Source organism: Salmo salar, chromosome ssa19, assembly GCF_905237065.1.
Source record: "Salmo salar chromosome ssa19, Ssal_v3.1, whole genome shotgun sequence".
Classification (NCBI taxonomy): Eukaryota; Metazoa; Chordata; class Actinopteri; order Salmoniformes; family Salmonidae; genus Salmo; species Salmo salar.
The window spans coordinates 55,931,116-56,002,830 of record NC_059460.1 but is presented as its reverse complement, the minus strand read 5'-3'; the positions used below and the strand labels follow the sequence as shown (position 1 = coordinate 56,002,830).

Here is a 71,715-nt window from a genome sequence, read left to right as displayed (position 1 = left end):
ATAGTGTTGTGTACTGACGGTGCACCATGACAATGAAGCCTGTAGAGCTGTTTATTACTGTGTCAGTGTGAAAAGTAAGGAATTAGCTAGGGAAACGGACAAATCAATAAGATTACATTGCTATACTGACTCTAATAAAAACTCACATTGCACAAAAACCGCCAATTTTGGCCAGCTCTCTTTCTCTGTACATCAACTGGCGAAAGCAATCGAAGTTAATTTACTTCTGTTGAAACGGGACAAAAAGGCTACAAAACATTTCCATACAAACAACAGCTGTTAAATGGTAATAATAGCCACCTCATATCGCTTTCTGATACCGATAGCTACAGGCTACACTAGAGCTAAATTGGCTTTGGTAGCTACTAGCTAGCTAATTCATTCACCTCAGTCGAGAGGGGATGAAGAATTTGCTAACGTTACATATCAGTTACACTACTAGCTCAGTACTGGCAATTTCAGAATGAGACCCACCCCGGTCCCCAGTGAAAGTTGCACCCCTGCTTCAATGTAAAACCATGTTAGCCATCAAACTCTTACTAGTCTCTCTCTTATTCACAGAGTAACAGCTCGGAGCGGCGTGTGGCTTTGGACGTGAACCTGTGGGACAAATTCAGCGAGCTGTCCACCAAGTGTATCATCAAGACGGTGGAGTTTGCCAAGCAGCTGCCCGGCTTTACCACGCTCACCATTGCTGACCAGATCACCCTGCTCAAGGCCGCCTGTCTGGACATATTGGTAAGGGGATCGCTTTTGGTTAGGTCTACTAATGGTTGTCTGGAACAAATGCTAACACACCCTCTCGGATTGCTCTTCGTGATCAGAGTTGGTCGATTAACCAACCCTGGTCCTGGTCCATCTGAGAGGGAGTACGGGTGTTTGTTCCAGCACTAAAACACCATATCACCAACAAAACACCTTATAAGTAGGAACTTGATCAGTTGAAATGGATATATGAGTGCTGGGGTGGTGTAAAAACCTGCCCACAATCTAGTTTTTTCAGGTCTGGGATTAGGGAGTGGTGACCATTCTGTTATTATATAAGATCTGTTCATAGGATTGTTGAAGTTACTACAGCTACTTATTGATTCATACCCCGTGCTATTGCATGGTTGGTCTATGCATTTTATTTCTGGCATGCTCAACCAATCTTGCGCTCTGCTCCCTCAGATTCTGCGGATCTGCACGCGCTACACACCGGAGCAGGACACCATGACGTTCTCGGACGGCCTGACGCTAAACCGGACCCAGATGCACAATGCCGGCTTCGGACCGCTCACCGACCTGGTGTTCGCCTTCGCCAACCAGCTCCTCCCCCTGGAGATGGACGACGCCGAGACGGGGCTGCTCAGCGCCATCTGTCTGCTGTGTGGAGGTACTGCGGCTGTTTGTATTTAACCAATACGACTGCATATACAGACGCACCCATACACACTCAGTGATTGAAGTTGATAATGACATTGTGCCCGGGTAGGGTAGGGTAGGGGTTAATCTGCCTCGTCTTCATGTGGCTGTGAAGGTGTCGCTGTCTAAAACAAATAGAGCTGGTCACATCACTTCTCATTAGAGGCAACTGTCACTGTACCGTATTCCAGCATTCACATATTGGACAGGCTCAAAACTATACTGAACAAAAATATAAACGCAACATGTAAACTGTTGGTCCCATCTTTCATGAGCTGAAATAAAAGATCCCCGAAATTTTCCATGCACACAAAAAGCGTATTCATCAAAAATGTCTTTATATCCCTGTAGTGAGCATTTCTCCTTTGCCAAGATAATTCATCCACCTGATAGGTGTGGCATATTAAGAAGCTGATTAAACAGCATGATCATTACACAGGTGCACCTTGTGTTGGGAACAATAAAAGGCCACTTTAAAATAGGCAGTTTTGTCACACAACACAATCCCACAGATCTTTCAAATTTTGAGGGAGTGTGCAATTGGCATGCTGACTGCAGGAATGTCCACCATAGCTGTTGCCAGATGATTTAATGTTCATTTCTCTACCATAAGCCACCTCCAACGTCGTTTTAGAGAATTTGGCAGTACGTCCAACCAGCCTCACAACCGCAGACCACTTGTATGGCGTTCTGTGGGCGAGCGGTTTGCTGATGTTAACGTTGTGAACAGAAGTGCCCCATGGTGGGCAGGCATGATATAGGAAGGCATAAACTATCGACAACGAGCACAATTGCATTTTATCGATGGCAATTTGAATGATGGCAATTTGAATGCCCAGAAATACAGATGCATATCTGTATTCCAAATCATGTGAAATCCATAGATGAGGGCCTAATTGATTTCAATTGACTGATTTCCTCATATGAACTATAGCTAAAGTAAAATCTTTGACATTTTTGGTCAGTATAGAAATGAAGACTAGTGCTGTGTCTTGAGCACCATCTACTGGTTAATAGTAAACCTATAACAATGTGTACTTAGAAATTCTCAGCGTTGACCCACCTGGAGAACGTTCAGGAGGGTGCGCACTCACTGCAGCGTTAAAGAACGTTCAGATAATGTAGTTAATGTAGTGCAAATATGATGGCCTGTCATGTAGAATACAGTTTAGCATGAGCTCTATTTATTACATTTCAACTCACTGAAAACACCCCTGTATTGTGTTTGTGGCTGTGTGTAGATCGGCAGGACCTGGAGCAGGCAGACAAGGTGGACGTACTACAGGAGCCCCTACTGGAGGCTCTGAAGATCTACGTGAGGAAGAGGAGGCCTCACAAACCACACATGTTTCCCAAGATGCTGATGAAGATCACCGACCTGAGGAGCATCAGTGCCAAAGGTGATAGGCAGTCCGAGACAACCGTCTACACCGTTGACCATTTCTTTCTCGTTCAAAGGTTGTCTGAAATAGGCCTAGATCAGGCATCTTGCGATTGGTTCAAGAACTATCGGTAACGGACAGGACACAAATGTAGTTTCCTCAGTATTACGAAAGGTGTGCAGCAGGGGTTGATGTTTGGGGCCCTGTTCTCTTCACTATTTATATGAAACCTGTAACGTTCCTCTCTATGCGGATGGTACAGTTATTACTGTTATTTACTCCTGTGCCCCCTCAGTACAGCAGACCTTTCATGACCTTCAACATGTTTATGACTCAATTCAAAAATAACTTACTGATCTTTAAACTAGTGCCTAATGCCAATAAAAAAAACTCTAGGTCTTGTAATATTGACCGTGAGGACCTGCGTATTTGCACGTGATGATACTCTCTTTTAAAACACATTGAAAAACGGACAAACAAAGCTGAGAATTAAGATGGGTTTCTTTTATGGAAATAAATCCTGCTTCACTTTGAAAAGTAGAAGGAAGATTGTTCAAGGAACGCTTCTCCCAGTGTTTTATTATGGCGATATAATCTACATGCATGCTGCAGCCTCTGTTTTAAAACCTTCAGACTCAGTCTATCACTCAACACTGTGTTTTATCACTGGGGACAATTTTCGTACACATCACTGCATTTTGTATAGTTCTGTTGGCTGGGAGCCTCTTACTACCAGAAGGGCCCACTTTCTATATGAAGTGTTTCTTCAGAGACTCCCCCACTTACTCAGCTCACGTGTTCATTGGAAGTCCAGCAATTTTCAGACCCGTTCTCTGGACTGGCTGGTTCTGGAGGTACCGCGGGTCTCCACTGAGCTGGGGAAAAATGCTTTAGTTTTTATGTCTATCTTGTGGAATAGCCTTCAGGCCACATTGAAGCTGGACTCGCTTGTCTCCCCTGGACAGTTTAGATCCATTTTGAGGGAGATACAGTGATAGTTGTTTGTTTGGATTAATCTTGTTGTATTTATGGTATTGATGTTGCTATTTTGCTTCATGTTGTATTGAGTTATGTGTTAATGTTCACAGGGCTCCCTTGAGAATGAGACCCTGGTTTCAATGGTGACCCCACTGTTTAAACGTTAAATAAAGAATACACAAATCAAATACACACAGCTGTGGATTAGCCATATACTGTACTTCTGTTTCAATTAGCCTTATATTATAATTGTCTACTATATATCGTAGTTTAAGCTGCAATATTCAACTTTTTGGGCGACCCGACCAAATTAACATAAATGTGATTTATAGATCTGTAATTTTTATGGAAAGCAAGTCTAAGAAGCATAGATCTGTTCTATGTGCGCTATTTATATGCTTCCTATTCTTAAGTTTTGTTTTGTCATCTTTTACTTTCGGCTTTGTAAACCAGCTGAGAATACAATATTTTTGGTTATGGAAAATATATTTCACACTATACTTGCTTGTTTTGTCACAAACTTAAATTAGGCAAACTATTTAAATTTTAGCAACCAGGAAATGGCCGCGCAATTTCTGCATAGTGCATCTTTAAAGGTACTTACTTTGCAACGTCCATAAAGGTTTAAACTCAATTGTAAAGGTATACATTTGTAATATAGATCCAAGTCAAATCTTACTCATTCATATTAAGGGGTTGAATGTCCACAACTGAGGACAGACTAACACCATATCTTGGTCCTCCCCTCCTTAGGAGCCGAGCGTGTCATCACCCTGAAGATGGAGATCCCGGGCTCCATGCCCCCTCTCATCCAGGAGATGCTGGAGAATTCTGAGGGTCTGGAGAGTGGGGCCACAGGCTCCCGGACCAGTGGGGCCCTCCCAGGCAGCTGCAGCCCCAGCCTATCCCCAAGTTCCGCCCAAAGCAGCCCCAGCCCCACCACACAGTCCCCGTAGCAAGCCGCCCTCTTTTTCTCTCATCCCCCTCTTTCTCCCTGTGGATGGGGGTCCTCAATGGACACAGAGACTGGTGTGTTCTTGAGTGTTCCTCCCTATGTGCGATACACCCCCTTCTGCTCCACCCCCTCAAAGACACTGTCTGGAAAATGGCGGACGGGCGGCGGTGGGATTTCTCCATTTTCTGGAACACTGCTGATATCTCCTCCGTCCCTCACTTCTCCCTCACCCTTCCCCCTCTCTCTCTCTCCACCTGGAAGACTGAGGGAAGGAATTGAAAGGAGCAGTCAGAGCTGTGGACACTGGTCCACTCAGAGGGGCTGGCGGGAAAGGGGGAGACAAACAGACAAACGGACAGGACAAGCGGACAGACTAACACCAGACACTTTTCTCGTTTCTCCAAGGCGGACTGCAGGCATGGACTTGTCGAAGAAGACCCCACATAAAAAGACTGGGTCGTTCTCCTTTTCCATCTTTGAAAAACAGATTTCGTACAAAATATATATAAATATATATAGAAAAGTAAGGAACTGTTGTGATTGAATTCTTCTTGATGGAATAACAGGTTGAGAAGAAAAACTACTTTTTTGTGTGTTTTAATTGTTTTATACCCATGAGGGTATCAAAAGAGAATTGTTCCATTGTTTTATCACATACTGATGATGTTTTAATTAACAAAAGTAAAGAAGTTAAAATTACTTTTTCAATTTAAAGACATACACACGCAAATGTGCACAGAAAAGAGTTGCGATAAATATCAAACTATTCCAGGTTGGGTTCGCTTTTTCTCTCCTTTTTCTTTTCTGCTGCAAAGAGAATGGAAAAAAAATGATTGTATGAGCTTGGATGTATGATATAGTCACAGGTCCTTCAAGAAATCAAATGAATGAAGTTAAGGTGTATTTTAAGTAGCCTTTGAGTTCATGTATATAAGCTGTATTCATTTCTTAAAAAAAACAAAAAAAACTACGGATACCTTTTACGTGTTTTGTTCATAGGTTTCTGTTTCAAGAAAAATATATTTTAAGCACATTTTCCTGAAGGAAACGCATCTGTTTGTCCCCTTAAATGAGGGACAGGTCCATAGATATCACTATGGTTCTTAAAAACAGCAGCCACAATTTAGTTCACTCTCACCCCTTAAATTACAACAGATTTCCATGAATACAAAAAAGAAAAAGAAAACCAAAGCACTCATATTGGGGCTTTTTGGTGATTGGTAGCTGAAGAAAGATGTGGATTTGGGGAGTTGGAGGGTTAGCCAGGTGCTGGGTTCATCCAGCTAGGCACAGAGACTAGACACAGCATGGTTCCCAAATGGATTACAATGTGAAGGATGGAGTACAGTACACTGTATTTTCAAGACAAGTGATTCCTATAAGAATCTAAAAAATGATATGTGGGGAAGGGTAACTTGAGTGATCTAGTGTTCCCTATTGATGGTGAAGAAAGTTGGCCTTGTTGACTATGCTCTCACGACTACACCAACAACCTGGGTCGTATTCATTAGGCATAAAAAATAAGTGATTGACACAGGGAGAGTCTACCCCCCTTGTAAAATGTTTTGCTACAGTGTGCACTAATGAATGTGACCCCGTTTTGGGAAACGGGACCTTTGACCTTTGCCTCAGAGCAATACCACCTGTGATTCTTCATAGAATCCCAACATCACCACTGAGCCTAGTTTTTGATTCTCACACGCAGCTCGCTCAAACATTCATCACTGTACACAAACACACACCGATGTCTCAGGAAGGAATCATTCTATATGCTTTGCTTGTTCTTTGTAAGTGTTTCCACTGTGCTGCACCCCACTGCCTATCACATACACTGACACACATATGCATGCTACTGAGCCCTTGAATTCTACAACTCTACAATCACTCATCTCTGCTAGGCCAGTACTTTGCAGAAAGACTGGTCTGAACAACAAGAGCTATGAAGAGGATGTCAATATGGATTTTGTTGGAATCATAAATGTGTGCATTTTTTTTTCATTTCTTTATTTGTACGGTCAAAGCTGCTTTTTTCCTCAATTAGGACAATACCTGTCCACAACAGCGCACAAGCCTCTCTCCCCAGCGAATCTGGATTAGCAACACAAACCCCTCGATTTCAGAAGTATGGAATATGTTGCAATTTTTTTTTTAAAGTCATCAGGCAACTTAAAATAAAAACATTTCATAATAGTGTTTGTGTGTGCCTGTAGCAGTGTTTGATTACACATTTGCGTTAATACATCAAGATGTGTACTATAATTATCATTTTTTAATAGTCTTATACTTGAGGAGTCTTCTGCACCTGAGCCTTGTACTTTGAGAAGCATTACTTGGCGTGTAAACAAATGTCTGTCATATACACCCCACTGATAGATGAGTAGGCCTCTTCTGATAGAAGAAATACAGTGATGGCAGCAACGGCTACCATTTATGGACAATCATAATGTCTTGCATAATGTAAGTACGCAGTAAGAAATGGGTTCCATGGTATATGTGCTGTTGCAGACTGCAGTACAGTACAAGGACAACCATACAAACGTTAGGCCCTCAAATACCAATGAAGGCTACGGAGTTCTACTGGTAGCAAGCAGGCCATTGAGAGTGGTTGTTTGTCATCTGGCATAGAACGTTTAATATCACTCTCGTCACAGACAGTAAACTACTAACAGAGGAGCCTGCGTCTCTGCTGGTGCTTGGAGTGATTGTACTAGTTCTAGTAACTGCATGAGATAAGAACAGCTTTTCAAATTAGCGAGAAAGCTGTTTGATGCAGTTACTCAAATGGCTTTATCATTTGATTGGTAGAAGATTTAGTGTTCCTCATTTTTTAGATACAGTGTACAGGTGTCTAACTTATTTTGGATTATCAGCCTTCCCCTCCACTCTCATGGTTCACAAGGATTTATTCACTATAATAATACCAGTTATGTTATTATGTTTGGTTTGGTTTCTAAATTCTAACCAGGTAACCAGGTAAAAGCACAAGCAGAGAGTACGTTTACATGCACAGTAATCATTTTATATTAAACTGACTATGGCAGTAGGCAGATTATGCAATAGTAATGTAAATACCTTACTCTGTTTATCAATCTGTGTAAGGTCAAAATCGAAGTAAGTATACTCTGATTAAAACACCTGGTTTTCTGAGCAATCTTTAGAATTATTAAGACTTGTAAACACCTTAAATTGGCGTTCCAGCTGTGTATTTATACTGAACAAAAATAAATATGAAACCATTTCAAAGATTTTACTGAGTTACAGTTCATATAAGGCAATCAGTCCACTTAAATACATTCATTAGGCCCTAATCTATGGATTTCACATTTATTTCATCTTTATTTAACTAGGCAAGTCAGTTACGAACAAATTCTTATTTACAATGATGCCCTACCGGGGAACAGTGGGTAACTGCCTTGTTCAGGGGCAGAACGACAGATTTTTTTTCCTTGTCAGCTCGGGGATTCAATCCAGCAACCTTTCGGTTACTGGCTCAACGCTCTGCAGTCAGCATGTCAATTGCACGCTCCATCAAAACTTGAGACATCTGTGGCATAGAGCCCCACCATGGAGGTGTCATAATACCCATAAAACCTAGCGGTCAAACAGGGAAATGGTTCCAATTGTTTTTCCACCATTCATTTTTCCCATAGGGGATTTTAGAAACACTTCAAATAAGTGCTGTGTTTCATGTAGGCTTACTGTGGTTTGAGGTTTTCTAAATCTCTTTCGGACAAGGTGACTTATCAATATATTCAGCTCTATTTACTCTCAGATTCAAAAATGCTAATTAGCATCAAAGTAGACACCATGCAAAACTACAATTCCCTGCAAGCTCCATCACGTCATCTCTAGCTGACACCTTTGCTAACAGGGATTGTGCCCATTTAAAACTTGCCCAAGACATTTCACAGAATTGTCCATTTAAAGAAATGTAGCCAATGTATTAATTACTACATTTAGCTAACATTAGATAGTTAATCCAGAGATTGTTACCTTTGCCTGTGTCGGCAGTCTCGTCCAGATCATCATGGCATTTGTAGTTCATTATGATAGCCATATTAGCAGTTAATTAGCATTTCATTTTTGGGGGGTAAATACAGATGAATATATTGATAAAAGTCACCTTGTCCTAGAGAGATTTACACAGTTATCAAAACGTCACGCCAAGTAAGACTACACTTCTTCACTGAGGTTTAACAGCGGTTGGCATCCAATAAGTGTTGCATTACCGCCACCTACTAGACTGAAGTTGTCACAGTATCCACAGAAAATGGTGTCCCTCCTCGGCCGGGCGGCGCTCGCCGGTCATCGTCGCCGGTCTACTAGCTGCCGCCGATCTGTGTTTCCATTAGTGGGGGGGTATTTAGTTTGTTACCTTTGGGGTTGTGTGTTGTGCGGGATTGTTTGTTTGTCAGCGGGTTTACGCTGTGGCCGTTTCTTCTCTATCGTTTTTATATTGGAGGATTTATTTTCTCGCCGGGCTGCGCCCCGTGCGTGATTTTCCCTTTGTGGATTACCTGTTTCCCTTTTGGGTATTGTGCACTCCCAGTGCCTTTTGATCACCTAGTGTTTGGGTGTGAATAAACTTCGAGCTACTGGACGATATCTCCTGCATTTGACTCTACTCCTTTCTCCTGCCCTAAGTACCCGTGACAGAATCCCGCACCACCAATTATTATGGAGTCAGCAGGACCCGAAGCAACTTCAGTAGCTGAGCAGGTGTCGCAGCACGCCAGCCTCCTCCACCGCCTAGGCTCGGCGATGGACCAAGTACTGACCCGACTGGAGAGCTGGGAGAGCGGTACCTCCTCCACCAGACCAGCTCCAGTGGCTCAGCTGGCGCCCCTACCGACACCCCCTGAAGTGGGCTCGAGTGGGATTCGGATTACGCCACCGAGGGAATTTGATGGGACGGCCGCTGGGTGTAAGGGGTTCTTACTCCAAATCGAACTGTACCTGGCGACCGTCCGCCCATCTCCCTCCGACGAGGAGAAAGTGAGCATCCTCGTCTCCTGTCTTACGGGTAGAGCCCTGGAATGGGCCAACGCGGTTTGGGAGGGCCCAGACTCGGCTCGGGACGACTACCCAGAGTTCACCCGTCGCTTCCGGGCGGTATTCGATCATCCCCCGGAGGGCAAGGCGGCGGGTGAGAGACTGTTTCATTTGAGACAGAGGACGAGGAGCGCTCAGGACTTCGCCTTGGAGTTCCGGACTCTCGCCGCAGGATCGGGGTGGAATGAGCGGGCCCTGATGGATCACTATCGCTGCAGTCTAAATGAGGATGTCCGTCGGGAGCTGGCTTGTAGGGACCACGCCATCACCCTCGACCAGCTGGTGGATTTATCCATCAGGCTGGACCACCTACTGGCTACCCGGGGACGTTCTAGTCGGGGTCTGTTCATTCCAACTCCCAGCCCTCCTGCTCCACTGCCTATGGAGATAGGAGGAGCTGCTCCGAGGAAGACCGGAGGGGGGGGCCTCTCCTGCACCCACTGTGGACGCAGAGGACACACTGCGGACCGGTGCTGGAGGGGTCCCCCCAGGAGTCCGGAGGGCAGGCAGAGCACTACATCAAGCCCCCGGGTGAGTCAGCACCAGACACACCCAGAGCCCCCTGTCGACCACATGTACACTTCTGTTTGTTTTCCTGATTTTTTTCCCCTCACTCCCAGTATAAGGCACTAGTCGATTCAGGTGCAGCTGGGAGTTTTATGGACCGTGGGGTCGCTAATAGGTTAGGGATTCCCCTGGTTCAGCTGGACCACCCCTTCCCTGTGCACGCCCTAGATAGTCGACCGCTAGGGTCCGGCCAAGTGGGGGAGGTTACTGTGCCACTGGTTATGACGACGTGGGGGGGTCATGTGGAACGTATCAGCCTATACCTCATCGACTCCCCGTCTCAGGAGGAGACGGTGGCTATGGAGACATACGTCACGGAGTCCTTGAGACAGGGATACATACGGCCATCTAAATCACCCGTCTCCTCGAGTTTCTTTTTTGTGAAGAAGAAGGGGGAGACTTGCGCCCGTGCATTGATTATAGAGGTCTAAATTCCATCACAGTGGGGTTCAGTTACCCACAACCTCTCATTGCTACGGCAGTGGAGTCATTCCACGGGGCGCGCTTCTTCACCAAACTAGATCTCAGGAGTGCGTATAATCTGGTGCGTATCCGAGGGGGAGACGAGTGGCATTTAGTACCACATCTGGCCATTATGAGTACCTCGTCATGCCGTATGGGTTAAAAAATGCTCCCGCTGTCTTCCAATCCTTTGTGGACGAGGTTCTCCGAGACATGCTCGGACAGGGGGTGGTGGTGTACATCGATGACATCTTGATCTACTCCGCCACCCGTGCCGAGCATGTGGCTTTGGTGCGCAGAGTGCTTGGGCGGCTGCTGGAGCATAACCTATACGTCAAGGCTGAGAAATGTGAGTTCTCCAAACGAGCCGTCTCTTTCCTAGGATATCGCATTTCCACCACAGGGGTGGTGATAGAATGTGACCACGTTACGGCTGTGCGTAATTGGCCTACCCCTACCACGGTGAAGGAGGTGCAACGGTTTTTGGGGTTCGCCAATTATTACCGGAGGTTTATCCTGGGTTTTGGTCAGGTGGCAGCTCCCATTACCTCACTGCTGAAGGGGGGTCCGGTGCGACTGCGGTGGTCGGCGGAGGCGGACAGGGCCTTCCGTCATCTGAAGGTTCTGTTTACTGACGCTCCGGTGCTGGCGCATCCGGATCCCTCTTTGCCATTCGTGGTGGAGGTGGACGCGTCCGAAGCTGGGGTAGGAGCAGTTCTGTCACAGCGTTCGGGCGCTCCTCTGAAGCTCCGCCCCTGCGCTTTCTTTTCTAGGAAGCTAAGCCCGGCGGAGCGCAACTACGATGTGGGGGACAGGGAGTTGTTAGCTGTGGTCAAGGCTTTGACAGTGTGGAGACATTGGCTTGAGGGGGCACGTCACCCTTTTCTCATCTGGACCGACCACCGTAACCTGGAGTACATCCGGGCAGCGAGGAGACTGAATCCTCGTCAAGCCAGGTGGGCTATGTTCTTTACTAGGTTTCAGTTCACCCTTTCATACATTCCGGGTTCTCGGAACCGGAAGGCTGACGCACTGTCACGTCTCTATGACACCGAGGAGAGGACCATCGATCCCGCTCCCATACTCCCTGCGTCCTGTCTAGTGGCGCCGGTAGTATGGGAGGTGGATGCGGACATCGAGCGGGCGGTTCAGTCAGAACCCATTCCGCCTCAATGTCCCGCGGGTCTGAGGTTCGTTCCGCTTGGTGTTCGCGATCGCCTGATCCGATGGGCCCACACTTTACCCTCCTCGGGTCATCCTGGGGTGGAACGGACAGTGCGAGGCCTGAAAGGGAAGTACTGGTGGCCCACCTTGGCTGAGGATGTAAGACACTATGTCTCTTCCTGTTCGGTGTGCGCCCAGTGCAAGGCTCCTAGGCACCTGCCTCGAGGGAAACTACAGCCCCTCCCCGTTCCACAGCGACCTTGGTCTCACCTCTCGGTGGATTTCCTAACTGATCTCCCGCCATCTCAGGGGAACATGACGATCCTGGTTGTTGTGGATCGGTTCTCGAAGTCCTGCCGTCTGCTCCCGTTGCCCGGTCTTCCTACGGCCCTACAGACCGCGGAGGCCCTATTCACCCATGTCTTCCGGCACTACGGGGTGCCCGAGGACATCGTATCTGATCGGGGTCCCCAGTTCACCTCCAGAGTGTGGAGGTCGTTTATGGAGAGGCTGGGGGTCTCGGTCAGCCTGACCTCGGGTTTCCACCCTGAGAGTAATGGGCAGGTAGAACGCATCAACCAGGATGTGGGCAGGTTTCTGCGGTCATATTGCCAGGACCGGCCAGGGGAGTGGTCGAGGTTCGTGCCATGGGCCGAGATGGCCCAGAACTCTCAACGCCACTCCTCCACTAACTTGTCACCTTTTCAAGTTGTATTAGGTTATCAGCCGGTCCTGGTGCCTTGGCAGCAGAGCCAGACGGAGGCCCCTGCGGTGGAGGAATGGGTACAGCGCTCTCAGGAGACCTGGAGGGCTGTCCAGGAGTGCCTGAAGCGGGCTATCGGGCGACAGAAGGAGAGCGCTGACCGCCGCCGCAGTGAGGCTCCCGTATACAATCCAGGGGATAGAGTCTGGCTCTCGACCCGGAACCTGCCCCTCCGCCTGCCCTGCCGGAAGCTGGGTCCGCGATTTGTGGGGCCGTTCAAAGTCCTGAGGAGAATAAACGAGGTGTGTTATAGGTTACAACTCCCTTCATATTACCGCATTGACCCCTCGTTTCATGTGTCTCTCCTCAGGCCGGTGGTAGCTGGTCCACTGCAGGACGCTGAGGTGCGGGAGGTCCCTCCGCCCCCCCTGGACATCGGGGGGGCCCCGGCGTACACAGTCCGGGCCATCCTGGACTCCCGACGTCGGGTAGGGGGCCTGCAGTACCTCGTGGACTGGGAGGGGTACGGCCCGGAGGAGAGGTGCTGGGTTCCAGTGGAGGACATTTTGGATCCCACTATGCTCCAGGAGTTCCATCGTCTCCGTCCGGACCGGCCGGCGCCTCGCCCTCCGGGTCGTCCCCGAGGCTGGCGTCGGCGCTGCGGGAGCCGCGCGCTGCGGGGAGGGGTACTGTCACAGTATCCACAGAAAATGGTGTCCCTCCTCGGCCGGGCGGCGCTCGCCGGTCGTCGTCGCCGGTCTACTAGCTGCCGCCGATCTGTGTTTCTGTGTTCATTGTGTTTTGTCTGTCTAGGTCCGCACCTGTTGTCATTTCTGTCATTAGTGGGGGGGTATTTAGTTTGTTCCTTTGGGGTTGTGTGTTGTGCGGGATTGTTTGTTTGTCAGCGGGTTTACGCTGTGGCCGTTTCTTCTCTATCGTTTTTATATTGGAGGATTTATTTTCTCGCCGGGCTGCGCCCCGTGCGTGATTTTCCCTTTGTGGATTACCTGTTTCCCTTTTGGGTATTGTGCACTCCCAGTGCCTTTTGATCACCTAGTGTTTGGGTGTGAATAAACTTCGAGCTACTGGACGATATCTCCTGCATTTGACTCTACTCCTTTCTCCTGCCCTAAGTACCCGTGACAGAAGTATAACTCCCTTATACTTTGCTAAAAAGAAAATACCCTACCATCTAACACTACACTCACTAAATTATATTTATATCTTTTTTTTATAAATAAATAAAACCACCCTACTCCTATTTAAATGATTTACATCTATTTAGTCCTACTTCAGGCCACCAGCCTGAAATTATGGGACACCACCACTTAACACGCCCTGTAACTCTTCTGACATCAAGTCTCGCACACCCAAATACCTCTCTGCAGCTGCCACCACAAACTCAATTTTCTGCGACTTATTTATTAATGCTAAAAATACAATCTTACTGAAACATACAGTGCCTTCGGAAAGTATTCAGACCTCTTGACTTTTTCCACATATTTTTCCACATATTCCAAAATGTATTAAAATGACTTAAATGTAATGTAATGTAATGTAAATGTATTAAATTGTATTTTTTCCTCATCAATCTACACACAATACACCATAATGACAAAGCAAAAACAGATTTAGACATTTTTGGTAATTTATTCAAAATAAAAAACTTCAATATCACATTTACATAAGTATTCAGAACCTTTACTCAGTACTTTGTTGAAGCACCTTTGGCAGCGATTACAGCTTTGAGTCTTCTTGGGTATGGTGCTACAAGCTTGGCACACCTATATTTGGGGAGTTTCTTCCATTCTTCAGTGCAGATCCTCTCAAGCTCTGTCAGGTTGGATGGGGAGAGTTGCTGCACAGCTATTCCTGTGTTGTCTTGGATTTGGGCTTATGGTCGTTTTCCTGTTGGAAGGTGAACCTTCACCCCAGTCTGAGGTCCGGAGATCTCTGGAGTAGGTTTTCATCAAGGATCTCTCCGTACTTTATTCTGTTCATCTTTGCCTCAATCCTGACTAGTCTCTCAGTCCCTGCCGCTGAAAAACATCCTCAGAGCATGATGCTGGCAACACCATGCTTCACCATAGGGATGGTGCCAGGTTTCCTCCAGACGTGACGTTTGGCATTCAGGCCAAAGAGTTCAATCTTGGTTTTATCCAACCAGAGAATCTTGTTTCTCATGGTCTGAGAGTCTTTAGGTGCCTTTTGGCAAACTCCAAGGGGTCTGTCATGTGCCTTTTACTGAGGAATGGCTTCCGTCTGGCCACTACCATAAAGGTCTGATTGGTGGAGTGCTGCAGAGATGGTTGTCCTTCTGGAAGTTTCTCCCATCTCCACAGAGGAACTCTAGAGCTCTGTCAGAGTGACCATCAAGTTCTTGGTCACCTCTCTGACCAAGACCCTTCTTCCCCAACTGCTCAGTTTGACCGGGTCAGCCAGCTCTTGGAAGAGTCTTGGTGGTTCAAAACTAATTCAAATTAAGAATGATGGAGGCCACTGTGTTCTTGGGGACCTTCAGTGCAGCAGACATTTTTTGGTACCCTTCCCCAGATCTGTGCCTCGACACAATCCTGTCTCAGAGCACTTCGGACAATTTTTGTATTTTTATTTTTTACTAGGCAAGTCAGTTAAGAACAAATTCTTATTTACAATGATGGCCTAGGAACAGTGGGTTAACTGCCTTGTTCAGGGGCAGAACGACAGATGTTTACCTTGTCAGCTCAGGGATTCGATCTTGCAACCTTAAGGTTACAAGTCCAACGCTCTAACCACTACCTGCCGCCAAATTCCTTCACCCTCATGGCTTGGTCTTTGCTCTGACACCTGTATATAGCCTCATTTCTTTTTTTTCTTTACTTATCTATTGTTTACCTAATACCTATTTTTTGCTTAAACTGCGCTGTTGGTTAAGGGCTTGTAATTAAGCATTTCACTGTAAGGTCTACACCTGTTGTATTCGGCGCACGTGACAAACTTTGATTTGATTTGACATGCACTGTCAACTTTGAGACCTTATATAGACAGATGTGTGCCTTTCCAACTCATGTCCAATCAATTGAATTTACAACAGGTGGACACCAATCAAGTTGTAAAAACATCTCAAGGATGATCAATGGAAATAGGATGCACCTGAGCTCAATTTCAAGTCTTTTTTTTGGCAAAAATTTCTAAAAACCTGTTTTTGCTTTGTCATTATAGGGTATTGTGCGTAGATTTGTATTTAATCAGGCTGTAGCGTAATAAAATGTGGACAAAGTCAATGGGTCTGAATACTTTCCGAAGGCACTGTATATCACTTGTTGGCTTATCCCTCTGTACTGGTAAAGATCTGCTACTCATAACACTCCTCTCAGGATCCCTCCCCCTTGACTCATCTTCCTCTACTTTCTTCACTGCCTCAGCATATGAAAACTTCTGCACTACTCTAACATTGGAATCCTCAACCTGCTTCTCTCGCACCGGACATTTCTGATTCAACACCATAGTACCCTCCAAGCTCATGAGTAAGCTCAGGGCCCTGGGTCTGAACCCCGCCCTATTCAACTCGGTCCTGGACTTCCTGACGGGCCGCCCCCCAGGTGGTGAAGGTAAGAAACAACACCTCCACTTCACTGATCCTCAACACAGGGGCCCCACAAGGGTGTGTGCTCAACCCCCTCCTGTACTCCCTGTTCACCCATGACTGCGTGGCCACGCACGCCTCCAAATCAATCATCAAGTTTGCAGACAAAACAAAGGAGCTGAGGGAGCACCCCCCTATCCACACTGACGGGACCGCAGTGGAGAAGGTGGAAAGCTTCAAGTTCATCAACGTACACATCACTGACAAAATGAAATGGTCCACCTACACAGACAGTGTGGTGTTGCGCCTCTTCAACCTCAGAAGTCTGAAAATAAATTGTCTTGGCCCCTAAAACCCTCACAAACCTTTACAGATGCACAATTGAGAGCATCCTGTCAGGCTGTATCACCGCCTGGTATGGCAACTGTACCGCCCGCAACCGCAGGGCTCTCCAAAGGGTGGTGCGGTCTACCCAGCACATAAACGGGGGCAAATTACCTGCCCTCCAGGACACCTACAGCACCCGATGTCACAGGAAGGCCAAAAGGATAATCAAGGACAACAACCACCCAAGCCACTGCCTGTTCATCCTGCTATCATCCAGAAGGCGAGGTCAGTACAGGTGCATCAAAGCTGGGACAGAGAGACTGAAAAACAGCTTCTATCTTCAAGGCCATCAGACTGTTAAATAGCCATCAGTAGCACCTTAGAGGCTGTTGCCCTATATACATAGACTTGAAATCACTGGCCACTTTAATAATGGAACACTGGTCACTTTCATGTTTACATATTTTGCATTTCTCATATGTATATACTGTATTCTATTCTACTGTATCTTAGTCTATGCCGCGTCGACATTGCTCGTACAAATATTTATATATTCTTAATTCCATTCCTTAACTTTGGATTTGTGTGTATTGTGTGTAGTGTTGTGAAATTGTTAGATATTACTTGTTAGATATTACTGCACTGTTGGAGCTAGAAACACAAGTATTTCGAATACACCCGCAATAACAGCTGCTGAACATGTGTATATGACCAATAAAATTTGATTTGATTTGATTTCCACCAGTCTAATGTCCATTGCTCTTGTTTCTTGGCCCAAGCAAGTCTCTTCTTATTATTGCTGTCCTTTAGTAACGGTTTCTATGCAGCAATTTGACCATGAAGGCCTAATTCACACAGTCTCCTCTGAACAGTTGATGTTGAGATGTGTCTGTTACTTGAACTCTGTGAAGCATTTATTTGGGCTGCAATCTGAGGTGCATTTAATTGCCCATTTCTGAGGCTGTTAACTCTAAATAACTCTGGGTCTTCCTTTCCTGTGGCGGTCCTCATGAGAGCCAGTTTCATGATAGCGCTTAATGGTTTTTGTGACTGCACTTGAAGAAACTTTCAAAGTTCTTGACATTTTCTGGACTGCTTATTTGAGCTTTTCTTGACATAATATGGACTTAGTCTTTTACCAAATAAAGCCATCTTCTGTATACCACCCCTACCTTGTCACAACACAACTGACTGGTTCAAATGCGTTACAAAGGAAAGAAATTCCCCAAATTAACTTTTAACAACCCTACAGAGAACCTAAAAATTGAGTTGAAAGGGATCCTCACAGAAGCTAAGGAGAATGGCTACATTTCAGACAATGAGTTCAAATTTCTTTTCAATGGCAGTCCGCGTATGGCTTCTTTTTACCTTCTTCCAAAAGTCCACAAAAATCTTGAAAATCCCCCAGGCAGGCCAGTCATTAGTGGTAATGAAAGTCTGACAGAACCCATTTCTAAGTACATTGATTACTTTATTAAGCCTTTTCTGACGTCACTCCCAGCCTATCTTCAAGATACCACAGATGTGTTGAACAAAATTAAGGAATTGAATAATATAGGTACAGCTTCCTTTTTAGTCACCATGGATGTGGAGTCTCTTTACACCACCATTGAACATGAACAAGGTTTGGCAGCTATGCACCATTTCTTGAGTACCCGACCTGAAACTGAGATGCCTCCTACAGAATTCATTGTCTCACTGACTGAATGGACTCTTAATCATAGCATCTTTATCTTTCAGGACCGTATTTTTAAACAGGTCAAAGGATGTGCCATGGGAGCTTGCTATAGCCCTTCCTATGCTGGTTTGTACTTGGGTAAATGGGAAAATGACTTCATTTTGGATCCTTCTAATAACCATTTCTTTGACCGGATTATATGGTGGGGACGCTATATTGATGATGTTTGCCTTTTTTGGTCCGGCTCAGAAGATGAACTTATTTCCTTCCACCAATACCTTAACAGCATTAACCCTAACATCAAACTAATTATGGAGTATAGCAAGGATAACATTCATTTTTTGGACCTCGACATCAGTAAAAATGACAAAGGTTGTTTGCACACATCAATCTTTAGGAAGCCTACAGATGGGAATACCATTCTGAGGGCAGACAGCTTTGACCCCAAAAGGCTAAAAGAGAATATTCCATATGGCCAATTCCAAAGAGTCCGCAGAATTTGCAATCAGGAAACAGACTATAGTGTCAAATCTGCTGAATTGGAGAATCGTTTCTTGAATCGGGGCTACAGCGTCCAGGTCCTGAAAGATGCAGGTACAAGGGCTGGATTACTTGACAGAGAGAACTTGTTGCGAAGGGGAGTGCCTCGTGATGCATCAGAGAGAGTGTATTTTGTTACAAAATACAGCACTGAAGCAGAGAACATTAAAAGAATTATTAAAAATAATTGGGGAATCATCCAAAGTGATACGCTACTACGCCAAGTCTTTCCTGAGCCACCAGTCATAAGCTTTAAGAGATGTCCTACCCTAAAGGACAAATTAGTCCACAGTTATCTTCCGGGTGACTCTCAAAAAACTTGGCTTGACCACAAACCCAAGGGCTCTTTTAAATGTAACCAGTGCAACCATTGCAGAAATATTGCACAGAAAAAGTATTTTGTTGATACAGCTTCCAAAATGGAGTATTACGTCAAGCATTTCATTAACTGCAAAACCACTCATGTCATCTATAGATTGGAATGTCCACAGTGCAAGGTGTTCTACATTGGACGGACAAAGAGACGCCTTCAAGATCGCCTAGCGGAACACAAGTACGCCATACGGGTAGGCAATGAAGACTACCCCATGGCAAGGCACTACAAGTCCTTACACCATGGCAACCCTGCCTCCCTACAAGCTATGGGTATTGATCATATCCCGGCCTCTATTAGAAAAGGGGGCCGTCTTAAACAGTTAAACCAAATGGAAAGTTTTTGGATTTACAAACTACAGGCCACTAAATACCCGGGTTTAAATGAAGATATGGATTTCTCACCCTTCCTGTAGGGTTGTGATGGGTACATTTGCTGTCATCTAGTGGATATTTTGCTCAATTGCCCTCAGCTATGTTTAGACTCTTGTTGTTCATGTTTTGCTGTGTTCTAGTGTACTATGGAATGTATTGCTTTCTTATTCTTGACACTTCGCCCAGACATATTTAAGGTTAGAACTACCTTTCTAAGTGTTCTGATACTTCTAGTTTGGAGTTACATTTTTATGATAACATAGCTGCAGCATTTCACTTTAAAATGTGTATACTATTGCTTACTAGGTGTGTCCAATCAATTTTAACCACTCCCCCTTCTAATTAGGGTTAATTGGAAAAGCTGTTAAACAGAGAACATTGTATTATTTCTTTGTACACCCTGATGAAGGCCATGCAGCCGAAACGCGTCGGTTTTTTAAAAACATTGTTTCTATTGAACATGCCATACTAAAAAAGGCATTTTAATCAATTATATGAAGAGTGCCTTGGTCCTCCTTTCTTTTTGAAAACTTTCAAAGTTCTTGACATTTTCTGGACTGCTTATTTGAGCTTTTCTTGACATAATATGGACTTAGTCTTTTACCAAATAAAGCCATCTTCTGTATACCACCCCTACCTTGTCACAACACAACTGACTGGTTCAAATGCGTTACGAAGGAAAGAAATTCCCCAAATTAACTTTTAACAAGGCACACCTGTTAAGTGAAATGTATTCCAGGTGACTACCTCATGAAGCTGGTTGAGAGAATGCCAAGAGTGTGCAAAGCTGTCATCAAGGCAAAGGGTGGCTACTTTGAAGAATCTCAAATATAAAATATATTTTGATTTAACACTTTTTGGTTACTACATGATTCCACATCTGTTATTTCATAGTTCTGATGTCTTCACTATTATTCTACAATGTAGAAAATAATAAAAATTAAGAAAAACCTTTGAATGAGTAGGTGTGTCCAAACGTTTGACTGGTACTGTATATGCTAACATGACTTTGTTGGGCAAAGACTCAACATCAAAACTCAAAAGAACAGACAGAGACTCTTCTGTTTCACCACTCATGCCACCCTGTCTGCGTTGCACAAACGACGAGCATCACAAACACCGGGAATCTTCCATTTTTTTTATTTTTAATTATTATTATTTTATTTCACCTTTATTTAACCAGGTAGGCCAGTTGAGAACAAGTTCTCATTTAGAACGGCGGCCCGGCCAAGATAGAGCAAAGCAGTGCGACACAAACAACACAGAGTTACACATGGGATAAACAAACATACCTTCAATAACACAATAGAAAAGTATATATACAGTGTGTGCAAATGTAGTAAGATTAGGGAGGTAAGGCAATAAATAGGCCATAGTGGCGAAATAATTAAAATTTAGCAATTAAACAGTGATAGATGTGCAGAAGATGGATGTGCAAGTAGAGATACTGGGGTGCAAAGGAGCAAAAAAATGAATAACAATATGGGGATGAGGTAGTTGGGTGGGCTATTTACAGATGGGCTATGTACAGGTGCAATGATCGGTAATCTGCTCTTACAGCTGATGCTTAAAGTTAGTGAAGGAGATATGTCTCCAGCTTCAGTGATTTTTGCAATTCGTTCCAGTCATTGCAGCAGAGAACTGGAAGAAAAGGTGGCCAAAGGAGGAGTTGGCTTTGGGGGTGACCAGTGAAATATACCTGCTGGAGCGCGTGCTACGGGTGGGTGCTGCTATGGTGACCAGTGAGCTGAGATAAGGCGGGGCTTTACCTAGCAAAGACTTATAGATGACCTGGAGCCAGTGGGTTTGGCGACGAATATATAGTGAGGGCCAGCCATCGAGAGCATACAGGTCGCAGTGGTGGGTAGTATATGGGGCTTTGGTGACAAAATGGATGGCACTGTGATAGACTACCTCCAATTTGCTGAGTAGAGTGTTGGAGGCTATGTTGTAAATGACATTGCTGAAGTCAAGGATCGACAGGATAGTCAGTTTTATGAGGGTATTTAAGAGCAGTTGGAGGTGACGGAAGGAGTGTTGTATGGCATTGAAGCTCGTCTGGAGGTTTGTTAACAGTGTTCAAAGAAGGGCCAGAAGTATACAGAATGGTGTCGTCTGCGTAGAAGTGGATCAGAGAATCTCCAGCAGCAAGAGCGACATCATTGATGTATACAGAGAAAAGAGTCGGCCCACTGGGGTAGTGGTAAAAAGAGTTTATCACTACTCCAGTTATCACTCCTTTTAATGGCGCCATTTTCTTCAGAGAAAAATAATTCACATCTCTTGCCCCCATTCGTTTAACGCACAGTATTTGCTCCCTCTGACCAGCAGAAACACAAACAATTATCACAAGACCACTTCTGGTTACCCTCACCGATTCCACAGCACCCAATTCTGTTTTCACCTACCCTGAAACCCACAAATGGATCAGCCAAAAGGCAAGGGTCCACTTTTTCCCAAAACTTCACTCCTACTGTCACAGACTCATCTTTCTCGGGCTCCGAGAACTTCCCCACACCTACCACCTCCAATACTTCGCCCTCATTCACTTTCATTTCTCCTCCTGTCTTCAGCTCACTCTGCTTACACTTTCTACCATTGTCATTTACAAACTATGTCCCTTTTTTGGGAAAACGTTTGGAACTATTTCCCTGTTTGACCGCTAGCTTTTATCGGTATTATGTCTCATCCTGGGGTATTTTAGTGTGTTGTGTGAAAAAACTGTCCATTTTAGTGTCCTTTTATTGTCCCCAGCATAAATTCCATCTGTGTAATTATCATGCTGTTTAATCAGCTTCTTGATATACCACACCTGTCCAGTGGATGGATTATCTTGGCAAAGGAGAAATGCTCGTTAACAGGGATGTAAACATATTTGTGCACAACATTTGAGAGAAATACGCTTTTGTGGAAATTTTCTGGGATAATTTATTTCAGTTTATGAAACATGGGACCAACACTTTACATGTTGCGTTCGTTTATATTTCTGTTCTGTGTCATTTGCGCATTTACTAGCACGAGCTGAGCGAGCCTCTTTTTTGGCGTGAGTGAGTTAGGAACAATTGAATGTATGCGTCGTAGAAGTAGTTTTCACATACAAACTTTAGTTATGTTCATACTCTGAATCAAATATGATTCCCAAAAATAACATGGTCGCTATGGTAGAACGTTTATTTTGGTTGTCGATGTTCTGCATTTATCAGAGTGCCATCAGGTAGACTGATTTCAGACGTGTCCATGGAAATATGATTATAAGGGAAATCGTTCTTCTTACAAAGCATGTAAACGTTTTAATCGAACTATTATATTAATCTGACTCCACAATAATCGCATTATTGTATTTCTTCAGGGAAGTTATTACCATACTCACAAATATATTTGTTTGATATTTTGATTTGTTCACATTGAGCATTCAGTTTCAAGGAACGAAAAGACTGAACTAATATTTTTACCTTTTTGTTTCTGGGAATTTTTACTTTTAACATACACTGCTGACAAACAAGTTCATTAGATCACTGTATAATTTCTTACAAAGTTATTTCACCTTCAACAAATCCGCTCTGCCTCTACTACTGTGGGTGTACCTTTAACGGGATTTCAGCCAATGGACACACTTCGCGCGTAATTTCAAACGTTTTCAAATGGCTATCCGTTAGAAGCCGAAGAAGTCCTCCGCCGGGCTTGTAAACAAAATAGTCCTTCATATTTGAAAGCACATTTGACACACTGAAATCTGTAAAACGGGGTATATGTTTTACACAATATAATATCCAATGTATTTTATGACCTACCAAGTCCACAGCACAACTATGTATTTTAATAAGATTGAATCGGGCGGAGGGATTTCATGTACACTGAAGTACGCTAACAGTTTTGCCAAGCGCGATAAGGAACCGTCCACATCTACACATTAGCTAAAGTTAGGTAGGGTAAGGTAACGAGAAACAATTTTAGTAAGGTAAAGCGAGTCTTTTAAAACAAGGTTGATGATTTTATCAATCATTGTTATAGTTTAATAAAGGGTAAAATATTATCCTATGGACGACCAGCTGTTTTGAAGAATATTTGAACTGCCTCAGGTAACGTTAACAAAATAATTTATAATCGCTTGCAAATGTAGCTAGCTAACGCCGGCCAAAAGTTAGATAGCAGAGAACGTTTCAAAGTGGCAACAACATTTAGCCCGCCCGTTCACAACGATGTTGAAATTGGTTTGTAGTTCGCTAAATATGTTTATTATAAATAAATCGTTAACACTGAAGCGCGTGGGTAGTTGGCTAGTTAGGTTAGCACAGTGCCATGCGTGTTGGAATACATGTTGGTTGGCGATTCAATTTTAAACGCAAATGTAACTACTAATTTACAACGACTGATGCTAGCGTTACAATCGTCAAACGTATCCTTACTTGTCCTTACTTTGTCTATACATTGTTGCCACGCTGTTACAAATCAGAACAATGTGGCTAACTTGAATCATTGTTGAATCAGTCATATTTTACACGATCGCTCAATATCTTAACGTTTGTTCTTTGTATTTAGGTAACGTTGAATTCAAAATGTCTCTGCACGGGAAAATTGTTGTAATCAAAAGGAGTGGCGGAGATGGGACTGAGTTTCCTCTGACTGCATCATGCTTATTTGGAAGGTGAGAAAAAGCATTCAAATTCTGTCAACAATACGTGTAATGCTATGGAAGTGAGCGTCATTAAGTATATTTTCGTTTTTTTTTATATAGGTACTGTTAAATGTATGAAAGTCAACTTTTGCTGCATGTATGGAACGTGTTTTTACTCGGTGGTTCAATGTTGCAGTCTAGCCATTTTAAATTTGTAAAGAGGCGGGCTTTCTGCTGCTGTCGTTGTGCTTTGTTCAGTATTACAGCGTTTCAAAAGACATGTCACCACAGATCCTAGAGATCCATTCAACTTTATCCACTGAAAGTCAACTGGATTGGGTTTAGCCCACTCATGTTGATAAATTGCCAACTGGACTGTTCCTGTATGTGCAGTTAACCCCAATAAGTTTTGCTGGTGTAACAGTTTATGGTAGGGTGTCCACCCATGGGTGAAAATTATACTTCCTTGTGTTATAAAATAAATTTAACCTATACATGATTATTCATGTTCTGAATCTTTCAGTGGGGTCTTTCTCTAACATATCATTAACATAATATCCAATAAGATTTGGTAACCTAATACATCTGATAAATAGCACCTAGCTCTGACATAGTTGTGCAGATTTCTCATAACTTTAGAGGATTTTGTGGTCTTCTTCAAAGTTGCATGACATGAGCTGAATTAAATGTGTAGTTCAGAGATTGTTTTTTTAAAATATATATCATATTTATATATATTTAATTTGTATGAAAAGCATATACTAAAAGATGAAAATACTACATGTTTCAATCGACATCATCTTAGCTCTAAATAGTTTTATGTCCTCCAGATTCGAGAAGACAGTGAGCCTGTCGGGTGCAATGCCACTTGTGTTTTTTTATGTATTTTTTATCACCCTTTCTCATGCTTCCATTTATTTAGTAATCCTAATTTTGGCCATCCTACAAGGGTAAAAAAAAAGCTACCTTTAACGATTTATGATAGGCTTGGTTTGGACCATTACTTTTCTCAGGATGATCTACAGAATTCAGTTTTTTTTACTCATTGGTCAAAAGAGGCGTTTTGATTGGACACCCTACTTATGGGGTTATGAAATATAATTTACATGCCATAAACACACATGTTGTATTGACTGAACCAAATCTTTATGTATGCAATGAAATCAGAAAATGTAGACAACCTTTTTACATAATGGTATTTTTGTCTCTTAGGAAACCTGACTGCGACATTCGCATTCAACTTCCCCATGTCTCCAAGGAGCATTGCAGGATTGATTTGAATGAAAATAAAGAGGTAACTATAGTCAGTCAATATACATTGCATTCGTTAAGTATTCAGATGGCCTGACTTTTTCCAAATGTTGTTACGTTACAGCCTTATTCTAAATTGGATGAGATATAAAATAAATCGGTAACGACAAAGCAAAAGCAGGTTTTTACTATTTTTTTTGGCAAATGTATTCAAAAACGGATACCTTATTTACATAACTATTCAGACCCTTTTTGCTATGAGACTTGAAATTGAGCTCAGGTGCATCCTGTTTCCATTGCTCATCCTTGAGATGTTTCTTGAGAGGTTTCTTGAGGAGTCCACCTGTGGTAAATTCAATTGGTTGGATATGATTTTGAAAGGCACACATCTGTCTGTATAAGGTCCCACAGTTGACAGTGCATGTCAGAGGAAAAACCAAGCCGTGAGTCGAAGGAATTGTTCGTAGTGGTCCGAGACAGGATTGTGTCGAGGCACAGATCTGGGGAAGGGTACCAAAACATTTCTGCAGCATTGAAGGTCCCCAATAATAGTGGCCTGAATCATTCTTAAATGGAAGAAGTTTGTAACAGCCTAGACTCTTCCTAGAGCTGGCCAAACTGAGCGATCAGGGGAGAAGGGTCTTGGTCAGGGTGGTGACCAAGAACCCAATGGTTTGTCTGACAGCTCCAGAGTTCCTCTGTGGAGATGGGAGAACCTTCCAGAAAGACTACCATCTCTGCAGCACTCCACCAATCAGGCCTTTATGGTAGAGTGGCTAGATGGAAGCCACTCCACAGTAAAAGGCACCGGACAGCCTGCTTGGAGTTTGCCAAAAGGAACCTAAAGGACTCTGGCCTTGAGAAACAAGATTCTCTGGTCTAATGAAGCCATGATTGAACTCTTTAGCCTGAATGCAAAGCGTCACATCTGGAGGAAACTTGGCACCATCCCTATGGTGAAACATGGTGGTGGCAACGTCATGCTGTGGGGATGTTTTTCAGGGCCTGGGAGACGAGTCAGGCTTGAGGGAAAGATGAACGGAGCAAAGCACACAGAGATCCTTGATGAAAACCTGTTCCAGAGCGTTCAGGACCTCAGACTGGGGGTGGAAGTTGACCTTCCAACAGGACAACGTCCCTAAGCACACAGCCAAGACAACACAGGAGTGGCTTTGGGACAAGTCTCTGAATGTCCTTGAGTGGCCCGGACATGAACCTGATCGAACATCTGTGGAGAGACCGGATAATAGCTGTGCAGTGATGCTCCCATCCAACCTGACAGAGCTTGAGAGGATCTGCGGAGAAGAATTGGAGAAACTCCAAATACAGGTGTGCAAAGCTTGTAGCGTCATATCCAAGAAGACTCGAGGTTGTAATCGCTGCCAAAGGTGCTTCAACAAAGTACTGAGTATAGGGTCTGAATACTTATGTAAATGTGATATTTCAGTTTTACATTTTTTATTTCATACATTTCAAAAAATGTCTTGCCCTGTTTTGCTTTGTCATTATGGGGTATTGTCGTCACCCCCCCCCCAAATGTAATCAATTTTAGAATATGGCTAACGTAACAAAATGTGACAATCAAGGGTTCTGAATGCTTTCCGAATGCACTAATTTCTGTCTTGAATAAGTCAGTTTTATTTTAATGTCTGTAGAGCAAGTATTGAAAGACAGTTTTTTTTTTCTTCTCTCTCTCACAGGTTATTTTAACTAATTTGAGTTCAACGAACCCGACCCGTGTCAATGGGGAGGTTTTTCAGCAGTCTGAACGTTTGAAACATGGAGATCTAATCACAATTATTGACCGTTCTTTCAGGTTTGTGCATATTATGTCGGTTTATAACAGTCAGAGAATAAGAATTGTGTGTTTAGTCTGCTTACTGTCTTCCTCCAATTTGATGGACAGCATGTCATAATTGGACAAGTGTTTGTTTGGCATTTTGAACATGCACTTGGATACACAATATGATAATGGATCTTTTTTTTTCTTCAGGTTTGAATACCCTCCAGCACCCACTCCAAAGAAAAATAGATATTCTACTGCTAGCAAAAGTGAAACTCCTCAGGTATTATGCATGTTGTACACTAAAAGTAAAAGCCTGAAGCATATTTGATAATAAAATATGCCTTACTATTCATTATATGCACCATTGAGGAAATGTACCTAATGAATTGCCTAGGTCTGCTCAAGCTGTCTTTGTTTGTCACAGGTTTTACATGAAACCCAAGCGAGGGATACCAGCGCTAAAGATGGAACCAACACTTCTGATGTCAAACCCAAGGAGGATGGAAGTCTTGAACAGAACAAACCAATCTCCCCCTTCTGTGAGCTGTACCAAATGTTCAAACAAGATCTGGATTCCAAGACTCCAAAGAAAGCACTTGGAACACCTGCTTCGAGGCTTTGCCCACAGAACCTTATCTCAACCAGGAAAGTGGATGGGGTGTCTGTCAATTCCACACCCAATAAGGCGGAGACTGAAAATGTGTCACCTGTCACTGGAGTGACTCCAAAATCAGCTCAGGAGAAGCGAAAGTCCCTCAAAGGTCGGGTTGTTGAGGGGAATGTGCCAGTCGAAGATTTCATCCAACTGCCTCCATCTATTCTTGAAACTCCCAAAGGTAAAAGGCGTTCTTCAAAGTCCAAAACACCCATCACTGTCGAAGAAAAATCCACCCCTGTTTCTCAGAGGAAAAGTCGCCCGGCAACCCCCGAGAAGTTCACTGCTAGTGAAGTGGTTCAGCAGACTTCTGAGTGTCCGACTGCAGAAACCCTTACGACCCCCACTAGGAGGAGGAGCAAGGAAGCCACTCCTATCAAATCTTTGATAACTGGGGTAGAACCACCTGCTGACGCTGTCGTCTCAAACCAAGACCAGATCATACTAACTGAGAATTCCACGCCAAGTACTCCTAAAACCGAGCACTCCCGCTCTCCAAGGCCTGCTGGGAAAAAGCTTCAAGCCCAGGATGTGCTTTGTGAGCTGGAGGTGACCACACCCATCAATGGTGCGGAAAAACAATGCCCGGTTATTTCCCAATAGCAGTCACATTTTTTACGCATACATATAATTATTAACCTACTTTGTTTAAGTTTCAATGTCAATTATTTGATTATTACATTCTGTACTATTCCTATGTTTAACCCAATGCCTGTATATATGTATGAGCAAAGCCATCGATCACGTGACACCATTCATTCCTATGTGAAGACTCGATAGCGCATTGAAGTCTGTTAAGATGGCTATCATGGAGACATGCACAGTTTGAGCTACTCCAGGAAGTGACTTTACAGCCTAACTGCCCTCAATCAGTGACTCAAAGTTCAAGGCCGACCAGAGTACCGCAGGCCGCCGTTAGCAACTCAATTATTCTTAACTTCTGTGTGCAATTTAAAAAATAATCTGTTCAAGGATATCTGGTGCATCGGTACCATGATTTTCTTCTAAAAAATGTTCCCCATTCACTATAATAGGGGTCCTGTTTTTTGCTAACAATGCCTGTAGTACTGCAAACAGCCATGAACCTCTGTGGCTTCAATGAGAGAGGGCAGTTGTTCTCCCCTGGTTTAACCTAAGGTGTCATGTCCTCTTGTGATTGCATGTGTTTGACCACTATAATAAAAATATTTTTCATTTCCATCTACTTAGTTAAACAGTTGTCTGCTAAGAAACGGAAGAGTGGAGACCTTGAAACTGAATTTCCAACACCTCTGTGCAAGAGGAAAAGGGTTTCATTTGGAGGTCATTTGGAGCCGGAACTGTTCGATAAACGTCTTCCTCCTGACTCCCCACTATGCAAAGGAGCCACTCCTGGACTGCGAAGCCTGTGTGCCCCCAAAATGAAACGGTCACTCCTCAGGAGAGCGTCTGCAACTGGTCTGATAAAGGTGAGTTCAATAATATACGGTAGGTTTGTGTGCTGACTTTGCTCATTTCACATATACTGCTGATTCTCACTTAAATAGTTTTTGCATTTCATAGGAGCATGAACAATCTGCCCCAGAGAGTCTTACCGTGAAAGGAAGTCCAGGAAAGAAGGCATCTGCCAAGACTCCCTCTCCCGCCAAGAAGTCACCGACGGCATCTGCCAAGACTCCCTCTCCCGCCAAGATGTCACCGAAGGCATCTGCCAAGACTCCCTCTCCCGCCAAGAAGTCACCGAAGGCATCTGCCAAGACTCCCTCTCCCGCCAAGAAGTCACCGAAGGCATCTGCCAAGACTCCCTCTCCCGCCACGAAGGCATCTGCCAAGACTCCCTCTCCCGCCAAGAAGTCACCGAAGGCATCTGCAAGACTCCTCTCCGCAAGAAGTCACCGAAGGCATCTGCCAAGACTCCCTCTCCCGCCAAGAAGTCACCGAAGGCATCTGCCAAGACTCCCTCTCCCGCCAAGAAGTCACCGAAGGCATCTGCCAAGACTCCCTCTCCCGCCAAGAAGTCACCGAAGGCATCTGCCAAGACTCCCTCTCCCGCCAAGAAGTCACCGAAGGCATCTGCCAAGACTCCCTCTCCCGCCAAGAAGTCACCGAAGGCATCTGCCAAGACTCCCTCTCCCGCCAAGATGTCACCGAAGGCATCTGCCAAGACTCCCTCGCCTGCCAAGAAGTCACCGAAAGCTAAAACTCCATCTCCAGGTAAAGAGAAGACCCCGAAAACCGCTGTCAAGACTCCATCTCCTGCTCGAAGAAAGTCTCCATTAAAAGATGAATCTCAAACACCCAAGGCTGGGAAAACTCCCAAGACCCCTGCAAATTTGCCATCAGCCAACACGACACCCACCATGCAAGGCCGGTTCTCAGTGTCCCTCGTCAGCACCCCATCACCCACCGCAGACCAGGACTCTGTCCTACAGCCGTCTGTCACTGTAACGCCTCGTGTTCCCTTGAGGCGAACGACCATGTTGTCTACCTCGAAGACACCACAGAAAAGCGCAATGAAAAATGCCCTTCAAGTCATCCGTAGAAGAAGTGGTGTTTCTCGGGCATCTATGAAAGGTATGCATCCATTTACTTTATTTCCTCTTTGGGATTCAGTAACTTTTTGTTGATTTTGTATTTTGATTGCAATCTAAGTGTTTAATTTCCTTTGTTTCAAGTTGTGAATTCCTGGGCTGACATTGTGAAGTTTGGCCAGACCAAGACCCAAGCTGTTATCCCAACCAAGAAAACTTCCACCCGAGTGACTAAGAAGAAGACTGTTGTACCAAAACCGAAGGTATGTTTCGATAGTATTTTGCCATCCGTGACTGCACTTTGACATTTGTCTAGTGTAGCAAATTGAAGCTTGTTAAATTGACTTCAATGGTTGTCTTGATTTTGTTTTTCGATGGCTACATTACCTAACTTGTTGATGTTTTGTTCTGTTACAGACACCTGTGAGGAAACTCATAGGACATGTCAGCACTGGTCATGCAGATTCACCTGTGACCATTGTTGTGGGCAAAGCTCACAGGCTGAAAGCCATTCAGCCAAATGGGGCTGCCCCAAAGCTTGTCCACAACATTGCACTGCTAAAAAAGAACATGAGAATGGATGAGGATTTGTCAGGTAATTTGTCTATTTCCTAATCCCACTATTCTATGTGCATATGTTTTTCATATGGGGTGTTGGTAAATATACTGTATTGTCAGCGGGCCCTGGGACGTTTGTAAATTCACAGCGTTGTCACATTGTCCGTTCCTAAATTCAGAGCATTTCGCATTGGCACTCTCTGGCTGAGGAGTTGGGTTGATCTGAGCGTTCTGACCTCACAACATTAGTCAAGCGCCCGTTCTAACTGGCTTAAGTTGGCTAGCTACTTCCAGACACAAATAAGAGAATGCCTCACTCTGAACATTTTACTTGCCCTAGAGAATATAGAGCTGAAAAGTGTTTGTTATAAAGAGGGTTAGTGACTTACTCTGTTACTGGCAACAATTTTTAATAGGTATACATAAACATGCGCTAAAAAAGCTGTCTTAAATTCATAATTTATACGGCGCTCTGGCACTCAAACCAAGGGTGCTCAGAATTCGGAGTAGATTGCCAGGGTGAATTTATGAACGCATCCATGGTATATAAGGACTTGTTACACTGTGAAATTGTGCTCAAGTAAAGCAACCTGGTTTTGTTTCAGGCATTGCAGACATTTTCAAGACCCCTGCAAGGCAGAGGAAGTCTGTGGTAAATGTGCAGAGTGCCCTCAAGACCCCCCTGAGAGCCCAGTCTACTTCTATGATTGAATCATCAGTGATGAATACCCCAGAGGAGACTGGTAAGTGATTTTTTTTTTGGGGGGGGGATCTCAATTGTATACTCATTGTGTCGTCATTTACATTTTAGTCATTTAGCAGACGCTCTTATCCAGAGCGACTTACAGTAGTTAATGCATACATTTCATGCATTTAAAAAAAATTAAAATAATAATAATTTATTTTTTGTACTGCCCCCCGTGTCCTCTCGCCTCTTCTCAAAACCCATTGGAGAAGGTCAGAGGGGAGGGACATCTGGCTTTCTCATCCAATGGGTTTTTAGGAGGAGAGGATGCAAGGAGTATGCAATTGAGATTCTCCCTATGATCATGTCAAGATGAGTATGAGTGATGAAGAATCTGGTGTGAGGGACTTTAAAAAAAAAAAAAAACTTTTTAAATTGTACACTGTATTATGTTTCATGCGTTGTTTTCATGTAAATCAAACTATTCAGTGACCACTTGTGCGCTGTGGATGGGGAGCATTGTCATCCTTTGGGGGTGTAGCCTAAATAATGGCCTGCCCAGCATTCTTATACAGGGGTAGGTAATTCCAGTCCTTGAGAGCATGTTTGGTGTCACAGTTTTGCCCCAGCTAACACACCTGACTCCAATAATCACCTAATCATGATCTTCAGTTTAGAATGCAATTTGATTAATCAGCTGTTTGCTAGGGATGAAGAAAGTGTGACACCAATCAGGCCCTCGAGGTCTGGAGTTGCCCACCCCTGCCCTACATGATGATAATTGCTTCATTAACGCAGGAACCACACCTGTGTGGAAGCACCTGCTTTCAATGTAGTTTGTATCCATCATTTACTACATTTTACATTTTTTACATTTTAGTCATTTAGCAGACGCTCTTATCCAGAGCGACTTACAGTAGTGAATGCATACATTTCATACAATTTCATACATTTTTTTTCTGTGCTGGCCCCCCGTGGGAATCGAACCCACAACCCTGGTGTTGCAAACACCATGCTCTACCAACTGAGCTACAAAATAACGCGTTGCTGTTATTTTGGCAGTTAGCTGTATCATGTTGAAATCAGTTGACATTAAACATATCCCATCTTCACAGGTGAAATGGTGGTGTCTCCACTTGTTGTTTCTACTGCTAAACGGGGTGTGTACAACAGCGATGCAGTCACTAGACTCCTTTGGGATGGTCAAGAATCCAGTTTCATCACGGAGGAAGCTGACGAGTCCCGTACTACACAAAATGAGATTCTTGCCTTAGAGATGTCTTCAGAAGAATCGAAGAAAGAACAGCGGCCAGAATCAAAAAAATCTATTTCGACTCCCAAACAGAAGAAACCTGAACAACCCGAGTGTCTCACTGGTGTGAAGAGGATCATGAAGACCCCAAGACAGAAGATGCAACCCATTGAAGACCTCAGAGGAAAACTGATGACAACTCCCAAACAGAAACTTGAGCAACCTGAGTGTCTCACTGGTGTGAAGAGGATCATGAAGACCCCAAGACAGAAGGTGCAACCCATTGAAGACCTCAGAGGAAAACTGATGACAACTCCAAGAGGGCCTAAGGCTTCTCAGGAAGTGAGCTTTGCTGGTGTAAAGGAACTCCTGACGACCCCCAAACAAATCGCTGAACCTGTTGAAGAGCTTTCTGGTAATGCCCATGATGACAACGTCCACAGTGAGACAAAAGAGGTAAAGGCAACACAGTGCTATTTCTGTGTACTTTCAACTCATTGTTCTCTTTTTATAACACAGATGTTGTTTGGTATAATGGTAAGTTTACATACCAAAAAGTGTTGCGCGTAACTTATTTGCCTGTTATGTTTATTTGCTGTGGAATGGTTTATTTCATCTTATCCTATGACTACTATAATAGGTTCTGAATATTTCAACTGTATCACCTTTTTAATTAAAAGGGTCTTTGTTTCATTTTCAGATTCACGGTGACGCTATTTCTCCTAAATGCCTCTCAGGTAACATATCTGCTTGCTAGATAGCTAACATAAGCATTCACAATGCACAGAGTGACTAAGTTAGCTTTTCCAATCAGTCCACATCAATGTTGGAATACAATTTCTAAATTGGTGTTTGATGCTCTGCTTATTCTGCTCCCGGTAATTTGTTTACGCTGAAGCTCGTGGTTATTTGGCTGGCTCGGTTGGTAAGCACTGTCGCATGCGTGTTCAATGCAGCGATGCATGATGGTTGGCGATTCAATTCTTAACTCATGTAACCTACGAGTAGTTTACTACTATCAAGAGGCACTGCAATTATTCAACTTAATCTTGCTAGGCAGTACTAACCAGTATGCACACAGATTATTGGTTGTTGGTCTTTTACGAATTGTAACAACTTGGTTACCCTAGCTAGCTCGTGTCAGTAGCTAGAATCATTGAGTCACATTTCACACGATTGCTCAATGTCTTAACATTTTATTTTTATTTAGGTAACGTTGAATTCAAAATGCCACTGCATGGGAAAATAGTTGTAATCAAAAGGAGTGGCGGAGATGGGACTGAGTTTCCTCTGACTGCATCATGCTTATTCGGAAGGTGAGAAAAACTGTTCAAATCTGTCAATATGTGAAATGCCATAGCGGTGGGTGCCATTGTCTAAATGTAATATATTCGTAGTTTTGTATGGTACTGTTAATTGTATGAGTCTACTTTTGCTGCATGTGTGGAATGTGGTTTTTACTTGGTACTGGGCTTGGGTGAAACCCCGGTGTACATTTTATATTTTGAAATACCAACAGGGTGATTTACAATACCGGGAGGAAGAAAAAAATTATCTGAAATGTGTCGAATTATATCCCGCTCAGGGCTCCAGCTATGCATTTGGTTTGCTTACTTGCTAGCCAACCAAGCTTCTTGATTACAGCAGAGACATTCAGTCCCGTTCCCCTCCCCGAGCAAGATCCCTGTGGCCTAAATTGTTTTGTGTAGAAACTTAATCTTGACATCTAGCCACTTAGTTAGCAAGTTAGCAAACCAAATGCATAGCTTGAGCCCAGAGCAGGATATCATTTATTTGACACATCTTAGATTTCTTATAGTTTTTTACTTAACTTGTTGTAAGAAGCGGTTGTAATTTCTTGTTGAAATGGCACCCCCTTGTGTGCACATTCTATACCCTGGTATGTGATAGAAATGGTATGAAAGTCAGACTGCCAATCCTGACTTGGGGCCATTTTAAATCCGCTGTCTTCGGTTGTTGAGCTTTGTTCAGTATTACAGCGTTTCAAAACACGTCACCACAGACCCTAGAGATCCATTCAGCCGTATCCACTGAAAAATAATTATGGGTTGTATTTAGCATGCTCTTGTTTATAAAATGCCACGCATTTACTCAACTGAACTTTTGTTTCCATATGTGTGCTGTGTGAACCCCAGCAATTGTGGCTGTTGCTAGAGTAACAGCTTATGGGGATAAAGATAAACCATGAAATATAACTTAAATGCCTTAAACAGTAAAAAAAAAAAAATGTGACAATCATATATTTGCATAGCTGATGACCGGTATAGAATGAAATGTTGACAACCTTTCTACAGAATATTTATGGTCTATTGTCTTAGGAAACCTGACTGCGACATTTGCATTAAACTTCCCGAAGTATCCAAGGAGCATTGCAGGATTGAGTTGAATGAAAATAACGAGGTAATTGCGGAGTCAGACAATATAATTGCTGCCTTCAATAAGTCAGTCACTTTAATTTTAGTGTCTGTAGAGCAAGTATTGTAAGATACTTATTTTTTTTCTTTCTTACAGGTTATTTTAACTAATTTGAGTTCAACGAACCCGACCCGTGTCAATGGAGAGGTTTTGCAGCAGTCTGAATGTTTGAAACATGGGGATCTAATCACAATTATTGACCGTTCTTTCAGGTTCGTGCATCTTATGTCAATTTATAAGTCAAAGAATTTATTTAATGTGTTTAGTCTAGAGCCTGACCGATATGTGATTTTTGGATCTGATTTTAATGTAAATATTCACTGTTAATGACTGACTTTTACCCCTGAACTTACTTTTGCCTTAAAGTGGTTGAATATTTATTGATTTTCATTTAATGAATTTGCAAAAAATGTCTAAACACAATTCCACTTTGACATGGGGTATTGTGTGTAGGCCAGGGGGAGGGAAAATCTATTTAATCTATTTTAAATTCATGCTGTGACACAAGAAAATGTGGAAAAAGTCAAGGGGTGTGAACTTTCTGAAGGCATCGTAAACATTTTCCTTAAGTAGAAATTTTAGACATTACTAATGTTACTGTCCCCACTACAAAAAATGCTTTTTTTTAACTAATTTGTCCCTTGAAACGTTTGAAATACTGTAGAATTTCATGAAATCCTATGGTGTACTGCTCCTACTAGGGAGTGCCAATATGGCCGACCGGTGGCTTGAAAGCCTCAATAGAGCTTCTGGTTTGTTCAGCCATTGCTATTGGGAAAGTATATAGGGTTTTGGAATAAACTCAATTTTCTATGTTTATCACTGGCATAGGTGGTCTTATAGGTTTTGTTCTATGAGATAATAGCAGTTAGTTAACATTTCATAAAAAGGTAGCCTTTATGTTCCTTATGTGCTTTATTACATACATTCACAGTGACGTTGGCTGATACTTTTTGTTGTATGTTAACGCCATTTTCCCCATCGGCTTTGTCCAACGAAACATGACTGAGTTAGTGCCTACAAAAAGACGCCCTTACTATTTCTTTCTGGCCAGTACATAGCATCAGCAATCCAGGGTTTATGTACATAAATGAATGCGGTGGCAAACTGACTTTAGAAACTAGGCATTCAGAGGCATCAAATCTTCCAATACGTTGTATCAAACAAATCTAGAAAATAACTGAAGGAAGCATCACCTAATGCACACGGCGTCTTTAATCAATACTTTTTGACATTATTAATTAAACAGGCCTGGCTGCGGTTCGTGCTGCCGCGCAGACAGAACTGGCATGGCATAGCCAACACCACTATCAACAATAGCGACAAGTGTCACATCAAAGGTGACAGGCTCACTGTGCTGAAAGGACAGGGACCGTAATACCTGTGCACTCCATGGCACTGATGGAGAGCCAATTCTGGTCAGACACGGCTGATACAGGCGTTAAACACAGCATCAAAAAATGCTAAAGAATAAGCAGCCCATTCACTCCAGTAGGCCCCATGAAATCATACCAATACAAAAGCACAATCATTTTATTTCAAATGAAATGGAGGAAAAAACAGCTATTACTTCCCATTGCAAATATATTTGATCATGTCTATCACACTGACAAGTGATCTAAAGTTTTACATGCAACAATGTTTCAGTCATTGTTTTCAGAGATGGCTAACAGCAAGCGAGCTGCAACAAAACAGTGTCACCTGATAATCAGTTATAAATATAGTTTGAAAGTAAATCTTAAAGGTTAGCAAATTAGCAGAAACATCCATCTTGAAGTTAATAGCTGCTGCCTTTGCTATTTTGTCACACTACTAAAAAAACAAGCTAGCTAACAGTGTCCCACTACTACAACAAAAGCTAGTGAACGTTACTAGTGTGAGCAAACTACTGCTTGTGACAATGATTTATTTTCTCTTGTCGAGGCCTGTTAATGTGATTGGTTCATTCCACTGTCACTCAAATTCTGCTCTAATACAGTTGAATGGCAGAAGCCATCTGTCCAGCTTCTGAAGGCCTAGCCTATGGCTGGCCGAGCTAGCTCGATTTGTTTTCTACCCATAGACCAAAGAAAATCCTGATTTTGATCATTTTCTCTATTCAGTATTAACCCTGCTCTTTACAACACAAACTGATGGAATCAGAAAATGATTACAATTATTGTAAAGATGAAATAGAAATTAAAATGAAATGTAATTTGTACAAAAATATCTGAAGGCCTACAATTGATGGTTCTGTACTGATTGAATATAACACATCAGATTTCGCGGGCTTCGCTAAAGGACTAATGAAGTGCAAAAAGTCTACTTTTTCTCAGATGTTTTCTTTGCATCTTATATCGGCCCTTTTCGGTGGATTAAACGCTGATGCAAATACATCCGTAAAAGGCTAATATCGTCCGTTTTTTTAATATTTTTTTATTATATCGGTCAACCGATAAAAATCGGTCAGGCTCTAGTTAAGTCTGCTTAGTCAGTTTTAAAATGTGATGGACAGCATGTGATAATTGAACAATGATTTGGCATGTTAATCTTACATCTAGATGTTCCGCCAGCGGAACGCCTCGCCAATATCCAATGATAGAGCGTGGCGCGAATTACAAACGCCTCAAAAATCCTAAAACTTCAATTTTTCAAACATATGACTATTTTACACAATTTAAGACAAGACTCTCCTTTATCTAACCACATTGCCTGATTTCAAAAAGGCTTTACAACGAAAGCAAAACATTACATTATGTCAGGAGAGTACCCAGCCAGAAATAATCAGACACCCATTTTTCAAGCTAGCATATAATGTCACCAAAACCACAGCTAAATGCAGCACTAACCTTTTGATCTTCGTCAGATGACACTCCTAGGACATTATGTTATACAATACATGCATGTTTTGTTCATATTTATATCAAAAACCAGCCTTTTACATTAGCATGTGACGTTCAGAACTAGCATACCCACCGAAAACTTCTGGTGAATTTACTAAATTACTCACGATAAACGTTCACAAAAAACCAAACAATTATTTAAAGAATTATAGATACAGAACTCCTTTATGCAATCGCGGTGTCCGATTTTTAAAATAGCTTTTTGGGGGAAAGCACATTTTGCAATATTCTGAGTAGATAGCCCGGCCATCATGGCTAGCTATTTTGACACCCACCAAGTTTGGCACTCACCAAACTCAGATTTACTATAAGAAAAATTGGATTACCTTTGCTGTTCTTTGTCAGAATGCACTCCCAGGACTTCTACTTAAACACCCAATGTTGTTTTGGTTCCAAATAATCCATAGTTATATCCAAATAGCTGCGTTTTGTTCTTGCGTTCAAGACACTATCCGAAGGGTGACGCGCCGGCGCGTATCGTGACAAAAAAATTCAAAATATTCCATTACCATACTTCGAAGCATGTCAAACGCTGTTTAAAATCCATTTTTATGAGATTTTTCTCGTAAAATAGCGATAATATTCCGACCGGGAGACCTTGTTTTCGTTCAAACACCGAAAATGGAGTCTTCGCATGCATGCATGCATGCACGCACGCCCGTGTCATTGTCTCAGAACGACCACTTTCCAAAACCCCTACTGATTTTCGCCCAGGGACTGCAGAGTCATCATTCCCCGTTCTGGCGCCTTCTGAGAGCCTATGGGAGCCTTAGAAAATGTCACGTTACAGCAGAGATCCTCTAGTTTTGATAAAGAGGCTATAGAAGGACAAGAAATGGTCAGACAGGGCACTTCCTGTATGGAATCTTCTCAGGTTTTGGCCTGCCATATGAGTTATGTTATACTCACAGAGAACATTCAAACAGTTTTAGAAACTTGAGGGTGTTTTCTATCCAAATCAAATAATTATATGCATATTGTAGTTTCTGGGCAGGAGTAATAACCAAATTAAATCGGTTATGTTTTTTTATCCGGCCGTGAAAATACTGCCCCCTATCCTAAACAGGTTAAACCATACACTTGGATCCATATGTTTAATTAATGGTTTACTGTTAACATTTTAATTTGATATTTTCCTTTTCAGGTTTGAATACCCTCAAGCACCCACTCCAAAGAAAAATAGATCTTCTAAACAGAACACTCCAAGAGGGCGTAAGGCTCTTCAGAAAGTAAGCTTAGATGGTGTGAACACCCCCAAACACATCGCTCAACCCGTTGAAGAGATTTCTGGTGACGCCCAAGAGATTTCTGATGCCATGACAACAGAGGCAGTGGAAGAGCTTGCTGCTGCTCTTGATGAAGCAGTGGAGGAAGAACAACCTGCTCCTCTTGCTGAGGCAGTGCAGGAGGTAGAAGAGCCAGTTTCTGTACCTGCTGAGGCAGTGGAGGAAGAACAACCTGCTCCTCTTGCTGAGCCCGTTGCTGCACCTGCTGAGGTAGAAGAGCCCGTTGCTGCACCTGCTGAGGCAGTGGAGGTAGCACATCTTGACATTGAAGAGCCTTCTGTTCCAGTAAAAGGTAGAAGAAAGAAAACTGAGGGGATTGTGCCACCACCTGCTAGAGGGAGATTGGCAAAGTGTAGTGAAACCAGTAGCGTTGAGGCACCAGCAGAAACTATGGACTCTGTGGATGTCCAGGATAAAATGGCAGCTGACCCAGTTCCTGCTGAAAAGCCCAAGAGTGGAAGAAAGGCCAAATGGGCTTCTATAGAGCGAGTTGAATCAGTGCAGGAGAATGCTGTTGAAAGTGAGAGTGCTGAAATTCCTCCAATTGAGGACCAGCAGCCAACTTCTGATGTCCCTGTGGAGAAACCCAGAAGAGGAAGAAAGGCCAAACGGGCTTCTGTAGAACAAGTTGAAACAGTGTTGGAGAACACTGTTGAAGCCGTGAGTGTTCCTGTCACTGAGAAGGTTGAGGCCCAGACTCCAGTCGTTAGATCTAAGAGAGGAAGAAAGACTAAACAGGATTCAATAGAAGAAGTTGAAGCGGAGGTTCTTGAAATTTCTCCAATTGATGTTGTGGAAGCCAAGGAGATGCCTGCTAGTGTTCCTGTTGAGAAACCACGGGCAAGAGGAAGACGGGCTAAACAGGAGTTTGAAGAAGCCAAAACAATGGAAGAAAATGTTGCTGAAGTTGTGGCAGTTGATATTCCTACAGAAGAGGTGGAGGCCTCAGTCCTGTTTGCAAAACCCAAAAGAGGAAGAAAGACTAAGCAGGAGTCTGTAGAGCAAGTGGAGTCTGTGAGTGTTGAAACTCCCATCGAACAAGTTGAGGCCCAGGAGCAGACCACTGTGGCTCCAGTTGAGAAACCCAAAAGAGGGGGAAGAAAGACTAAGCAAGCTTCTGTAGAGCAAGTTGAGCCTGAGGATCACCCTGTTGAGTCTCTGACTGTTGAACTCCAGGAGCAGACTACCGTGGCTCCAGTTGAGAAACCCAAAAGAGGGGGAAGAAAGACTAAGCAAGCTTCTGTAGAGCAAGTTGAGCCTGAGGATCACCCTGTTGAGTCTCTGACTGTTGAACTCCAGGAGCAGACTACCGTGGCTCCAGTTGAGAAACCCAAAAGAGGGGGAAGAAAGACTAAGCAAGCTTCTGTAGAGCAAGTTGAGCCTGTTGAGGATCACCCTGTTGAGTCTCTGACTGTTGAGGCCCAGGAGCAGACTACCGTGGCTCCAGTTGAGAAACCCAAAAGAGGGGGAAGAAAGACTAAGCAAGCTTCTGTAGAGCAAGTTGAGCCTGTTGAGTCTCTGACTGTTGAGGCCCAGGAGCAGACTACCGTGGCTCCAGTTGAGAAACCCAAAAGAGGGGGAAGAAAGACTAAGCAAGCTTCTGTAGAGCAAGTTGAGCCTGTTGAGTCTCTGACTGTTGAGGCCCAGGAGCAGACTACTGTGGCTTCGGTTGAGAAACCTAAACGAGTGGGAAGGAGGACTAAACAGGACCCTGAGTGTGTTGTCCCGCCAGTATCCACAGAGACTCAGGAGGAAACATCTGCTCCCTCTACAGAGAAACCTAAAAGAGGAGGAAGACGAGCAAAGCAGCAGAAGGTTCCTGAAGTAGTGGAAGTTGAGAACATGGTAGTGCAGGAGGTCCACCTTCCTGCACAAACTGAGGTTGATGCTAAACCAGAGCTTGAAGAGACTGTTGCTGATGCTGAAGAACTGCTGGAAGCTCCGGTTGTCAAACCAGGATGGAGAGGGAAGGCAAAAGCCGTTGTGAAGGATGAAGTGCCTGCCAAGCGAGCACGTAGAGGAGCAGCTGATTCCACAAAGGTGCCCGCTGTTGCAGAAGCAACTGTGGAAGTTCCAACCGAGCCTGTCAAGCGAGGTAGAAGGGCAGCTAAATCCAAAGTCTCTGCAGATGACACCACCATTGCAGCCGAGTGCACTCCATTGGAGGCTGAGGTAACAGACACGGAGGTAATGACTGCTGTGGTTAAAAAAGGACGAGGAAAACCCCCTAAAAAGGGAAATGCTGTTTCTGAAATGACCTCTGACCAGGCAAATGTTATTGAAGGCATGGAAACCATTGACGAAGACTCAAAAAAGACCTCAAAATCTGTGAATTGGAAACCTGATTTGGAAGTTACACACAAGGTCACCCCTCTTCCTAAACAGAAGACATCCAGACGGAATGATACTGTTCCTGTTACTAAGGTTGAAGAACAGCCTGAACGGAGTGAAGAACAGCAGGTTGTGAAGACAGTGCGAGGAAGAAGAGCAAGATCTTATGTCGAGGTCAAAGAGACCGTACAATCAACACCCTCAAAAAGGGCACGCCATAGCGCCATAGAGACCTCTGCTGCTGAAGCCACGGTCCCCATTTCAAAGGCAGTAAACGAAAGAAATGCAGCAAGAAATATGAAAACTGAAGAGGCAGATCTCTCTGATAAAGCTGTTCCAAAGGAGCCTGTCAAAAAAACAAGACGAGCAGCAAAGTCTACTGTAGCAGCTCCCGTTGAGGCCACTAGCACTACTCCTGCTGTCCCGGAGGAAGTGCCAGAGACCATCCCCGAAGCCACAGTTGTGGGTGCTACAAAAGGAAGAGGTAAAGCGACAAAGGGAAAAGCTGTATCTCAGGAAATTGACATTGAGCAAGGTACTGAGTCGGAGCAGCCGTGTAAGCCCCGCAGAGGGAGAGCAGCTAGAAAATAGTTTAGGCATTCATAGATTTGTTTTTAATGCTTTGTTATAGAAATGCTAATGCGTGATTGCTCAACTTATTTTTTTGTGCTTGTCTGGTGTTATACATTTTTTAAAGTTACAGATGTATAATTGATTTCCTTAGCAGTGCTTTACAATATTATTCAGATTTTTGGTCTTAATTGTGGTTAGTTTTGCTACATTCTCTGAATATTTTTTTACATTTTAAAAAGATTGTTTGTAGAAAAAGATTCATATTAAAAATCAAAAAATTAAGTTGTCAGAATTTCTTATACTGTAGCATTATTGATAAAGCATGATTAACTCTCAAATTGAGTAGGTTCTGGTACTGTACATATTTATATTTGTCTGATTTAACTTCAACACATACAATACCACATGCATGGAGGTTATCCCCACACATTATTCATTCAAATTATTGAGAATACATTCACAAAGGATTAACATATTTCCATTGTGGTTGTCTTGGCCAAAATGACATGGCTGTTAAAAGAATAAGAATACTTTTGTTATTCTTGTATAAAGCGGTTTCCAGAACCTGTGAAGAGAACAAATGGCGCAAAGCTCCCTATCTCTTCCCCCAGACCCTCTGAGGAAACAAGTGGTCATCTTTACTGTCAAAAAGAAGCTTTAAAGATTTGCGATCTGCATAATGCACGTGTCAAACTCATTCCACGAAGGGCCGAGTGTCTGCAGTTTTTTTTTTTTTTAATCCTCGCTTGTACTTGATTGATGAATTAAGGTCACAGATTAGTTATGAACTCCCTTCACGTAGTTGTCTAGTTAGGTCTTAATTGAAAGCAAAAACCAGCAGACATCGAATGAGTTTGACAAACCTGTCATAAAGTAATTCTGTCACAGTTGTCTAGGAGTAAAAAAAGGAATTGTTCAAAAGTTCACACACTGTGCAGAAAAATGCATCATGGTTTAGACTACTTCTGACTGCATCTACAAATAAAGATGAGCTGCAGTTTTCAGCTGGCAAGTATGTTGACCCTGCCAGATATTGTATTCCTCTTATAATTTCGCGTATGTGCGAACAAGCTGTGTAGGAATGTTCCATGTTTATTTTAGCTGCATGATAAACATAGCATAATTATGATCATTGACCATCTAATACTGAAGCTGTGTTTTGAATACTCGTATTAACCTGCACTAACTGTATGTGACAGAAATGGAGTATGTAGTATGCTTATTGGTCATAGTATAGATATATTTAGTATATCAAAAGTTCCTGGATGTCGCACTAAATTGGCCAAAATACGACGTGGACAGTATTTCCATGCTTTTAGGGCCCATAATGCAATTTCTTCAGAAAATGGACGTGGCTTCACAACGTTTTAAGATTTGAAGAAAATGGCAGAAACAGCTCAAATAAGCAAAGAGAAACAACAGTCCATGTTACTTTAAGGTCAGTCAATATGGAAAACTATCAAGCACTATGATGAAACTGGTTCTCATTAGGACCGCCACAGGAATGGAAGACCCAGAGTTACCTCTGCAGCAGAGGATAAGTTCATTAGAGTTACCAGCCTCAGAAATTGCAGCCCAAATAAATGCTTCAGAGTTCAAGTAACAGACACATCTCAACATCACCTGTTTAGAGGAGACTGAATCAGGCCTTCATGGTCGAATTGCTGTAAATAAACCACTAAAGGACACCAATAATAAGAAGAGACTTGCTTGGGCCAAGAAACACAAGCAATGGACATTAGACCGGTGGAAATCTGTCCTTTGGTCTGGAGTCCAAATTGGAGGTTTTGGTTCCAACCCGCTATTGCTTTGTGAGATGCAGTGTAGGTGAACGGATGATCTCCGCATCTGTATTTCCCACTGCAAAGCATGGAGGAGGTGTTATGGTGTGGTGGTGCTTTGCTGGTGACACTGTGATATACACTGCTCAAAAAAATAAAGGGAACACTTAAACACAATGTAACTCCAAGTCAATCACACTTCTGTGAAATCAAACTGTCCACTTAGGAAGCAACACTGATTGACAATAAATTTCACATGCTGTTGTGCAAATGGAATAGACAACAGGTGGAAATTATAGGCAATTAGCAAGACACCCCCAATAAAGGAGTGGTTCGGCAGGTGGTGACCACAGACCACTTCTCAGTTCTTATGCTTCCTGGCTGATGTTTTGATCTTTCACTCAAGTGGTAGCATGAGACGGAGTCTACAACCCACACAAGTGGCTCAGGTAGTGCAGCTCATCCAGGATGGCACATCAATGCGAGCTGTGGCAAGAAGGTTTGCTGTGTCCAGAGCATGGAGGCACTACCAGGAGACAGGCCAGTACATCAGGAGACGTGGAGGAGGCCGTAGGAGGGCAACAACCCAGCAGCAGGACCGCTACCTCCGCCTTTGTGCAAGGAGGAGCAGGAGAAGCACTGCCAGAGCCCTGCAAAAATGACCTCCAGCAGGCCACAAATGTGCATGTGTCTGCGCAAACGGTCAGAAACAGACTCCCTGAGGGTGGTATGAGGGCCCGACGTCCACAGGTGGGGGTTGTGCTTACAGCCCAACACCGTGCATGACGTTTGGCATTTGCCAGAGAACACCAGATTGGCAAATTCGCCACTGGCGCCCTGTGCTCTTCACAGATGAAGCAGGTTCACACTGAGCACATGTGACAGACGTGACAGGGTCTGGAGACGCCGTGGAGAACGTTCTGCTGCCTGCAACATCCTCCAGCATGACCGGTTTGGCGGTGGGTCAGTCATGGTGTGGGGTGGCATTTCTTTAGGGGGCCACACAGCCCTCCATGTGCTCGCCAGAGGTAGCCTGACTGCCATTAGGTACCGAGATGAGATCCTCAGACCCCTTGTGAGACCATATGCTGGAGTGGTTGGCCCTGGGTTCCTCCTAATGCAAGACAATGCTAGACCTCATGTGGCTGGAGTGTGTCAGCAGTTCCTGCAAGAGGAAGGCATTGATGCTATGGACTGGCCCGCCCGTTCCCCAGTCCTGAATCCAATTGAGTACATCTGGGACATCATGTCTCGCTCCATCCACCAATGCCACGTTGCACCACAGACTGTCCAGGAGTTGGCGGATGCTTTAGTCCAGGTCTGAGAGGAGATCCCTCAGGAGACCATCCACCACCTCATCAGGAGCATGCCCAGGCATTGTAGGGAGGTCATACAGGCATGTGGAGGCCACACACACTACTGAGCCTCATTTTGACTTGTTTTAAGGACATTGCATCAAAGTTGGATCAGCCTGTAGTGTGGTTTTCCACTTTAATTTCGAGTGTGACTCCAAATCCAGACCTCCATGGGTTGATAAATTGGATTTCCATTGATTATTTTTGTGTGATTTTGTTGTCATCACATTCAACTATGTAAAGAAAAAAGTATTTAATAAGATTATTTCATTCATTCAGATCTAGGATGTGTTATTTTAGTGTTCCCTTTATTTTTTTGAGCAGTATATTTAGAATTCAAGGCACACTTCACCAGCATGGCTACCACAGCATTCTGCAGTTATACGCCATTCCATCTTGTTTGGGCTTAGTGGGACTATCATTTGTTTTTCAACAGGACATTGACCCAACACACCTCCATGCTGTGTAAGGGATAGTTTACCAAGAAGGAGAGTGATGGAGTGCTGCATCAGATGACCTGGCCTCCACAATCCCCCGACCATAACCAAATTGAGATGGTTTGGGATGAGTCGGAGCGCAGAGTGAAGGAAAAGAAGCCAACAAGTGCTCAGTATATGTGGGAACTCCTTCAAGACTGTTGTAAAAGCATTCTAGGTGAAGCTGGTTGAGAGAATGGCATGAGTGTGCAAAGCTGTCATCAAGGCAAAGGGTGGCTATTTGAAAAATTTCAAATATAAGATATATTTTGATTTGTTTAACACTTTTTTGGTTACTACATGATTTAATGTGTTTTTTCATAGTTTCGATGTCTTCACTATTATTCTACAATGTAGAAAAATAAAGAAAAAGCCTTGAATGGGTACGTGTTCTAAAACTTTTAGCCGGTAGTGTATACTCATTAAGTATGTAGTATACAGTATGTTGGTATGGGTATTCGAGCACAGCTCGAGTATGAATGAAGCGCATCTCCCCTAAATATGCAGAAAGACATTCTCAGACCCACCCAACCAGCGATAAAGGGGATGCAGTTTATAGCAGATATTCTGTGCAACAAGTTTTACATGCTAGGTCTGTCTTAGGTTATTGACATATTTAGATTTTAATTTGTAAAGAAAAAATGCAAGCCAGAATGCAATATTATGTCCATTTCAAATTCTGAAATTCATATTTCTAGCGGAACTAGTAATTGAGGTTTGCACATTTACCCGGATGAGATAGCAGATGAACTAAGGAGAAGAACGCACGGTGAACGACGGAGGGAGATTTGAGAAGAAAAAAAAAATCAATAACTTTGCCGAATTGTTTATTTGGTTTCATGCAAAATGGAAGATTTGGACAAAGACATACGATCCACTGCGAGAGGTTTTCATTGCATCCTATGCAATGTGAATGTACCCAATAGTAAGTGAATGTCGTAGTTTTGCTGTTTAGTTGCAGTTAGCTAGCTATCGGCTAACCACAAACCAACCAGCTATATGACTTACTTTGTAAGATAGCTAACGTTAGCCAGATAACTGTTAGTTAGCTAGTTCATTACCCTGTCGGCTGTAAACTAATCAGCCAATCGTACAGGTGGCTAAGACAGTAATGTTAGCTAGCTTACCTTTTAGAATTTCTATGTTATTTTATCAATTTCTGTTAACAAAGTAGATACCTACAGTAAATGCTTAGCTAGATATATCAATTCATGACAATTGATATGCACGCTGGCTTAGTTTTACACATGTCTGCTGGATAATCTAACGTTATGCATATCAGTTTTATGACCAATTTTCTTTACTGACTGGAAAACACTGAATCTACAGAGGCCAGTCTGGATGCCCACGTGAAAGGGCGAAAGCATGTGAAGCTGAGCATTGTGCGGGCGACTCGGAAGGCTCAGGTGGAGAACAGTGTGTTTGTCAGTGGGATCAAACCGGATACAGCTCAAGCTGACCTTGTAGACTACTTCCAAAGGTTTGGACCAGTGTCAGAAGTCATCATGGACAAAGACAAGGTGAGCTCTAAGTAGTTGGAGTGCTGATCTCGAATCGGGGCCATTGTCAATATAATCTTGCTACCATCTTTTCGATTTCTGATATTCTATCAATTATCGAGACAGGTGGGTGTCTCCTCCCCCCCCCCAAAAAAGTGCTACACGCCATGACTGGACTCAAGCGTCGATTTGAATGACATTCGCTTTCCTCGATCGATGACAAAATATCAGAAATTGAAAAGATGGCGGCATTATACATTGTCGGATTACTTCATGGCGCCAAACTTCATTTAACGGAGCATTTGCTAAATTCCAAAGTTCCACCTGCAACTAGCCATGGGAGTTTAGAAAACACTGGTGCCTTCCAAGCTGAATTAAGGAAGTATCGGCAAGTAAAGGTTGGTTGAAAAATAATGCCTGATGGATTAAACATCCCAAACCATAATTATTAAAGGAAAACTCTTTCATTAGTCCATTGTTGATTAAGTCCCAAAATGTTTTGCATGTCATCAATCAAGTTTTCAAGATATGTAACGTTCCAAATAAAGAAATCTGGCAGATTTCTGAATTTATTTTTGAAAGTTAGACATCTTAAACTTGATTGCTGACATGCAAAACATTTAATGGTAGGATAATCCATTGCGTTATAAAGGTTATTTCCTTAGCTAGCCGGAGAGGAATATTCTTTGTGGTTTTCTTATTGACCCCCAGCCCTAACAGTTGGTTGACACAAGCCTCGGACATACCCCTTGTCATAAGTCTATAATCCATTGTGTTCCGTCCACAGGGTGTATACGCTATTGTGGAATTCAGTGAGAATGACAGTCTGCAGGCCACGCTGTCCCGGTTAGAGCACGACATGAACGGTCTGAAGCTGCGGGTGAAACCCAGGGAGAACAAGGAGTTCAAATTGATCCCTAAAAAGAGGCAGGATTCCAAGAACCTGCAGCAGATACTGGAGCGGCTCACCAAAGAGCTGTGCCAGACTGCTTCGGTAAGTGTTCTTTAGGTTAGTATCCCTCCTCGTTTCATGTTCCATGACTCTTTCCGTCTGATATGCGCTATTAATGTAGGGAATAATAAAAAGGGTAAGTATCAAAGTGCTGATGGATATGATGTGTTGTTGAAGTGGTCCTCTGTCTCCAGGTGAATGAACAGATGCAGACGGTGGTGGAGCGATTCCAGTTGGGCGAGAATGAGAAAAAGGCCAGAGAGTTACTAGTGCAACTGCTCCAGGAGGTGTTTACAGAGTTCTTCCCAGGTAGGCCAACTTTCATTGAACCCAATCATGTAGCTTGAAGTACAAATTGCCCCTAACCACAGATCAAGGATCAGATTACCTCCAGTCATAATCTTAACCACAAGGGGATGACAAATAGCTGGCCCCGTGTCAGTCATTAGGTGCAGAAAGGATGGCCTTTGATGTTTGTGTGTTGTCTTGGTACAGATAGTCAGATCCTGGCCTTCGGTTCCTCCGTCAACACATTTGACATCCACTCCTGTGACTTGGATCTGTTCCTGGACCTGGACAACACCAAGGTGTTCCAAGCTCAGGCCAAGAATTCTTCTGAACAGGTGTGGCGGTGTCAACTTTTAGAATGTCCCCCAGCGTCTCAATGTCTTTTAAATTACCCATGCTATTTCCAGCACTCCTCTTCCTCTGATGTCCTCCAGGCAGGGGAAGGCCCGCCGGACGACACCCGCTCTGAGGACTCCATCCTGTCCGACATCGACCTCTCCACCGCCTCGCCAGCCGAAGTGCTAGAGCTGGTGGCGGCCATCTTGAGAAAGTGCGTCCCTGGGGTGCACAAGGTCATGCCGGTCAGCGGCGCTCGCCTCCCTGTGGTTAAGTTCATCCACAAGGAGCTCAACCTCCAGGGGGACGTGACCATCAATAACAGGTCAGCCTATACAATGCTACTGTCATAATTAAATAGAACGAGTAATTTAATGCATCTCTATTGCTACTGTACTGTGTATGGCCCAGAACCAAACTGACCACTACCCCTTCGTCCTAGAACCTAATAATGATCAGAAAAGTCCCAGACAGCAACTCTTAGTATTTCGGGTATGAAGATAAGCATGACGGGCCACAATGGGTCCCCCCACCAGCCAACCTTCCTAATCTCACTTCCACCACCCCTCAGACTGGCGGTGAGGAACACCCGTTTCCTGCAGCTGTGCTCAGGGCTGGACTCCAGGCTGCGCCCTCTGGTCTACACCGTCCGCTACTGGGCTAAACAGAAGCAGCTGGCTGGTGAGTGGTCTTCACAGCTCCCCTGTATGAGAGACTAACATCATTTTAGATCGAACACCATTTTCAACAGTGTTCAGTAGGGGTCAGCAGAACCTTGCTTGTGGACTTTCTGTCACCTTTTTTTAGCTACAGGCGACACGGTATTATGCCTCTTTGTGCTACATGCTTGTCATAACTGTTTTGTCTCTCCGGTGTTTCTCCCGTAGGTAACCCCAGCGGTGCTGGACCCTTGCTGAATAACTACGCTCTGACACTACTGGTGATCTTCTATCTGCAGAAGTGTGACCCTCCTGTTCTCCCCACGTTGGACCAGCTGAAGGACATGGCCTGTATGTACTACTTCCTGTCTGCACTGCTTTAAAGCTCAACACACATGGCACATGCATGCCTTAACCTCTCTGGGCTATGTGGGACGTGACCGTCCCACCTGCGGGACACACTAGACAACAGCCAGTGAAATAGCAGGGCGCCAAATTCAAAACAACAAAAATCTCATAATTCAAATTTCTCAAACATACAACTATTATATCCCATTTTAAAGATACACTTCTCGTTAATCCAACCACATTGTCTGATTTCAAAAAGGCTTTACGGCTAAAGCATAACATTAGATTATGTTAGGACATCACCTTGACAATAAAAAACACACAGCCATTTTCCAAGCAAGGAGAGGCGTCACAAAAACCAGAAATACAGCTAAAATGAATCACTAACCTTTGATCTTCATCAGTTGGCACTCATAGGACTTCATGTTACACAATACATGTATGTTTTGCTCGATAAAGTTCATATTTATATCCAAAAAAAACATTTTACATTGGCGTGTAATGTTCAGGAATGTTTTGCCTCCAAAACTTCCGGTGAATGAGCACATCAATTTACAGAAATACTCATCATAAACGTTGATAAAATATTAAACTGTAATTCAAAGAATTATAGATGCACTTCTCCTTAATGCAACCGCTGTGTCCGATTTCAAAAGAAAATTACAGCGAAAGCACACTTTGCAATAATCTGAGTACAGCGTTCAGACACGAAACCAAACCCGGCATTTTGTGGAGTCAATAAAACTCTGAAATAATATTATAAATATTCACTTACCTTTGATCTTCATCAGAATGCACTCCCAGGAATCCCAGGTCCAGAATAAATGTTTTTGTTCGATAAAGTCCATAATTTATGTCCAAATACCTCCTTTTTGTTCGCGTGTTCAGGCCACTACTCCAAATGCAGGAAGCGCGCAAAAATTTCGCAACAAAGTCAAAAAAAGTTCTATTTACGTTTGTAGAAATATGTCAAATATGATCTTTAGGATGTTTTTAACATAAATCTTCAGTAATATTCCAACCTGGACAATTCCAATGTCTTTAGAAAAGGAACACAGCTCACACTCACGTGAGCGTGCGCCCCATTTCCTCACTCATCAACTTCTAGGCCCTCTTGTTCGCTCCATATTCACAGTAGAAGCATGAAACAACGTTCTAAAGACTGTTGACATCTAGTGGAAGCCTTAGGAAGTGCAAAATGAACCCTAAGTCACTGTATACTGTATAAACAATCACTTGAAAAAACTACAAACCTCAGATTTCCACACTTCCTGGTTGGATTTTTCTCAGGTCTTTGCCTGCCATATGAGTTCTGTTATACTCACAGACATCATTCAAACAGTTTTAGAAACTTCAGTGTTTTCTATCCAAATCTACTAATAATATGCATATCCTACCTTCTGAGCCTGAGTAGCAGGCAGTTTAATTTGGGCACGCCTTTCATCCGGACGTCAAAATACTGCCCCCTACCCTAGAGAAGTTAACACGCATCTCAAGACATTTCTATTCTGAACAAAAATCTAAACACGACATACAACATGTGTGGTGAGTATGCTAGGCCATGGAAGAACCGGGACAGTTTCAGCTTCCAGGAATTGTGTACAGATCCTTGCAACATGGGGCCGTGCATTATCATGCTGAAACATGAGGTGATGGCGGTGGATGAATGGCACGACAATGGGCCTCAGGATCTCGTCACGGTATCTCTGTGCATTCGAATTGCCATTGATTAAAAGCAATTGTGTTCGTTATCCGTAGCTTATGCCTGCCCATACCATAACCCCATCGCCACCATGGGGCCTTCTGTTCACAACGTTGACATCAGCAAACCGCTCGCCCACACGACTCCATACACGTGGTCTGCAGTTGTGAGGCCAGTTGGAAGTACTGCCAAATCCTCTAAAACGACTTTGGATGCAGCTTATGGTAGAGAAATTAGCATTCAATTCTCTGGCAACAACTCCGGTGGATGTTCCTGCGGGTTGCGTTCCAATTGCACGCTCCCTCCAAACTTTTCAGAGAAATAAGCTTTTTGTGAATATTGAATATTTCTGTGATCTTTTATTTCAGCCCATGAAACATGGGACCAACACTACATGTTGTGTTAATGTTTGTTCAACCTAATTAACGCGTACATGACTTCTATTACTATTTTGACTAGTATCTGTTTAGTCCATATAGTACCCTATATTAACCCACTCAATCCCCTATATGGCAGAAAATAGGTTTAACCTGAGGATGTCTATAGTATTGCAACTAGTGAATTAAATTATTATTATTATTTTTTCTCACTGTTCTTCTCTTCCTCTAAGGTGAGGAGGAAGAGTGCGTGATTGAAGGCTGGAACTGCACCTTCCCCAGTCAGCCCATTGCTGTGCCCCCCAGCAAGAACACCCAGGATTTGTGTAGGTTACACCAAAAATTGCATGAAAAATACATCCAACCATGCAGGGGGAAAAAGGATGGGCAGTGTTCAATTTATTTATTTATATATATATATATATATATCCATCCCTTTAGCAGACTTTTATCCAAAGCAACTCAGTCAGTCATGCGTGCATACATGGGTGTTCCCGGGAATCAAACCCTCTATCATGGCGTTGCTATGCTCTACCAACTGAGCTGCAGTAGACGTTAGAACACCTAGAATATCAATAGTAGAATTGAAGGTGCCATTTGGTTTGGAGAAACCTAAGAGGACGAAGGCACTCTTCATAAAATTAATTCAAATGCCTTAGTTGTGTTGGCAGGTACAAGATAAAAATCTGTTTTTAAATTGATTTAAAAACTGCAGTCTTTTGGCATTCGTTAGGGAGTGACGATGGAGTTGGATGTATTATTTGCCAGTTCTTAATTAAATCTGTTCTCTTACCAAACTTGCCCCAAGTAAATCTTCGGTGTAACACCCTCTTGTTTTCCCATTGATTTATTTTAGACTGAACAATGGTTTGAAGCTTTTTTTTTTTAAATTTCTCTGTAGGTGCCCTGCTGTCAGGCTTCTTCTCCTTCTATGCCCAGTTCGACTTTGCCAGCTCTGTCATCTCCATCAGGGAGGGCAGCTCTCTCCCCGTCACCAGCTTTCTTAGCCGAGACAAGGTAAAGGGGGAAGGGGAGGCCATGGAGCAGGAGAGGTCCTCAGGTCCTAAGCTGGGCCCCCTCAATGTGCTGGACCCCTTCGAGCTGCACCACAATGTGGCGGGCAACCTGACGGAGCGCAGCCAGAGGAGCTTTCAAAGGGAGTGCCAAGAGGCAGAGAAGTATTGCCGCAGCCTGCAGTACATGCGGAAGTCCACCAAAGGTAAGGTGTGGGGCCTGGTGCGCCTTTTCACCCCCCGGGACGAGGGCCCTCACCACCACAAGGGGGCTGAGGGGGCAGAGCGGGAACTAGCCATCAGCATCCCCTTCAAGGCGGCGTCGCTCCCCGAGGTGGTCCGCAGCCAGCTGCACTCTGCCGGGGACGGCTTCCGCTTGCTCTGGTTCCAGAGGGTGTGCTCTGCTGTGGAGGGGGTGATTCAGGGAGTCCTCAAGTGCAGCCTAACTAACACCGGCATGGGGGAAAGCACTGGAGCTGACGGAATGGATACTGCATCACCGATTGGCAAATCGACAAACGACCACGGTGAGGATGCCAGCTGCCGTGACTCCAGCCCCCAGAGCAAGACTGGAGCCAAGAGAGCCCTGCTGTCCTCTGAGAGCAGCGGCGACTCCGTGTCCCCGCAGGGCAAGAGGCCCAGGTTGGACAGTTACATCGGGTCCCAGCCCGGTTCTCCACACTGGACCTACGTCCAGAGGCACAGGGTGTGGGCGGGCCGGCGGAAGGTAAGGAGGGAGCTGCTTAAAGGAGGGATGGACATGGACTCCAGGCCAGAGGGCAGCAGTGTGGAGCTGGAGACCCAGGTGACCAACCACATTGTGGAAAAGGAGCCAGAGGACAAGGAGCCGCTGGAGTTCCAGGTTCAGGCCCAGGTGGTGGGCGGCACAGAGAGCACCAAGGCCGTGATCAAGTTCCGACCCTCTGCCGATGGCGCCGGACTGTTCCAGGACTTCTTTCACTTCCTGGAGATGTTCCTGCCCAAGATGGCCGACACACTGATGGGGAAGACTGGGTAGATGACGCCGGACTGTTTTGTAAAAGGGTTGTGTGGGTTCTGATAATCATCACTTTGTGTTTTTTCTTCTGAATAGTGGAAGAGTGGTTGAAACTGGTCATTTTACACTATTTTCATATTATGGGAGATTGTTTGTTGTTGATAAAACTAAAGGAGTTGTCTCTTCTTGAAAACGGATCTGACTAAGATGGCTCTGAAGTGTTATGAAAGAGCTTGAGTAATGGCTTTGATAAAGCCATGAAAAAGATTGAAAATTGTTTGTGCGCTGTCATGCTATTAAGTTAGGTATGTTTTAGATTAGGGTTGGCACGTGCCCTGCAGCAATGCACTCCTTTGTATTGTTTCAGTGATTTTGTTTGGTTTGTTTATCTTGTTTTATGGGGGGGGGGGAATGGTTTGAAGAAAATTAAAGGCTATTGAAAACTGTTCTCAACAGTTGGAATAAAATGAAAAATATCTTTATCAAGCGACGGGACAACAATCTTTTTTTTTTTTAACATGCCGACTTTTGCGCTTTATCGTGGCGCCCTTGTGCCACAGAATCTATCCAATGTTTAACAATTGGACAAGCTCCCATGTCCATAAATCACAATGGTAGGTGGACAGCCTAAGGTCTCCAGGGGGACTTGCCTGTTTATGATGTTACACAGGTCTGAATTACATGGTGCGTGCATCATTGACCCTCTGTCCACCATTGAAACACCCTGGCAGACACAGGTCTATGCCAGGGGAAGTGTGTTTACTGGAAGCCTGGTCCAGATAGGTCTCTGCTCATACGACTGAGACCAACAACTGCAATTGCTCAGGGAGATAGCCTAGGTAATAAAGCAGCATATCTGCCGCCATAGTTGGCAGTGGATAGGCGTAGTGCTGGGCGTTATGGCCAAAATATATCATGGTACTTACATTTTTGGGGGGACGGTATGACGGAATTTGACACTATTTTATGTTATATCAGTTCATCGGTTGCAACACTCACCGAGTTCCAAACTGCCCCTGGAAGCAACATCAGAACGATAACTGTTCGTAAGGGGGCTTCCTGAAATGGGTTTCCATGGCCGAGCAGCCGCACACAAGCCTAAAATCACCATACGCAATGCCAAACGCTGGCTGGAGTGGTGTAACCTCTCACCGCCATTGGACTCTGGATCAGTGGAAACGCATTCTCTGGAGTGGTGATATCATGCATCACCATCTGGCAGTCCGACAGACAAATCTGGGTTGGGCAGATACCAGGAGAACGCTACCTGCCCCAAAGCATAGTGCCAACTGTAAAGTTTGGTGGAGGAGGAATAAGGGTCTGGGGCTGTTTTTCATGATTCAGGCTAGGCCCCTTATTTCTAGTGAAGGGAAATCTTAACGCTACAGCATACAATGACATTCTAGACAATTCTGTGCTTCCAACTTTGTGGCAACAGTTTGGGGAAGGCCCTTTCCTGTTTCAGAATGACAATGCTTCTGCGCACAAAGCGAGGTTCGTACAGAAATGGTTTGTCCAGATTTGTGTGGAAGAACTTGACTGCCCTGTACAGAGCCCTGACCTCAACCCCATCGAACACCTTTGGTATGAATTGGAACGCTGACTGCGAGCCAGGCCTAATCGCCAAACATCAGTGCCCGACCTCACTAATGCTCTTGTGGCTGAATGGATGTTGGAACATCCCTGCAGCAATGTTCCAACATCTAGTGGAAAGCCTTCCCAGAAGAGTGGAGGCTGCTATTACAGCAAAGGGGGACCAACTCCATATTAATGTCCATGATTTTGGAATGAGATGTTTGACAAGCAAGTGTCCACATACTTTTGGTCATGTGGTGTAGATACTAGAACCATGCTATCACTGAAGACTGAAGTGACCACAGAACAAAATGTACTGTAGCATGTTTAGTACATGAAACAAAGCCTAAAGGCTCTGTCACCATTGCACTCATCATTCCTGTACATTCTTTGAAGTCTGTCTTGGCAGTACATCAAAGACTCAAAGAAGCCCTGCTTGTGAGATGTTTTATACATTTCCTAGAACACTGCTGTCAGGAACATAACAAGGCTGGAAGAAATTGAATAAGAATTTGAGTTTCGCCATATGGCAAAATACCTGCTTTTGTCCCCCATGATCAGTCCCAATGATGAAGTCCCAACAGGAAACATCCACCATTTTCTTAATTGCCTTTGTAGATACGTATATATTATACAGACTATCGCAATGAAGAATGATTTCATGCAGGCTAATTGCCAATCATTGTCAGTTTCATGGAGCTCTGAGTAATCAATACCATCAGGAATTGATTCTGCTTCTGAATCTTTAACGTTCTTACGTGGTTGTCATTTTTGTGACACTAGCGTCGATCTTTAATTGGGGGGAAAAAAACACCTAATTTAATATCCGGTGTCATTGGTGTCCATGATACAGCCACTGCATCAATTTGTTCCCCAGACACCCTACATTCACAGTTTTTCAGATCAATGGCATCAATTAGTCCTAACGCCCAACAGACTGAGTAAATCCAAGTTACCCATGGAAATAAGGTTTATGTGGCTGACTTTTCTGTCATAAACAGATATATCAGGTGCCTTTCTATTGGTTTAATTAGTCAGATCTTTTTAAGAAGGGGGGGGGGAGTGAATTGCTTCTACAGACAGACTGGCTTTGTTCCTCTGTGGAGATGACGAGTTGCATCTGTTGTGAGGGAATCAAAGCAACGTTTCTCACCCACAGCTAGCAGAATTGAAGGCTGCTGATATGTGGGGCGAAACATGGAGTTGAGTATTTTGCCTGGGTGTCATTATGAGAAGAGATATATATATATATATATATGACGGTTTTACGTGTAAGAGGAGTAAACCATTTTTTGGACACATAAGCTACAAATGACAAACCGATAGCATGGCATGTCTTGCTCTACCTATTCTTTCCCATGTGTGGTGACTCAAGGGTTATGTTCCCCACATTAAAAAGAAAACCCCTGGGAAATACCATCTCATTGTTTGGTTACTGTTATGCGGTAGTGTTTCCAAGTGACGCTCAAGAGGGCTTTTCAGGGCAGTTCATGTATTCATAAATTATTGCACTAACAGACAGTGATATCCAATGATGAAGTCTGCTGTGCGAACAGACCGGGTTGACTGGATCACTGGAAAGCACTCTGCTCACATTAGTGGCTGCCTCAATCAGAAGATAAGGCTAAATCAGCCTGGCAATACTACTGGAAGGAGTCCGATTTCTCTGGGGAGACATCCATGAAATGAAGCAAGTGGGTTTCTGTCTGTGTATTAGTCCTCTCTCTGCTATGTTTGGAAGCAGCAAGTGTCATGAGTACAAAATAGTGTACAGTCATATTGTCTAGTCTTCAAAGCGAGAGATTTTTCAAACAGGATTTTGGTCTAGCCTTCTAACATGCATACTAACCCAGTATTAGCATTTCTGGCATTCCATGGAATACATATTTATATTTACATACAGTACCAATCAAATGTTTGGACACACCGACTCATTCAAGGTTTTTCTTTCTTTTTTAATATTTTCTACATTGTAGAATAATTAGTGAAGACATCAAAACTATGACAACACATGATAACACATGGAATCATGCACTAGAAATGTTAAACAAATCAAGATCTATTTTAGATTCTTTAAAGTAGCCACCCTATGCCTTGATAACAGCTTTGCAAACTCTTTGGCATTCTTTCAACCAGCTTAACCTGGAATGCTTTTCCAACAGTCTTGAAGGAGTTACCACATATGCTGAGCACTTGTTGGCTGCTTTTCCTTCACTCGGCGGTCCAAATCATCCCAAACCATCTCAATTGGGTTGAGGTTAGGTGATTGTGGAGGCCAGGTCTTCTGATGCAGCACTCCATCACACTCCTTGGTCAAATAGCCCTTACACAGCCTGGAGGTGTGTTTTGGGTCATTGTTCTGTTGAAAAATAAATGATAGTCCCACTAAGCACAAACCAGGTGGGATGGCATATCGCTGCAGAATGCTGTGGTAGCCATGCTGGTTAATTGTGTCTTGAATTCTAAATAAATCACTGACAGTGTCACCAACAAAGCACCATCACACCACCACCTCCATGCTTCATGGTGGTAACCACACATGCGGAGATCCTCTGTTCACTTATTCTGCATCTCACAAAGACACGGCAGTTGGAACCAAAAATCTCACATTTGGACTCATCAGACCAAAGGACAGATTTCCACCGGTCTAATGTCCATTGCTCGTGTTTCTTGGCCCAAGCAAGTCTCTTCTTATTGGTGTCCTTTAGTAGTGGTTTCTTTGCAGCAATTCGACCAGGAAGGCCTGATTCACGCAGTCTCTGAACAGTTGATGTTGAGATGCGTGTGTTACTTGAACTCTGTGAACCATGCGTTCTTTTGTAAAAAACATTTGTACCATGATCATTGAAATGCAAGAGAAAGGCCATCATGTATTATTCCAGCACAGGTGCAATTTAGATTTTGGCCACTAGATGGCATCAGTGTGTGCGCAAAGTTTTAGAGTGATCCAAATAACCATTTAATTTCTGTTGAAAATGTTGTATCAAGACTGCCCAAATGTCCCTAATTGGTTTTCAAGTTCATAACTGTGCACTCTCCTCTTCACTGTAAATTGGACAGTGCAGTTAGATTAACAACAATGTAAGCTTTCTGCCAATATCAGATATGTCTCTTCCTGGGAAATGTTCTTGTTACTTACAACCTCATGCTAATCGCATTAGCCTACGTTAGCTCGACCGTCCCAAGGGGGACCCACCAATCCTGTAGAGGTTTAAAGTAATGATGGACTGTCATTTCTTTTTGCTTATTTGAGCTGCTCTTGACATATTATGGACTTGCTATTTTACCATATAGGGCTATCTTTTGTATACCACCCCTACCTTGTCACGACACAACTAATTGGCTCAAACACATTAAGGAGGAAAGAAATTCCACAAATTCACTTTTAACAAGGCACACCTGTTAATTGAAATGCATTCCAGGTGACTACTTCATGAAGCTGGTTGAGAGAATGCCAAGCGTGTGGAAAGCTGTCATCAAGGCTAAGGGTGGCATCTTTGAAGAATCTCAAATATATATATTTTTGGGGGGTTACTGCATGATTCCATATGTGTTATTTCATAGTTGTGTCTTCAGTATTATTCTACAATGTAGAAAATCGTTTTTTTTTTTAAATGAAGAAAAACCCTGGAATGAGTAGGTGTGTTGACTGGTAATGTATATTTATGTAAAGTAAATGTCAAATGTTCACTGTTAAAGGAGGATCATCAGCACATACATTATCAGTTACACCTGTAATTGAGTAATGGGCACAACAACATTAGTAACAAAATGTGGTGTGTGGTTGTGACTGAGTTGTAAATGAGTTGTATTTGCTGCCGTCTTGGAGTGCATTAGCCTGAGATTTATCTGGAGGAGTTTATTGGGCCCAATGAGCCATGGAAAACTCAACTGTTTGCCTTTTCGTTACTTCCGAATGTTTACCTGTAGAGACGGAGATCGAATGAGGAGATGAGTTTGCCTTCTGCCTGTTGTTTCTTGTCATTGACTTTTATTGCGAGTAGGGTAAACAGAAAGAGTCAGTAGATTACGATCGCGGGAGAACGGACAAGTTGTAGTGGGATACACTGTGCTTTTACTGCTATCCCACAGACCGGATGTGAGGGGTGCAAGAGAAAGGTACAGTGGGGCCCCAAATTATTCACACCTTTGATAAAGATGAGCAAAAATGGAAAAAACGAATCTATAATATTATTGTATTCTCTTAAAAATGTATACTAATACAATTGCTCAGAGAACGATGTTTCTCAAAAAGAACGGGTCAAAATTATTGACGCCACTGTTTTCAATACTTTTCAATACCTCACCTTGCGGCACTGAGCCTATTTCTAAAACGTTTTATGAGATTGGAGAACACATGGGAAGGGGTCTTAGACCATTTTTCCATACAGAATCTTTCCAGATTCCTGATATCCTTTGTCTACTGTAAAATATGGTGGTGGATCTTTGATGTTATGGGGCTATTTTGCTTCCACTGGTCCTGGGGCCCTTGTTAAGGTCAACAGCATCATGAACTTTACCCAGTACCAGGATATTTCAGCCAAAAACCTGGTTGGCTCTGCCAGGAGGTTGAAACTTGGCCACAAGTGGATGTTCCAGTGAGACAACCCCAAGCACACATCAAAATTCACAAAGAAATCCACATTTTCAGACTCAGGACTTGAAACCCATTGAAAACACTTTCTACAGCACAACGGCAGAGTTATGTCATAAGTGTAAAACTAATAATGACTCAATAATCCATGCTTTCTGGGAAGTCCGAAAATTGTGGGCGGAGCTAGAAAATTGGCTGTCAAAGGTAAGTTTACAATGTAAACTTCCTTTTAATCCGTCGGTCTGCATATTTCAAGATATGGCATATGGGGGTGTAGTGAGATACCCAATGGGCTGGACTCATCAAAAAAACAAACAAAAAAGTTTACTAAAAATTTGGAAATCAATCAATCCGCCATCATTAACACAATGGAAAAATTTTAAAAATATATTGAAATAGGACGGGCGACAAAGAAAATAAATTGATACAATTTAAGGTCCAAGTGGCAAACAATAATGCAGGCACTAGGGATGGTGGGGTGACGATGCGGGCCTGGGCAGATGAGATGTAGTCATTGTTTGTGTGCGTCTCTAAGTTGTTGTTCGTATAAGTTTGTATATGGAGTGGATTTCAAAAATATATATTTAAAATAGAATGGCTGTGGTTTGAATTGAAGAGGGCAGTTCATAAGCGCAGACGAAAGATAAAAGATCTGGAAAGATTCTGTATGGAGGAATGGTCTAAGATCCCTCCCCATGTGTTCTCCAGTCTCATAAAACATTCTAGTAAAAGGCTGTGTCGTTATCCTTGCAAGGGTAGGGTGCTGGAATACAGAAAATGGGTGCCAATCAATTTTACCCCTATTACTTATTAAACCAAATCTCTTTCTCTGTATTAATATAAAATAATATACATTTTCATTTTTTTTGGAGCATACAATATAGCTCAGTATTTGTTTTTTTATACACTTTTTGCTCATCTTTATCAAGGGTGCCAATAATTAGTGACCCCACTGTACACACGCTAGAATTTTTCATTTGTATACCTAATTCTTATGAGGGATTCTCTTTACTCAATATGGTAAAAATGTGATTAAAATGTCAATTATACCTATATATCATTTAGCATTTCTTCTCAACAATGAATCCGATTATACAAAAAAATTCTGGTATTGACACGTTTCATATTGCTTTTCAGGCTAGATAAGAGGGATACACTTGGGGATGAGTAGTCGCAGACAGCGAGATGGGGAAGGATAAACTACGTATCGACATCACAGTCAACTTCTCAGACAAAAATGTTTAAATCAGGAAATTAGTCTTCATGTCACACACACACATAAGAATGTATGCACTTTCACATGCAAAAGAATGTACGCACTCTCATACACACGCACACCATTCTTTCTGCATGCTCCGTTCATCTTTGCCTCAATCCTGACTAGTCTCTTGGTCTCTGCCGCTGGAAAACATCCCCACAGCTTGATGCTGCCACCACCATGCTTCACCGTAGGGATGGTGCCAGGTTTCCTCCAGACGTGATGCTTGGTATTCAGGCCTTAAGAGTTCAATATTGGTCTCATCAGACCAGAGAATCTTGTTTCTTATGGTCTGAGAGTCTTAAGGGGCATTTTGGCAAACTCCAAGCGGGCTGTCATGTGCCTTTTACTGAGGAGTGGCTTCCATCTGGCCACTCTACCATAAAGGCCTAGTTGGTGGAGGGTTGCTGAGATGGTTGTCCTTTTGGAAGGTTCTCCCATCTGCACAGAGGAACTCTGGAGCTCTGTCAGAGTGACCATTGGGTTCTTGGTCACCTCCTTGACCAAGGCCCTTCTCCCCGATTGCTCAGTTTGGCTGGGCGGCCAGCTCTAGGAAGAGTCTTGGTGGTTCCAAACTTCTTCCATTTAAGAATGATGGAGGCCACTGTGTTCTTGGGGACAATTTCTTCGACCTCATGTCTTGGTTTTTGCTCTGACATGCACTGTCAACTGTGGGACCTTGTATAGACAGGTGTGTGCCTTTCCAAATCATGTCCAATCAATTGAATTTACCACAGGTGGACTCCAATTAAGTTGTAGAAACATCTCAATGATGATCAATGGAAACAGGATGCACCTGAGCTCAATTTCAAGTCTCATAGCAAAGGGTCTGAATAATTATGTAAATAAATGATTTCATTTCTAAAAACCTGTTTTCGCTTTGTCATTATGGGGTATTGTGTGTAGATTACTATAACTACGCAAGTGCTGTGACTTAGTCTAATGTGTGGCACCATCATATAAGTCTCAGCTCCCCTTTATCCCCCCCCCCGGGCAATGGCCTCTGTTTATCCTAGACCGTCATGGTCTAGACCGTCATGGTCTACTGTTCACTACTGTTCACATGACTTCTATGTCCCTACAGTCCTTATCATAGGGTATTCATATCAGTCAACTTGTTCAATTCAATTCATATAACTTTTATTCCTGAGAGGGAACTTCATGTGTGGTGACGGATCGGTACATACAAGACACATAAATTTAGAACACAAAATCATGTTCAGTATTAAAGGATTAGAAGCATTATATGCAATCACAGGTTATACACATCTATATTTGCTATGATAATGTAGAGATGTGTAAAAAATAAATGTTTGTGTGCTTTAAGGCTGTCTTTTTATATGATCAGACTAACAACCATATTATTAATCTGTGACTAGTCTTTCTTCTGACCTCTCACTCCACCAGGTCACATGGAGACTGCATCATACAGTCATTCTATCTATAATGCAAACTGGAATTATGTAGGTGTAGGCCTACAGAATTACTGCTATTTTGGGTTTATTTTTTCCCTCAGCTGGTGTATTTTATAGGCTACCTCATATGAATAATTCAAAAAGAAATTACTCATTAGGGTCATTCATACATACACCTACACCGATATGGGTGCGTTTATGATAATTCTACGCATTTCTCGGCAATTGCAAATACAAAGATTTATTGGCTATTGTTATCTATACATAACTGACTTATTCAGGTAAGTATGCAACAAAGTTATCAATGTAACGTTTATTGAAGAAAAACATTAATTAGCCTAGTTTTGATATTAAATGAAAGAATGTAGGCTTTTATGCACTGGCCTATCCTGTTACCAAATTACACATGGAGCTAAATTCTCATTAATTACATTTCCACAGATGAGACCGGAGTCAATAGAGACAATTTGAACACCGATTACAATTCTCCCGAGCAGTGACTCATTAAGACAAATACTCCAGATTAATTTACACAAACTCCTCCTGTAGGCTGGTATTGCTGATTTGCTGAATGCGTGCCCCATCCCACTGGGCACACACTTGTTGAATCAACTTTGTTTCCACGTCATTTCAATGAACTTACTAATCAAATCACATTCTATTTATCACATGCGCCGAATACAACAGGTGTAGACTTTACCGTGAAATGCTTACAAGCCCTTAACCAACAAGTAAATTATTACGTTATAAACAAAGTCCCACCATTCACTCCTAGATCATTCTAAATATGAGAACTGGAGAATTTCCATTGCAATGCAGAACCAGGCGATGAATAGTGAATGGAGGGATTTCTTTGGTGTTCAACTTTGTTATTTACGTTTTTTATTGGCCCATCCACCACTCCCCCTCTTCGGAGGGCAAAAATACCTTCATTTTTTGTTACATGTACATTCTACAGACATTTTACATAAATGACACTTTTTTACACAGTAGTTACATAGCAAAAATATAGCAATTAGTTTTTTTTGATGAACTGTAAAACTAAGATATTAGGGTGGTTGTTTTCAAACCACAGGGCATGACTCGAAACTCCCCCGAGCAGCACATAAGAAAAAGAGGCTAGCAGCATAGAATTTTAAATGTGACTTAATTACCGCTTTCAGACATATAGGCCTAATTTATATTGATTGGTTTGTTACTTTTAGAGCTTTATAGCTAGGCTCCTTTGCAATTTTGTGAAAGATTAAATAGTATCTCTGAAACGCAGACTCACAAAGTTATGTAAAACACAGTTGTCACATTCCTCTTCGTCAGAAGATATGTTGAAATCGCTGTCGGAAAAAGTGGACCAATATGCAGCGGCTTGCGTGCTCATCATCATTTATTGTAAATGTAAACACGAGGAAAAAACAATAAACAAAACTCATGACAGGAACAGTGTAGCAGGCTAAACAAAAGCAGTGCTAACATACAACTACCCACAAGTGACAAACAAAAACACACCTACTTATAGGACTCCCAATCAGAGGCAACTAGAAACACCTGCCTCCAATTGAGAGTCCAGCAACCAAAATCTGCACATAGAAAACTTAACCTAGAACCTACTCATACTAAAACATACACCACAAAACCCCGGAACACATAAATAACACACCCCTCCCTCTAAGCTATACACAAAAAAAACACACCATACAAAACAAACATACCTCTGCCACGCCCTGACCAAATAATACAAATAATCCTCTATACTGGTCAGGACGTGACATTTGTATTCAGTGCATGTTGTGCTGCAAACAAAACGAGAATGAACGCTGTGTGCTGCTATTTGACCAATCACAGCACTATTCCGCATAAAACATTAAAATCATCGCAATATTATTGCATAAAACTGATCCATCACCGCAGTATAAAAACAATCAAACAATCACTGCCCAGTAAGCAAAATTATGTTGAAAATATATACACATTTATTTTTTTCCGGACATTTAAATCAGGTGTATTTTACCTGAATTAAAGGTGAAAATACGTTTTTTCCCAGAAAAAAGATTTGGTCCGGTCCACCCCGGACCAAATCTGAGCCAATTATAGATGTCTATGTTTGAGCCAAATTAAGGCCAGTCTGGACTGGACCAAATCCAAACCAATTATAGATGTCTATGTTTGAGCCAAATCAAGGCCAGTCTGGACTGGACCAAATCCAAACCAATTATAGATGTCTATGTTTGAGCCAAATCAAGGCCAGTCTGGACTGGACCAAATCCAAACCAATTATAGACGTCTATGTTCGGGCCAAATATAGCCATTTACCTCACCGGTGCATTTTCTGACAAATTGGACAAAATCATTGCGATGCAAAATGTCAGAATTTGTAAGGGGTGTTTAACCGGCAGCAGAGAAGTCAGACGCAGTTTATTACAAAAAACCCACCGGAAAACATAATAATAAAAATCAATGGGTAAACATAACCCGACGCACACCAGTACAGACGTACACAAACACTTACAATAAACAATCTCCGACAAGGACATGAGGGGAAACAGGTGTGAAGGAAGACAAGACAAAACCAATGGAAAATGAAAAATGGATCAGTGATGGCTAGAAAGTCGGTGACGTCGACCGCCAAACACCGCCAGAACAAGGAAAGGGACCGACTTTGGTGGAAGTCGTGACAGTCCCCCCCCGACGTGCGGCTCCAGCAGTGCGTCGGCACCTACCTCGAGGGCAAGGCGCAGGGCGATCCGGATGGAGACGGTGAAAATCTCGCAGCATAGAAGGATCCAACACGTCCTCCACCGGAACCCAGCATCTCTCCTCCGGACCATACCCCTCCGGACCATACCCCTCCCAGTCCACGAGGTACTGAAGGCCCCTCGCCCAACGTCTCGAATCCAGTATGGAACGAACAGAGTACGCCGGGGCCCCCACGATGTCCAGAGGGGGCGGAGGTACCTCCCGCACCTCAGTCTCCTGGAGTGGGCCAGCCACCACCGGCCTGAGGAGAGACACATGGAACGAGGGGTTAATGCAGTAATCGGGGGGAAGCTGTAACCTGTAACATACCTCGTTCACTCTCCTCAGGACTTTAAATGGCCCCAAAAACCGCGGACCCAGCTTCCGACAGGGCAGGCGGAGGGGCAGGTTTTGGGTCGAGAGCCAGACCCGGTCCTCACTGCGGTGACGGTCTGCGTCAACTTTCTGGCGCAGTACGGTGCGCTGAAGATGAACATGGGCGGCGTCCCATGTCTCCTCCGCTCGCCGGAACCAGTCGTCCACCGCAGGAGCCTCGGTCTGACTCTGATGCCAAGGAGCCAGAACCGGCTGATACCCCAATACACACTGGAAGGGAGAAAGGTTAGTGGAGGAGTGGCGGAGCGAGTTCTGGACCATCTCTGACCAGGGCACGAACTCTGCCCACTCCCCCGGCCGGTCCTGGCAATAAGACCTCAGAAACCTACCCACATCCTGGTTAACTCTCTCCACCTCCCCGTTACTCTCGGGGTGAAAACCTGAGGTAAGGCTGACCGAGACCCCCAGACGTTCCATGAATGCCCTCCAGACCCTCGATGTGAACTGGGGACCCCGATCAGACACTATATCCTCAGGCACCCCGTAATGCCGGAAGACGTGTGTAAATAGAGCCTCCACAGTCTGTAGGGCCGTAGGGAGACCGGGCAAAGGGAGGAGACGACAGGACTTAGAAAAACAATCCACAACGACCAGGATCGTGGTGTTACCCTGTGAAGGAGGAAGATCAGTCAGGAAATCCACCGACAGGTGCGACCATGGCCGTTGTGGAATGGGTAAGGGTTGTAACTTACCTCTGGGCAGGTGTCTAGGAGCCTTGCACTGGGCACACATCGAACAGGAGGTAACATAAACCCTCACGTCCTTAGCTAAAGTGGGCCACGAGTACTTTCCAATAAGAAAGCGCACCGTCCGACCAATACCAGGATGACCAGAGGAGGGTGACGTATGGGCCTAATAGATTAGCCGATCGCGGACAGCAGACGGTACGTACAGACGCTGTGGTGGCTAATTTCTGTATTACCAAATGAGGAGAGACAAACTTCATACACCAGTCAGAGTTATACTTAAACTACATCTTTAATAATAAGAGCTTTGCATTAGCACTTGACTTTCAACCATTCGCCATTTGTAATGAACCGTTGAGAGTGTTAACATAATGGCTACTGAGATCTTTTATTGCAAAGATCCACCCCCCTTTGACATGACAAACCACAGATGTTTAGGAACTGTTCACAAAGAAAGACTTTTACTTTAGAGAGGAGTATCCCATAGCCAGATAGCATTCGCTATAAATTATCATTCAGTTTGGTCCCTATGACGAGGTTCTAATCTCGTTCCTGGTACTTCATAGTACAAAAACACCAACTCATCCAATGGCATATATCAATTGTCAACTCTAGATACTCCCATCTCAAGTAAACCCCCTCTTGAACCCACTCCTGGACAAGCTCACTGAGGGGAGTGAGCCTCTAGGTCATACACTATCCCAGGATAAGTGCAAGATCTGAGAGAGGACATACAATGGTTCCAGACACTGCCATACACCTCCCCCCAATAGAAAAGGAGGGAGTGACTTGCGCACAGACATTGTGGAGACAAGTAATTGGTTCCCCATTAATCACGCCATCCCTTCACATGGTTTAAGAATAGGTAAAGACACATTCACATATGAAGACAATGTTCCATTTTGTCCTCTTCCCTTTCTGATATTCTGCATAGCACCGGGGACATGTGAAAGACAAGCCTGACCTCTCTGGGCCCCAAGTGACTGAGCCCTAGCTAAGGGAAAAGTGCAACTGCCAACACTATAGTCCAAAGGGATACATTCTAATGACAAGTATCTCACGTAAGCATATTATGCAAATAAAACATCTTAATTATCTATGTTACCCAACTAATTCTGATTCATCCGCCACAACACCCAGCCGGACACTGAAGGGGAGCGGGCTCTGTACGCAACGCCTGCTCAATGCCCACGTCCAGCTCCCACATCACCGGTGCCACCAGGCAAGAGGCTGGGAGTATGGGAGTGGGATCCATGGGCTGCTCCTCTGTGTCATACAGCCGGTACAATGCGTCTGCCTTAACGTTCTGAGAGCCTGGTCTGTAGGAAAGGGTAAATATAAAACGGGTGAAAAACATGGCCCACCTTGCCTGGCGAGGGTTCAGTCTCCTCGCCGCCCGGATGGACTCCAGATTGTGGTGGTAAATCCAGATGAGAAAAGGTTGTTTAGCCCCCTCAAGCCAATGTCTCCACGCCTTCAAGGCCTTGATGACAGCCAACAGCTCCCGGTTCCCCACATCATAGTTTCGCTCCGCCGGGCTGAGCTTCTTCGAGAAGAAGGCACAGGGGCGGAGCTTCGGTGGCGTACCTGAGCGCTGAGAGAGCTCCGCTCCTATCCCAGCCTCGGACGCGTCCACCTCCACTATGAACGCCAAAGAGGGATCCGGATGGGCCAACACGGGAGCCGAGGTAAAAAGAGCCCTCAGGTGACTAAAAGCCCTGTCCACCTCAGCTGACCACTGCAAGCGCACTGGGCCCCCCTTCAGCAGTGAGGTAATGGGAGCCACCACCTGACCAAAACCCTGGATAAACCTCCGGTAGTAGTTGGCAAACCCTAAGAACTGCTGCACCTCCTTTACCGTGGTGGGAGTCGGCCAATTACGCACGGCTGCAATGCGGTCACTCTCCATTTCCACCCCTGAAGTGGAAATGCGATACCCTAGGGAGGAGACGGACTGTTGGAAGAACAGGCATTTCTCAGCCTTGACGTACAGGTCATGCTCCAACAGGCGACCAAGCACTCTGCGCACCAGGGACACATGCTCAGCGCGTGTAGCTGAGTATATCAATATGTCATCAATATACACCACTACACCCTGCCCATGCAGGTCCCTGAAAATCTCGTCTACAAAGGCTTGGAAGACTGATGGCACACTCATCAACCCGTACGGCATGACGAGGTACTCATAGTGCCCAGAGGTGGTACTGAAAGCCGTCTTCCACTCGTCTCCCTCTCGGATACGCACCAGGTTGTAAGAGCTCCTGAGATCTAGTTTAGTGAAGAAGCGCGCCCCGTGCATTGACTCTATCGCTGTGGCTATGAGCGGTAGCAGGTAACTATACCTCACGGTGATCTGATTCAGACCCCGATAGTCAACACACGGGCGCAGACCCCCCCTCCTTCTTCTTCACAAAAAAGAAACTCGAGGAGGCGGGTGACGTGGATGACCGAATGTACCCCTGACGCAGGGATTCGGAGACATATGTTTCCATAGCCTCCGTCTCCGCCTGTGAGAGGGGATACACGTGACTCCTGGGAAGTGCAGTGTCTACCAGGTGGTCTATCGCACAATCGCCCCGTCGATGAGGTGATAATTGAGTCGCCTTCTTTTTGGAGAAGGCGAGAGCCAAATCGGCATATTCAGGGGGAATGCGCACGGTGGAGACCTGGTCTGGACTCACCACCGTTGTAGCACCAACGGAAACCCCTAAACACCTACCTGAGCACTCTCGCGACCACTCCATGAGAGCCCTCTGTGGCCAAAAAACAGTGGGGTTAAGACAAGCTAACCAGGGTAGGCCCAGCACCACGGGAAACGCAGGAAAGTCAATGAGGAAGAGACTAATTCTCTCCGTATGACCCCCCTGCGTCACCATGACCATGGTCGACTATGGTCGACTATCTAAGGTGTGAACGGGGAAGGGCACATCCACGGGAACAATGGGGGTCCCTAAACTATGAGCTAACACTCTATCGATGAAATTCCCAGCCGCGCCTGAATCTACGAGTGCCTTATGCTGGGAATGTGGGGAAAACTCAGGAAAAGTCACAGACACAAACATATGTGCAACAGAGGGCTCTGGGTGAGAATGGTGCCGGCTCACCTGGGGTGACGCCAGAGCGCCCTGCCTGCGGCCTCGATTCGCAGAGGAACCAACCCGGCACCGACTGGCAGTGTGACCTCTGCGGCCACAGATGGTGCACGAGCGAGGACCCCCTCCGGTCTCCCTGCGCACCGCCCCTCCCAGCTCTATGGGTATCGGAGAGGGGGTGCGGGAGGATGGAACCACCAGACCCTGATCTGGACGTCCGCGAGTAGCCAGCAGGTTGTCCAGCCGGATGGACAGGTCCACCAGCTGGTTGAACGTGAGGGGGGTGTCTCTGCAGGCCAGCTCCTGACGGACGTCCTCGCGCAGACTGCAACGGTAATGGTCGATCAGGGCCCTGTTGTTCCATCCCACGACAGCAGCCAGGGTCCTAAACTCCAGGGTGAACTCCTGGACGCTCCTCGTCTCCTGCCTCAGATGGTAGAGGCGTTCACCCACCGCTCTACCCTCGGGTGGGTGGTCGAAGACAGCCCGGAAATGGCGGGTGAACTCCTCAAACTGGTCCAACGCCGCAACTCCCTCTCTCCACACGGCGTTGGCCCACTCCAGGGCTTTCCCGGTGAGGCACGAGACGAGGGCGGACACCCTCTCACGACCCGATGGAGCTGGGTGGATGGTGGCCAGGTAGAGGTCTAATTGTAACAGGAACCCCTGGCAGTTCGCAGCCCTCCCGTCGTACTCCTGGGGCAAGGAGAGACGAATCCCACTGGGTTCAGGCGGGAAAGGGGCGCTCAGGGGAGACCCCGGCTGTGCTGGTGGAGGCGCTGGAAGAACTCCCTGTCTCTCCCAGCGGTCCATTGTCTGGACAACGCGGTCCATGGTGGTGCCAAGATGGTGTAATATTGCTGCATGCTCCTGGACGCGCTCCTCCACTCCTATGGCCGGGGTACCGTCTCCTGCTGACTCCATAGTAAGGTTGGAGATTCTGTAAGGGGTGTTTAACTGGCGGCAGAGAAGTCAGACGCAGGAGAGAAATAGCTGTATTTCCAACGGCGCAGTTTATTACAAAAAACACACCGGAAAACATAATAATAAAAATCAATGGGTTAACATAACCCGACGCACACCAGTACAGATGTACTCAAACACTTACAATAAACAATCTCCGACAAGGATATGAGGGGAAACAGAGGGTTAAATACACAACATGTAATTGATGGGATTGGAACCAGGTGTAAAGGAAGACAAGACAAAACCAATGGAAAATGAAAAATGGATCAGTGATGGCTAGAAGGTCGGTGACGTCGACCGCCGAACACCGCCGGAACAAGGAGAGGGACCGACTTCGGAGGAAGTCGTGACAGAATTGCCGCAGCAAAATCAAGCATTTTTACCCTCAAATGTCACAAAAAATGTCCTAGAAATCTTGTTAATTCTCTTAAATTATGACTGTTTTCTCATTAGCTGGGAATGTTGTTTGAAATGTCTGATACAACATTCTTTGGTGAAATCATTATCAACCTACTGCAGTGGTTCCCAACTATGGGTACTAGGACCCCTGGGGGTACTTGGCCTATCCACAGGGGGTACTTGGGAAGACTCATGAGACCATAAGCCTACAGCTACTTCAGGGGTACTCCGGGCAGAGCAACATTCCGTTGGTTGTTCAGTAACCAAAAAAGGTTGGGCACCATTGACCTACTCTCTTAGAAGTAAAGGTGCCTGGAATAACCTTTTGGGTTGCCACACCAGCTGTACATTTCCAGTTCAAAAAAGTTATTTGAGGTTCAAAAAAGTTATTTTTAATAATATATTGTAGAGGTGGCAGCCTTTGAGAAGATTGGAGGCGTGCCTTTAAGAAAGAACCCCTCAACTAACCGAAGGTGC

At 44.0% G+C, this 71,715-nt stretch overlaps 3 protein-coding genes across 20 annotated transcripts in view; all 3 read left to right on the top strand.

Moving 5' to 3' along the window:
- raraa (retinoic acid receptor, alpha a) overlaps positions 1 to 6,912 on the top strand; it is a 213,815-nt gene extending 206,903 nt beyond the window's left edge. For all 10 annotated transcript variants that reach the window (XM_014159000.2, XM_045702522.1, XM_045702523.1 and 7 more), the window contains 4 exons: positions 562 to 738; positions 1,171 to 1,375; positions 2,646 to 2,804; positions 4,518 to 6,912. In XM_014159000.2, coding sequence (XP_014014475.1) covers positions 562 to 738; positions 1,171 to 1,375; positions 2,646 to 2,804; positions 4,518 to 4,720 — 744 coding nt within the window. In that variant the 3' untranslated portion in view covers positions 4,721 to 6,912. The remainder of the gene's footprint in view (positions 1 to 561; positions 739 to 1,170; positions 1,376 to 2,645; positions 2,805 to 4,517) is intronic.
- Positions 6,913 to 23,359: 16,447 nt separating this feature from the next.
- Positions 23,360 to 42,626, top strand: mki67 (marker of proliferation Ki-67). 9 transcript variants are annotated; one of them, XM_045702517.1, is made up of 20 exons: positions 23,360 to 23,603; positions 24,064 to 24,169; positions 25,352 to 25,433; positions 27,091 to 27,206; positions 27,384 to 27,456; positions 27,601 to 28,399; positions 29,041 to 29,279; positions 29,374 to 29,430; positions 29,515 to 29,598; positions 29,632 to 29,673; positions 29,712 to 30,384; positions 30,486 to 30,604; positions 30,759 to 30,936; positions 31,505 to 31,642; positions 32,700 to 33,292; positions 33,537 to 33,573; positions 34,047 to 34,152; positions 35,176 to 35,257; positions 35,369 to 35,484; positions 39,299 to 42,626. In XM_045702517.1, exons 2-20 carry the CDS (start codon positions 24,081 to 24,083, stop codon positions 42,360 to 42,362), a joined length of 6,687 nt encoding a protein of 2,228 aa, XP_045558473.1. In that variant the 5' UTR covers positions 23,360 to 23,603; positions 24,064 to 24,080; the 3' UTR covers positions 42,363 to 42,626. The 9 variants fall into 9 exon arrangements, with proteins under 9 accessions (XP_045558473.1, XP_045558475.1, XP_045558474.1 ...); XM_045702519.1 differs by having other exon boundaries at positions 29,374 to 29,598; positions 39,299 to 40,533; positions 40,657 to 42,626; XM_045702518.1 differs by having other exon boundaries at positions 29,374 to 29,598; positions 39,299 to 40,865; positions 40,977 to 42,626.
- A 4,026-nt stretch (positions 42,627 to 46,652) lies between these two features.
- Positions 46,653 to 54,613, top strand: tut1 (terminal uridylyl transferase 1, U6 snRNA-specific). The gene is made up of 10 exons (XM_014159008.2): positions 46,653 to 46,881; positions 47,286 to 47,476; positions 48,243 to 48,449; positions 48,602 to 48,716; positions 48,903 to 49,030; positions 49,130 to 49,356; positions 49,603 to 49,712; positions 49,919 to 50,041; positions 52,351 to 52,443; positions 53,019 to 54,613. Exons 1-10 carry the CDS (start codon positions 46,803 to 46,805, stop codon positions 54,146 to 54,148), a joined length of 2,403 nt encoding a protein of 800 aa, XP_014014483.1. The 5' UTR covers positions 46,653 to 46,802; the 3' UTR covers positions 54,149 to 54,613.
- The last annotated feature ends 17,102 nt before the right edge of the window (positions 54,614 to 71,715 follow it).

Coding starts and splice junctions, on each gene's coding strand:
- mki67 (XM_045702513.1), top strand. CDS start 24,081: ATGTCTCTGCACGGGAAAATTGTTGTAATCAAAAGGAGTGGCGGAGAT. Junction 30,605..30,758: donor CTGTTGTACCAAAACCGAAG/GTATGTTTCGAT, acceptor GTTCTGTTACAG/ACACCTGTGAGGAAACTCAT. Junction 35,485..39,298: donor ATTATTGACCGTTCTTTCAG/GTTCGTGCATCT, acceptor TTTCCTTTTCAG/GTTTGAATACCCTCAAGCAC.
- tut1 (XM_014159008.2), top strand. CDS start 46,803: ATGGAAGATTTGGACAAAGACATACGATCCACTGCGAGAGGTTTTCAT. Junction 48,717..48,902: donor GTTTACAGAGTTCTTCCCAG/GTAGGCCAACTT, acceptor GTCTTGGTACAG/ATAGTCAGATCCTGGCCTTC. Junction 49,713..49,918: donor TAAACAGAAGCAGCTGGCTG/GTGAGTGGTCTT, acceptor TTTCTCCCGTAG/GTAACCCCAGCGGTGCTGGA.